The 72,089-nt window shown below is 29.6% G+C and overlaps 3 protein-coding genes, 1 non-coding gene and 1 pseudogene across 5 annotated transcripts in view; all 5 read right to left on the bottom strand.

The window, feature by feature from the left end:
- The window catches only part of LOC149515396 (receptor kinase-like protein Xa21), a 375-nt gene extending 72 nt beyond the window's left edge, over window positions 1–303 (bottom strand). Inside the window, exon 1 of the mRNA XM_089742429.1 lies at window positions 1–303. This exon is cut by the window's left edge and continues 72 nt beyond it. Coding sequence (XP_089598555.1) covers window positions 1–303 — 303 coding nt within the window.
- Window positions 304–1,828: 1,525 nt separating this feature from the next.
- On the bottom strand, window positions 1,829–4,125 carry LOC111302536 (uncharacterized). Its single transcript, XM_089742428.1, has 5 exons — window positions 3,881–4,125; window positions 3,143–3,793; window positions 2,565–3,063; window positions 2,213–2,457; window positions 1,829–2,126 (listed from the first exon to the last, which is right to left on the bottom strand). The coding sequence occupies exons 1-5, from the start codon at window positions 4,123–4,125 to the stop codon at window positions 1,829–1,831; spliced, it is 1,938 nt and encodes a 645-aa protein (XP_089598554.1).
- A 5,912-nt stretch (window positions 4,126–10,037) lies between these two features.
- Window positions 10,038–15,887, bottom strand: VTE1 (tocopherol cyclase, chloroplast / vitamin E deficient 1 (VTE1) / sucrose export defective 1 (SXD1)). The gene is made up of 10 exons (XM_022898856.2): window positions 15,440–15,887; window positions 14,403–14,647; window positions 13,487–13,566; window positions 13,267–13,343; window positions 12,597–12,766; window positions 12,296–12,393; window positions 12,034–12,141; window positions 11,315–11,431; window positions 10,963–11,112; window positions 10,038–10,344 (listed from the first exon to the last, which is right to left on the bottom strand). Exons 1-10 carry the CDS (start codon window positions 15,736–15,738, stop codon window positions 10,168–10,170), a joined length of 1,521 nt encoding a protein of 506 aa, XP_022754591.2. The 5' UTR covers window positions 15,739–15,887; the 3' UTR covers window positions 10,038–10,167.
- Window positions 15,888–41,128: 25,241 nt separating this feature from the next.
- TRNAS-CGA (transfer RNA serine (anticodon CGA)) lies at window positions 41,129–41,210 on the bottom strand. Its single transcript has one exon. It is a non-coding gene; the product is annotated as a tRNA-Ser (tRNA).
- Window positions 41,211–41,644: 434 nt separating this feature from the next.
- LOC111304095 (putative beta-1,4-xylosyltransferase IRX9H) lies at window positions 41,645–45,984 on the bottom strand (annotated as a pseudogene). The gene is made up of 3 exons (XR_016326545.1): window positions 44,101–45,984; window positions 43,291–43,540; window positions 41,645–42,926 (listed from the first exon to the last, which is right to left on the bottom strand). The product of XR_016326545.1 is annotated as a putative beta-1,4-xylosyltransferase IRX9H (transcript).
- Between the last annotated feature and the right edge of the window lie 26,105 nt (window positions 45,985–72,089).

Here is a 72,089-nt window from a genome sequence, read left to right as displayed (position 1 = left end):
ATCTTTGATTCTCATTCTACCACCTGGTACTTCTGCAGAGCATGCAACTCCAACTTTAGTGAAAAAAACCAAGCATTCCCATATCTCTCCTTCCGTTAGTTTCTGCCTATTTTCACCAATTTCTTCAATTTGGCAAAAATCGAGAACCTCCACCAACCTTTCTGGTAGTGCCATTTTACAGAAAGTATGAAGGCTTAAGCCATCACGAAACAAATCATCTGTCGGTCTCTTTCCGATGATCATCTCCAAGAGCAGAATCCTAGAGCTGTAAATGTCACCTTCTGGAGACACCGCCACAGCCATTCCATATTCTGCAATAATTTGTTTATAAGATGATATAGAAACTTTTTTAATACCAACCCTGTGTTTTCAGGCTTAATTAAGAGCTGAGACTGGAGACAATCAAGCGTAAAGTCAAAGAGAGAATTTGCAATATTTTTCAAACAATTTTTCCAGCTTAAGAAAAAGAGTTCCATCTGCATTTGCACATTGATTCGTTTGCAACTTTAAGAATGAATTTGCTAGTGAATGACATAAATATGTCAAGCTAGTTGCCAAGATTAAGATTCTACAGAATTTTCTAATAAAGCAATTCATTTAACTAAAAAAAGACAAGAAACATATGAATTTTACCTTGTTAGTATGCACATCTAATAAATTTTTAATTTCCTATAATCTGATATTTAAATTAGGAGATTTTAAGTTAGATGTTTAACATGATATTAAAACTAGAATTTTCTTCTGCTGCCATTTCTAAATCTGTCATGTAGTAGGTCTCTTTCATTTTCGCCAATGGAGTCTATTAAAGTAAGTTTTCCCATATCTAATAAATTTTCAATATCCTATAATCTTATTTTCAAGTTGTGCTCTTCTACTTTATTGCCAAGTGATAGTTGCACATAATGGGGTCTATTAAAGTGAGTTATTACATATTTAATAAATTTTTAAAATCTTATAGTCTTATATTCAGGTTGGGCTTTTTTACTTTATTGCCAATTAGTAATAAGTTGAATGTTTAATATGGTATCAGAGTCAAAATTTTTCTTCCATTACCCTTTTCTAATTTGTCACGTGTAAAGCTTCTTCCATCATCGCCTATAGAAACTTGTTAAAGTAAGTTATCTCACATTTACTAAATTTTTAATTTCTTATAACCTTATATTTTGGTTAGACCCCTCCACTTATCGCCAATTGATTTTATAGTTACACGTGATGGGGTCTGTTAAAGTGAGTTATCTCATATCTAATAAATTTTTAATATCTTGTAATTTTATATTCAGGTTAGATCCTTCACTTTATTGTCAATTGGTAGTAAGTTGGATGCTTAACATGACATCAGAGTCAAAATTTTTCTTTCATTGTTCTTTTCTAATTTGTTATGTGTAAGGCTTCTTCCACCATCACCTACACGTGATAAAGGCCTCTTAAAGTGGGTTATCCCACATTTAATAAATTTTTAATTTCTTATAACCTTATATTCAAGTTAAACCTCTTCACTTATCGTCAATCGATTTGAAGTTGGATGTTTAACATACTTAGAGAACATAACCTATTGTTCCCTTAATCATTGAGGTACTTGTTTGATCACTACACATATGTCTTGTGTCGCTAGACAGAAGCTTAGTTAATTCAAAATCACCAACATGTGCCACCATGTCATTCTCAAGAAAGGACGTTGGTAGGCTTTAGATCGCAATAAACAATGGGCGTCTCACAATCATGACAAAGGTAATCTATAGCAATGTCTAACCTTCGAACAAGTTTCAAATACCTTGACTCATGTTTTTCATGTAACCAGCTTTCTAAAGATTCCGATGTCGAACTTTTCTTAGAGCCTTACACTCTCAACCGTGAAACTCTTTGAAGGCCCATGGTTTTGAAGGTTGAGTACCTTCATTGCAACAATCTTTTCTTGCTGATGAAGAACTCCTTTATATAGAACGCCAAAACTTCCACTGCCAATCAAGTTGGAGGAAGCAAAACTTTGGGTCGCTTGAAGAAGCTCCTTGTATGACAGACGCAAGTAGGCATCACCAAACAAAGCTACGGGGATAAGTCCCCTTTTTGACTTCAGTTTCCAGGAAAGATAAACAAGAAGCAGAGTCAAAATAGAGCCAAGAAGAATGCTGAGGATAATAGCAATAATGACTTTGGTTGACAAAACCTTTCCCTTTTGTTTGGTTTCTCATCGATACATTTCGGAAGCTCTAACTCCGGAATTCCCCCACAAAGCTTTTCATTTCTGAAAAACGAAAATCCACTGGTATTTTTATAAACCCGTCCTTTTCGCACTTCACCTTCCAGTTGATTGAAAGAAACGTTTAAACTCACTAAAAATGGAAGTTCATGAAGTTCGGGTGGTATGGTGCCTGATAAAGTGTTACCAGAGAGATCTAAGCTTTCAAGAGATCTCAAAGAAGCAAAAGATTGAGGAATGTTACCTTCAAATGAATTAATCTGCATAAAGAGGATTCTTAGTCCTAAACTCTCACCAAGTGTCTTGGGAATTTCACCAAAGAAATTATTATTATCAACATATAACTCTACAAGATTCTTCAACTTACCCAAATCTGATGGAAGGAGATCGGTGAAAGAGTTGTGAGACAGATTAAGATAAAACAATTTTCAAAAGCACCAAATAGCTGATATGAAACACTGCCATTGAGTTTATTTTGGGAAAGGTCTAACGTTTGCAAATTTTTGCATTTCCTGAGTGATAATGGAATTGCTTCTTCAATTTTATTATGGGATAAATCAAGATTAGACAGTCGAGAGAGATTGCCAAAGGAGGATGGGATTTTACCAGTTACTTGATTGAAACCGAGATACAATGCTTCAAGATTTTGAAGATTTCTGATGGAAATAGGAATTTCACTAACAAGAAAATTTTCTGCCATGTCCACTACATCCTGGTTGACGAGATTGCCAATTCCTTCCGGAATACTTCCTATGATCTGATTCCCATCCATGTAAATCTCTTCAAGCCAGGTTGATAAATTAGCTATAGAGTTCGGAATCTCCTCACCAAATCTATTGCTTTGTATATCCAAAGCTTCCAATAGGCTGCAGTTGGTTAAAGACGAAAGAAAATCCAAAGTCTCCTGCTTTCCCACTTCCAAGGTGGTTATAATCAATGACTAACCATTGAATATCCTTAAGCTTCCCTATATTAGCAGGAACTGGTCCGCTGAAACCATGAGCGGAAATGTCAAATTGTTGCAGGCTAGAGATGTTGGACACAGATACTGGAATTGTTCCTGTCAATCGGTTTTTTCCGATATATATTACTTCAAGATTCGGGAACGCAACGTCCATTTCTGGTGGAAGCCTCCCAGATAATTGGTTCAGAGCTGCATCAATCATTATCACATACGAAAGATTGTAAATTGGAGGAATTGGACTAGACAGGTTATTGCTAGCTATAAAGTGGTAGCGCAAGTTTGATAATCTGTCAAGAGCATTTTGTATATTTCCCACCAAATTATTGCCTGATAGAGAGAGGATATACAAGGCTGAAAGGTTTCCCGGAGAAGATGGAATACCCCCAATCAAATCATTGGCAGGAATATGATGTCTAATGAGATTCTTCAAATTCCCTAAGAAGAAAGGAATTTCTCCAGTAAGATTATTTTTACTTAAAGCAAGAATTTTGAGATTTGAGCAATTGCTAAGCTCCACTGGCATTTTGCCCTGGAGTTGATTACCCTCTAGATTTAGAGAACGAAGCCGCCTCAAGTGACTAAGTTCCTTGGGAATGCTTCCTTGTAACCCGTTATTAGAGAAGTTGACTCTTCTAAGGAAGGTTAAATTTCCAATTGAATGAGATATGGAGCCAAGTAAGTTCAAGCTACTCACGTTCAAAATGGTCACTCTCTAGTGCCGGCGACCACATCGAACGCCTCCCCACTCACAAAAATGGAGAGAAGTATTCCATGAACTTAGAGCTCCAGAAGAACTACCCACGAGCTGTTTCTTCAAAGCAAGCAAAGCTAGTCTGTCAGTTTCATTATTCCCCAAGGCCAAGACAGGTTTGGAGGATTTTGATAGCAGAGTGATCGGTGTAACGATGCACAGCAGAAGCTTTGCCTGCATCATCCATTGGTTTTTCAAGCAGGATGTATCCATTACCAAAGGAAGAAATCAAGAAAAGGGATGTCAAGGGAAATAGACAGTAATGAATAACAAACTGTTTTGGTAGCATGCAGAACCAAATCAATCACGAAAATAGAAATGAAATAGGAAAGGTGGATGATAAAAGCTATCAAAAGTGAACCCACTACTTCAAAGATTACATAAATCCTTGAACCATTCTCCACTCTAAAGGCAGGGGCAAAATTTTTTTTTTTTATAACATTGAAATAAAATAATTCATTTCATTGAAAACAATATTTGATCTCTTTTTCTAATAAAACTATTATTTGACCCTACTTTTCTCATATTTCTAGTTTCGCATTGGTCTAAAAGGACGGGTACTCGCTAAAAAAACACGCCCACCTTAACATTCCAAGAAACATCATCCCCATTCATTCTTTTTCTTTTTTTTTTCAGGTAAGAATAAATAAATAATAGTTAATTATACTTTTTATATCTAAATTTTTTTAAAAAATTTATAAATTGATATGTAAAAAATAAAATTACAATTTACATTCTAAATTTTTATTATTTTAATTCAAATTCTAATATTATTAATTTAACTTGCTATATTGTGTTTAACTATTATAATTTTGTTATATACATGTTATTTGTTGAATAAAAATATTAAATATTTTGTAACAATTTCATGTGGATATCACATGACAAATAATAATTGATTGATTTCCTAAATAATTTTTACTTTCAGATAAAAAAATATATATTTAGATCTTTTTTATTGAAAAAATGTTTATAATATATGTGATGAATATATAATTTAATAATATTTGTCAAATATCATATATATATATATATATATATGTTGATATAGATAACGAGATTAGAATTAGATCAATATTATACATAATTTGAAAATTTAAGATGTAAATTATACATTTGATGAAAGTTTAATATGTAAATTGTACATTTTATTTCTTTAGTTATCAATTTATGCAATTTTTTCAAAATTCAAATACTAAAATTGTGATTAACTTAAAAAATAATATATATAGTGATAGATCTTGATGTTTGATTTTAAGGGGATTAATTAAAAGTTTAAAATTATATATATTTTTCATTTTAGTTATACTATGATACATTTTATTAACATAAAACATATATGAAATAATATACTAAAAAAATAACAAATTTATAAAATCTTAAATTTTATTAATTCAAAATAAAAGTATAAGAAAATAAAATATAACAAATAAATAATTTTATTTAAAATTATGAGCAATGTTATTTTTTAAAAAAATAAAATCTTCAACAATTAAATTTAAATTAAATCTTTTTTTCTACATTGAAAACTAAGTTATATATATATATAACCCATCTTCCATGTTATTTCGTAGTTTTATTTTGATAATTTTCATTGTTGAAAATATTCATTCAACTTGCTAGTTATTATAAATACTGAAAAAAATTAAAATAAATTTGATCAATCTATTAATGAAATAATATTTTTTTATTTTTTAATTTCAATCAAAATAAGATACAATAGTGATAAAGAAGATAAATTTTAATGTCTTACATCATTACACATGTCACGCTTAAATTTTTCAATTGAAATTTTAAATTTAATTTATCTTATTTAGTAGAAGCTAGAATTTAAAAAACTAAATTAAATTTTTTCAAATTCACATAAATTATGACTTAATATTTATTACAAATTAATAGATTTTAAATATTTGTCAATAGTAATTAATAGATAAAATAAATAGATAGATATCAATTTAATTTTTTTAATTTAAAAATTATAAATTAAAAAAAGTTCTAATTTAAATTTATGTAATGTAAATATACATATTTATATATAAATAAAAAGGAATTTTCAAAAATTTTGGAAAAGTCAGGCCCCTAGCCATGCTTACCATCTATGCTTCCAAAACATTCCGTTTTATAAGTGTTTTTTATTTTTAATTTTTAATTTTTAATTTTTTTTAACTTCACATTATTTTGCTTTTTAATTTTTTTTACTACAAAAAATAAAAAACACCAATCAAATGAAACCTAATTAATTTTGTTTATCAAAGCCTAATTAATTGCAATTACATAAATCTAGACTGCTTTTAATATTAACAGTAGTTCACACTGATCACTTTCATAGCCAAGCTTCTATTGACTTAAAAGAATCGTGGCTAAAACAGTCGTCAAGAAAAACTTGTCTTTTCTTAAGGACATGTTGACGCCACGAGCAGACACAGGACTCCATAAAAACAAAAGGGAAACTAAGTTAATGCTCATACTAAAGTTTTATACGTTGGCCCCAAAAAAACATACTAAAGTTTGATACTAGTATTAATTGTTACATTAATCTATGACCAGTTTCTTATTTATATTAGTTTTTTATCATTAATTATTAATTAAGTTATAATCTAATGAATTAGTTTTAATATTTTTTATACTAATTGTATATATCTCATTTTGTTTGAAGTCTTTTCAAATATTATTAGTCTTAAGACTTACTTTTGAATTTTTGAAGGTGTGAATTTTAAAGTTTTAATTAAGTCCCGGCTGACTCGTTTAGGCTTGAATTTGTTATTTTGCTTTGAATCATAGGATTTTGGGTTTTTATTTAGTTAGTAGGGCTTTTTGTTTGATTTGGATCTTAAACTTTATATTAGTTTGGTTTTTTCCTTTTCATTATTGTTATTTTTTTTTATATTCATATTATTTTTATTTATTTTCAAGTTTTAATAAAAAAATTGAAAAATAAATAAAAATAAAATTGGAAAAATCATTAAAAAATCATAAAAATGAAAAAAAAAAAAAAAGAGAAAGAAAAAAAATTTGGAGAAAAATCCCAAAGGGATTCGATTGAATTCCTTTGAAGATAAGTTTTTTGGGGATTAAATCCTTCAAAGATAAAGATCCCTTGGGAATAACAGACAGCAATTTCCAGGAACGAACTTCTTTTTTTTAGAATCCTTTTTCAGATTGGAACCAATTCCCTATAAAACAACATAATAACACAACAATTCGACAGCAATATTAGCAGTAAAAATCCTGGCAATGAAGATTTTTAGGGTTCCATGTTTCAATTTTGTAAACCAAAAAAGGGAACAATCAAAGCCATTAAAAAAAACAAATTCTACTTGTTGCCTAGTTTGAATCCGTTGGTTGATTTGAAAAAATAATTTCTCATAAATTCATCGGATGCGATGTTAACAAGCTTACTTGGACCAGCTGGAGATGGAATATACTGAGAGAAACTCTTACCGCTAAATAAAAAAATAAATAAATAAATACTCTACAGCCATATAGAATTTTCAATGAAAAATTCACCTGCATGAAAGCACAGCAACAACAAAAGAACACAACAATATGCAATAAGCACAAACAATATATAGACATACAGCACAAAACCAATCAACAAAAAGTAGAAGCCCAAAAAGGCAAAAAAGAATTCTTTAATTACGGTTTGGAGATTTTAGGAGTTTAAGAGTTTAAGGTTTCGAAGTTAAGGGACTACTAGGATTTTTTGAAACTTTAGAGTAGTGAGTAAATATAGGAAGATGGTTTCAGGTTGTGTAAATGGTGAAAAACAGCAAAAGTTGGTAGCAATGTGGATAGTGCTGGGGCTTTAGGTGTCAAATTTTTTAAAGTGTTTTGATCATTTTGAGAGACGAAACAGAACATAGTGAAAATCTGGACCTTTTGAAGTGTCGAAAATGGAGGTTTTGAGAGGTTGAGACCCCAGAAGTGGAGGCTCGTCGAAGTATGGAATTCATTAAAGCATCTGGCTGAAGAAGAAAGAACGTACAGAGGGGGAGAAAGAATGAAGAGAAGAATAAGGGAGAAATGAAAGCAAGGAAAAAAAATCCAATTTTTATACTATACATAAAATGGTGAGTATTAGGGAAAAAAATCAAGGAAAAAAAGCTATTGATCCATTTCGATCATTAGGAGTGATAAAAGGTCCGATGAGATTATGTTTAGTTTGGATCGCTTTTAATTAAATAATATATAAAATTATAAATTTTAAAATTTTAATTTAAATTTAAACTGAACTTTTATATAAATTGATTCGAATTAAATTTTATATTAATTTGATTTTTAATTTTTTTTAATTATTTTAATATAATTTTTAATATAATTAAATAATTTAAAATAAAATTATTATTTTATTTTATAAATTTTAAAATATATATATATAAATTAATAAAAATATTTTTTTTTATTTTCACTCTTTAATCTAAAATTTAATCTAAATTTAATATATATATTTAATATTCATTTAAATTCAAATTAAATAAAAAAAAAAAAAAAAAAAAACTCATTCAAATCAAATTAAACACTATAATTTTCAATCATTTTTTTCCAACCCTATCCATCAGATCCGATTCTAATCCTCAACCCAGAGCTCTGATTTGAATCAGACTCAATTTCCTTGTATCGAATTTGTCAGCTCTCTGTGTTTTGGGGCCATTAACCTTTTCTCTTTGGATTGGTATATTTCTTTAACTTTTTTTATTTGTTAATATATTTTATTACATTCACATTTATATTCTTAGGTTATACGTGTTTAATTATTCTCAATTGGTGATAATAAAAAGTGGTTTAACAATTTCAATTACTTGATTTTTATTTTTAAATGTAGAATAAGTTTTTTGTATAATTATAATTTTGTATTTGTATTATGTAAACTTTTACAAAATTTTAGATATAAGTGAAAATAAAATCATAAATGGTAATTTTATTTTTAGAATTTTTAGGTGAAAAATTTTCTAAAGTGTTGGGAAGATTTTAGGGTATTTCAATAAAAAGAATTCTTCTTTACTTTTTAATAAAATATTTAATAATTAAATTTTATCATGTAAATTTGATAAAGATTTGGAAGTAAATAAGACTTTCCCATGAAGAAATTAAAAGGAAATCATAATCGGTGATTTTCTTAAAATTTATAACTGGGGTATTTTTCCAAAATCTTACAAAGCTCTGAAAAAATTTTAAAAATATTCCAACAAAAGAATTTTTATTTATTTTTAATAAAATATTTAATAATTACTTTATAAAATTTTGAGATTAGATAAAAAATTATTCCAATGACGAAATTCTAAGACTTAAAACAGGAGGCATTTTAAACCTATTTCAAACCGCGTATTGTTTTTTGTAATTTATCCAAAATTTTAAACAAGGTTTTAATAGAGAATAAATGTTTAATCTTTCTCTATTTAGAATTTTTTATTTAAACGTTTTTATCTTCTTTTTCACCCTTTTGTTTTTTTTTTTTGAATTTTTTTTTTATTTTTACGTTTTTGTTGATAGATTTTTTTATTTGAGATTACTAAAATTTGAACTTAACCGCTGAAAATTAAATCCAATGCTCTATTAATACATCTTATAATTTTTACTTGTTAATGGATTTCTATCTTAAAAATTATGAATTTCTAAGATAATCAATTGTTATTTTAACTTGTTCAAACTCTTTTTTTTTTTTTTTTATCTATTTGCACCGAAAAATAAATTTCTTATTTTAACTTGAAATCGTATTGTTGTAATAATCAAAGTTTTTTTTTCAAGTAAATAAAATCTTGGTTTTTACATTAAAATGATGATGATTTTTTTTTTTAATTTTCAATTTAAGTAGGTTTTTTATGTTTGTTTCTTTCGGTGATATCTTATGGCTTGCATAACTATATAAGTCGACATTGCCACATTGCCATTATTATGCCATAGGTGATAACCATGCTAAATAATTATCCGATCTAATTATTCAAGAATCATGGTCAAAAAAATATTTTCACGATTGCAGTCAACTGCCAGCTTTATTAATTTTCATTTATGGGCATTTCTTCTAAAGACAAGCAACTATTGGCCGCTGCTGATCTATAATTCATCTTTTTTTTTTTTTTCATCCTTCTTTTAGCTAAAGGAATAATACGTGGTCAACCAACAGCACATGAGTTATAATCCTCGCATCCAAACCTGACATATTAAAGTAGAATCCTTGATCTTATACAAATTGTTACACTTCTCATTAAACTTGGAAGATTGAAGAGTATATTCCATTCTGAGAACAGATGCAATGATTTACAGCCCAGGGGGTTTGAAAAATGGAGCCAAACCAAATATTCCTTCCACATCAACAGGAACTTGAAGAGCATTTTTTATGACCTCTGGGGTTGTAGTCTTCCCTTTCCAAGTGTTAAACCATGGCCCTCCTCCTACTTCTAGTCCTGCCATGTCACTTTTAACATCCAAGATTAGCTGCATAAAAAGACGGGAGGTGTGAGCATACCATCACTTCTTTTTCTCTAGTAGAAGTCAAATTATTGTATTAAAAGTAAGGTAAGAACTAGACTTGAACAGATAGACTTAAATGAATTTATCAAAAGCAACTTCTGGAGCCAATAGCAATATAGCATCGAGGGTAGCAACAAAAGCCATTGGACAGACAAAGGTAAATACCATCAGCATTTTTCAAATGAGAAAGTTGTGGATTCATCAAACCTCATGCTAAGGAGTAAATCTAACAGGGATTTGCCTGAGGACACCGTACCCCACAAGCATGTAATGGTTGCACAAATAGTGCCTTTGTCACAACAAGAACAATATTAAAACTAACAAGGAACTTTGCAATTTCAAAATTACCCATTCCTAGATTCCCATCTCAAATTGGACCAAATTTGGATGGGCAGAAAGCCCCAAAGGCAGCACGAATCATACTTAATATATACTCAAAAGTGATATGATCTTATTGAACTAGTAGAAAATTCAAAGTAGAAAAAATCATTGGTCAGAAAGAACTGAAGCCGATTGTTTTACCTAGCCCTGAATTGATGGAAACAAAAGTTCATAACTGTCAGGAAGATAACAATAACATACCTTCCCCTTAGTGCCACCATATTTTTTTTCCCAGATCTTCAATCTTAGATCACCAAAACAGGTGTCCTTACAAGCTGGAGCAAGGCCAGCCTCTGTTGTTGGAGCACGCAACGTTGTACCCACATCATTTGTTGCTGCCTCTAACTCAGCCTGCTCATAAATAGGAAACAATAAGAGTTCACCAATAAATACTTTTTAGACGGTACATAAGCATTACAATCATTCACACCACCTTTAAGTTTTAATCTACCAGGTCCACGTGTCCATAGATATTATATTTACAAAATGTGTGAAAACTCTTGACACTAGCACAATGGAGGGAAGAAAATATCACCAAGAGATGCAAAATTACCATATGCGTCTCGTTCTCCGCAGCCATGTACCAGTAACCCCATTGAGCAATTTCCCAAGATAAAACACCATTCCATGGTACAAATTCATAGAAAACTCCATTATAGTGCACTCCAATCTGCAGCAGCGAATAAGATGAATATATAAATCAAGCTACAGTGAAAAAAAAACAACAAATAACTACAAGCTTAAAACAAAAAATATAGTTTGCTCTGATTTCAAGGATATATTTGACAATGGCCAGCTTCAATTCTTAAAACTTTTAAGGATACTACCACATCAAGACAATCAAAACGTGGAAAAGAGGAAGTGGTTTTAACTCTTTCTCTTGACAAATAACGATAAAACAACAAAAATAACTCTTCAGAACCATTCCTCTGGGACATTAGGAATCAACAACAGACCTACTGATAAGCTCATATTGACAAATCAAACAATGGGCAAATACTAATGATAAATGTCAAAGATTCCTCTTCGCAAAAAAATGAGAAACAGAATTCATAGCAAGGTAACTTGAAAAAGTGGCAAAATCAGCTCTAGGACTTGCATTATGGTAAAAAGAGACCATTGTAAATACATTTCTCCCTTTCTCCTCCTTTCTCTCCATTCTATCGCTCATATCTTATTTTCTCCACAACAAAATTCTTTTCATGCCAGGGGAATCATTAATAGAATCAAGAGAAAGCAAAGCAAATGAAAAAATTGATAAAATTGAAGTACCAATGCAGCATTTTCAAAGGTATCAGTCAGGCCAGGCAGTTGCCTCAACCCACCACCAGCAGTCAGAGCAACTTCTCCATTTGCACCTTCGAAGACATTACATTGAGCCTGTAGTAATATATCAATGATGAATCACCATGATCAAAATGGAAATGGTTCAGCATGATTCAATGGAAAACCTAACACAAGCAAAAATGTCTTGGGACAACATGATCAATAGTTAGCTAAGCATTCAGGGAGATGTGAAGGAATGAAGATTTACCCAAAACCATTTTCTAGGGAAAGCTCCACCCCAATTCTTTTCTGAATATGAAGGGGCATCTTGAAACTCAAACCTTTCGCCATCCCACTCTATCCAGCCTGCAATCCGAAGTCACAACCAGAGATAATATTCTCAATAGGAAACATGGATTTCTAAAAAGATCAAATTTCAGTCAAGGCGATAGGAAAATAATGGTAAACAACATAGCAAACTGAGCACAGATGTACACTATAAACTACAGAACAACAAGAGGAAATCAATTCAAACTGTAATTGATAATAGGGAGGACATAAGCAAGTGCCTGTTGAAAGTCCACCGGCCATGCAAATTTGCCAATGGGGTTCAAATATGGGCAAAACTGCAAGCCAGCCAGCTGTTGACTTCTGCTTGGACCCAACATTACCCCATCCATAGGTGGGGCGAGTACTGTACTCCCAACGTGCAGTTTTAACAGTTTTTGCGTAATATGTCCTGCAATTAAAACACAAACCATGTAAACATGAATGCTGAAATAAATGATAGTCTGTATAAAATTTTGCTCAATTTCTAGTTTTAGTTAATGTAATCACAACATAGACTTTGAATGAAAATAGGAAATGGGACTTGATCAAAGAATCACTTCTATTTCTGATGGCATGTTCGTTACGCCAAGATTAAACAAGGGACATAACTTGTAACCATACAGCAGGAATACTTCTACAAGGGAGCATAAGCACATCAACCATCAAAATAACACTCCCTAGATACTTCTCATAAAGACATAACAATATTAATTCCTTTAAGATATCCATAAAAAATCAGATGTTTCTTCACACCCTGACACACAAGTCTAATACACATTCACCGTTAGAGTTAAATGCTCTATGTTTCTGAATAAAAATGAAAAATCACAGTAGAAAAAAACAAAGGAAGGCTTTGTTATGTATGTTTAATATTAAAATCATGCCTATGGGTTCAATATGAGGAGGCACCTGCCATCATCACGAATAAAGCCTTGATGCCAAAGTGGGCTAACTTGAAAGCCTTCCAAAACTTTTCTATTGAATTCCTACAAGGAACAACCATATAAAATATGTAAAGTTAAGAAAGGACAAAGATTAACCAACATAAAATATCTCATGGCAGCAGCTTTAAGGCTTTTTTTGGAGGCATTTTCCTTCAAATAGTAGAATCCAGAAACTGCTTATTCACCTGAGGAGGAACCTCCTTACTTGGAGGACGTAAGGCTTTGTTTGCTAAAAATGTATTCCCCAACATTAGCTCGTGCCGACCTACGCATAAAAAAAATTGTTAATTATGCATAGAACACTGCCATTTATATACATTCAGTCACTGCACTATAAAGGTATAAACCAGAAAAATACCAAAACATGATTGATGATAATAGTATAAATTTTTAACAATGGTTATATTGATGCTGAACTGTTCAAGAACTCTCATCATGTTGTTAACTAACAAGAAAACATAGAGGAAACAGAACCCTTTTTACTAAAGTCCAAAAAAAAAGTTAATTGTACTCAGTAATAAACATGATGCTTGGAAAACCGCAGAGTTACTAATGAGAGGCCATAATAAAATCAATGTAAATAGCCCAAAAATAAAAGTTTAAAACAATTGAAAAGAATCTCTGAACACTGATTACATGTTCTTAATTGCTAAACTGTAACAAAGCCAAAGGACTATGTGTTATGGTGCATAAAATGGATGAAACATCACAGTGAAATAAAATTCTGAGGATGATGTGAATTAACATCGAGTTAAACTTCCTCTAGAAAAAGAAATTGATGTATCAGCATTTCATTTCAAAATTAAGGGCAAATGTTTGAGAACTTATTAATATGGATTAAGCTACTAACTTGCTATCTATTCAAGGACAAAGATAGGAGGTAGCTCCCCACCATAAATGTTACTTTTGTTTGAAGAGAAAAGAATCAAATATTTTATAATGAAGTCAACAAGGCATCATTCCTGCAGCAACTATATAAAATAAGTGACGTTGACATCTAATAGATCACAGTTGCATTGCTACATGATTGAAAGCTCAGGTACAATGGGATGGCCACAAGAAGATTCAAATCTCATGAGGCCAATAAGGGAGAAAACTTACTTCCCCAGAAGTTTTGAGATTCCTCAGTGTATTGACATATATACTTGTCATAAGCACCAAGAATTTGAGCCCCAACTCCAGTAAACCTAGGTCCATGCTGCAGCATCTCCCACTGCATCAATTTACTCCTAAATGCAGGATTCTCCACCGAGTACATGAAGCAAAAGCTCTGTTTTCGTTCTGGAATTGCTACCTTAAAGTACCAACCCTCAAAAAATTGCCGGGTAGTTCCATCAACGTGGTACCTATACTAATGCTTTTCATCAATTGGTATTATATAAAACATAGCCTTTGATTAGCTGATTGCCATGAATGGCAGACTTGACCTTTGATGAATTCAATTTAATATTACAACCTGAAATTTAGACTATATCAAAACTATGGTTCCTTGATACTTGATGGATTAAAATAATAATAAAAAGAAGAGATTATGAACCAACAAAAGTCTTTACATTTAAGCTTCAAAATGCACTTATTAAAATCTAATCTTGCTTTTTACTGAAGGGAACAAAAGCCAGAAAACAAAAAGTCTCATTGTATACAAAACTAAATTAGTATACGTTTAAAGAATTAATACTTAATTAAAAATACTGATTTTTTTTGGAATAATTAACAAAATGTATGATGCTCTTTTACAGTTATTTAATAGTATAAAAAAATAAATATGTTTAAATATATAGTATATTTAAATAATTCCTTTTTTACAAAGGAGTTCACAGTAGGAGACCGGAGAAAAGATTGCAGGTACCAGATTGCTGAATGTCAGCTCTTAAAGTTGTTGCATGAACCAATTTAGCTTAAGTGCGGGTTCTAAACAATTCATCTTTGATCAAATTGTAGTATTATTTTATAATCATAGAGAATCAAACAAAAGTACTAGTAGTTCATTACTTTTACTTAGTACCAAAATATTAAAAGTTCATTAATTTTACCTTTTAACCATTTTCACGTAAACAAAAGTAACAAAACAACAGCCAAGTCCAACTAAGACTTGAATAGAGAAATTACTGAAATTCATTAAACACAACTGGAATTACCCGCTGTGAGGAGTTCGAGTGTCTCGATTGGCCGGCGTGGGGACATAAACCGGATTGACGGAGACGGGACTCCCGGCTGCCGGCGAAGAAGTTTCAATTTCAGACTCGGCGACGGAGCTGCATGCGATAATCGGCGAGTTCGATCGAAACCCTACTCTGAGAGGGCGGAAGGGTCGAGGAGAGAATAAGGTTAAAGATTGAGAAAATTGAACGGTGCATTTGGAGTTTATAGAGCGAAATCCAATATAACAAGAAGAAAAATGGTGAAGCTCATTGATTGAGTAAATACTTGGCTCCATGGGAAATCACAGGAATATGAAAAATCAAAAGAAAAAAAAAACTTTCATTAACAAGAAAAGTCGGGACGCTGGAGTTCCAATTATTATTATTATAAAATAAAATAAAAGAGGTAACTGAGAGGTTTATCAAAGCTTAATGAGGAACTGCCAACCAGTAATTTCTCTGTCCTAATTATCCATTAATTATGAGTACTAGGCTGCGTCACGGTTCAAAATTTTTGTTATTTTTATTTATATATATTTTTTAAATTTTATTTAATTTTTAGAAAGTAAAAAAAGGCAAACAATTAAAAAAAAAACATGAGATGAATAGGATACTTAAATTATTTTTTATTTTTATAAAATTATAAAAATAAATTTTTTGATATTTTTATACGTGAAATTCATTTAATATCAAGTCTTAAACAAAAAATCGATGCATACATATATAATTATAAAATTAAATAAATAATAAAATATATATTTATATATATATATTATGAGGTAATTTTTTTTTTGGTGTTATTATAAGGAAATTTTGATAAAAGATTAAATCCGTTGTTGATCCATTCCTAAATTCAATTAAAAAATTTATTCGAATTGAATCAATATTTATTTTTTAAAAAAATATTTATATCAAATCAAAATTATTTATAAATATATTTTTTTACTTAAAATGGTAAAAAAAAATTAAAAAACGACTTGATGTAAAGTGAGTCATACTTTTAAAAAATAAAATTTATAAAAAATATTTATTAAATATAAGAACATTGATAAAAAAAAATAGAGAAAATTAAAATTAAAAAAAGAAAAAAAAAAAAGAAAGATTGCCATATGACACCCTTTATCATCTAAGGATGGAATCTATTTTTTTAAAAATAAAATCTATAAAAAATTTATTAAATATATAAATGGGCAGAATTCAATATTCTTAGTATGTAACCCTCATTTCACTTCGGAATAATAATTTTATATTAAATTAATATTAATTAATTAAATAAATAGATTCAGATACACTTGTAAATAAGAAGATTACAAATTTAACTATTATATAAGAAGTTAGTATATAAGATTATTAAAATCAAATTCAGCTTCTATACTTTAAGTTTCAACTCTCACAATTCTAAGAAAGACTTTCACTTTATACATTTAGCCAAGTTTCCATATATAATTGACTGCTGTTAATGAGACTTTGCACGCTTGACAATTAAATCAAAACAATGATATAGTTAACATTACACATGAAAATAGTAGAAATAGTTAAGAGTCTAAAATGAATAAAGCAATTAGAGCTTATAAAACATAAAATGCATAAGAAAGTAATTCGAAAATAAGCAAACATACCAAAAAAAGAAAGAAATACTTATAATCTAATGCACCGACACAACTTACAACCTCACACAATGATGGCCCATCTTTAGCGCACACCACTCATTTGAAAAGGTGAAATTGTTATTCAATTGGTCATCACAAGTAACAATATTATAAGAGACCCACCTGAAAAGGCGAAATTGCTGTAAAATTTGTCATCACAGATAACAATACTATTATCAAATAAAAAAATTAAGAAATTAGGTGTATGAAGATTGAACAAACAGAACAAATCCAAAGTTTAAAGATCTTCTAAATTTTGAAACTGTGATCCTTCCAAGATTTTAAAAAGATTTTTAGTTTTTAGCAATGTCACTGGCTTGGTAATGCCAAAAGAACCCTCACCCTAATTAAAATAATTCCCAGATACAAAACAATAACCCAAATCACACAAAAAAGTAAGATAACCACAAACACAGCACATCCAAGGTTGCAGACTACCTATTACTAAATAGTTATTATAATTTCGAGCTTTGGCAATTATGTTCATAATCAAAATAAACTGAAGATAATTTATGAAGAATGATACAGTTGGAAGTGTCAATTTGCAACAATAGGAACCTAATCCAACTCTCCAATAATGTTTTTTGTCCCAATTAATTGAATCTTAATTATCTGATATCTCAGCTTAATTAAGAAATTAATGATAATAGTGATAGATTTAAGATAATGTCCAATGTAATGTCATATCATGCAATTGTTTTTGCTAAAATGTTGTAAAAGCAGTATTATGTAGAATCTTAACTATACAAAAATAGGAAATGATAAAGTGATGATACTTGAAGAAGTGCTTTGACAATGGAAAGTATAGTCAACAACAGGACTTCATCAACTGCAAAAGTAACCTGAATTTTTTCGATGGGTTTGCCAGTAAACCATTGAACTCTAAACCATTCAATGATTAAGCCTCCCTCCTTTCCTCCTTTCATCTTCCATAGTTGGCCTTCAATTAGGTGGCACAATACCCAGATTAGTTAAAACAATAAAAAGCAATTCCATAACAGCATTGGATACAAAAACTCTACTTAAAATCCCATCTTCACCTTAAGAAATTATTAAGGATTTAAACATGTAAACTGTAAATAAGTTTTAGCAAAACATATATGCTATTCATTTAAGCATAGAAATTTGCTATTCATTTAAGTATTATAAATCATAAAATCCACACAAATCTTAAGAAGAAAAGCAAATAAGAGTATCAAATAATGTACAAACCAATAAAAACTCCATTATTCTATTAAAATTATTTCATATAAAAAAAAATAACCAATTTTGTATCCAAGCGCACATTTAACGTCTGCATCCAGTAACAAATAGCAATTAATTAAATAAAACGTACTTTAATTACCAAATAAGCAAATGACTAAAATATGTTACTTAGGTATTAATAGAACTTTTTCATATAAAAATTAAAATCATGCATTTTTCAATATAAAATATAAAAATTTTATTTTTATTTTATTAAATATTATTATTTGTATCTAAAATATACCTTTTTGCTTTTAGAAGTGGTTAAAACCAAGTAAAAACCCAAAACTATACAAAAGAGATTTAGTTCTATCAGGGGATTCCATGACTACGTGAAATCCAATGGACCGTTATTTAGCATAAAATGCCATCTAGTCGCACAAAAATTGGAGTATCAATGAATATGATGCATCTTAAAAATCCAATCTCTCTATTTATAATCCCTACAAGCTTGAATCAAATTAAAATGAAGATCAAAATAGGGAGGAATCTTTCGAGTTTTAACACAACCTTTACTGAGTTTGATTCTAAACATATAGCTAGATGGCCTATATCCCAACATAGTTTAAAACTGGAGAGATAAAGAGAGGGAGAAATGGAAGCTCCAATCAACGTCGAAGGACCAAAAGGATAGGCAAAGAGAAATGAAAGCTTCCAATTCACTTGAAAATTAAGAGATAGTACAAACCTCATTAGCATTCACATTTAACCTACAATAATATTTCTAAAAGAATAATAGAAAAACATTAGAATAAATAACTATTAAGAACCAAACAAAATTAAAAAATAAGTTAAAAAAAAAAACCACATAATCTTCAAAATTACCTTAAATAAGCAATTACCTTAAACAATCACTTTTAATGTATATTCCTATAATTAAAACAAAAAAACAAAATAAATTAAATAAATTCTATTTGAAAATAAACTAAAAAAACTCAAAGAACATCTCAAAATTCATTAAAGATATTTTTAACAAAAAGTAAAGGGATTTTAGTATTTCACTAATCGGGACGATATTGCAGCAGGTAAGATAGAGCCAGAGGCTTTCTTGGCACACTTCCAGAACCTTATTAACAAATCAACGTCACTCTCTATGTGTAAACACCAAATTCGTTCAAGTTTTCTAAATTAGGCTTCAGTTTTAAGTTCGAGTTTTATCAAGGTTTTAAGGCCGAAGTTTGATTTCAATTTATTTGACCCAGGGCCTAAGATAGAGCCCATTTAAAGGCCCAATTTTGTTTATTCAGCTTTATTTGTTAATTTTTATTTGTTAAATGGTAATAATAATATAATAATTAAAAAAAATTTAAAATAAAAAAAGAGAAAATCAAGGACCGATAGTAGTGGATGCCGTGCTTGACACTAGCAACTCACTTGCTTGAGCCACCACTTACCCACAGCCACCCCACCTACCTAATCATGACGACCTCTCTCATCTGCAAAACTACCATACACCAACCCACCTACCCGCAACGGCCACAGTTGCTAGTAGCTAGTCGCACCTGCAACCATCACCTTTCTAGCATAAATCATGGCCGAAATGTGGAAGAATATCCCCAAGCCAGCTCTATAAATCAAGTATAAAAATGATTATGCATGAACAAAGGGAAAAAATGAGGAAGACTCTGCCAAAAAATAACCTAAAAAAAAGGAAATCTTACCAAAAAAAGCAACAAAAACTACCCTAAAAAAATAAGAAAAAAAGCTTCAATCAAATCAAAAAAAAATCTTTCTAGCCTAAAAAATCAACTAGAACCAAAATTGCCAAGAAAAAAAAATCCAAGCCATTGTAAACCAAACAAACAAACAAAAAATACCACAGTCCCTTCCAACATGGAACCTAACACCAACATCCAAAAAAAAAAGTTTGCTAAATACTTTAAAGGTCGATTTAGGGAGATTGGGGTAGTTTTTAGTGAAAAGTAGGCTAAAAGTTGATAGGGGAGGGTGTGAGGATCATTTTGGTATTTTTTGGATGATTTTTTACCACCAGAGGCAACTGTCGGCAATAAACAAGGTAACGGCTTGCTCGACACTAAACAATCCATTTTTTTAGGTTTATTAAAGGGCTTCTACTTTGGTTTTGAGAGAAAAAAATATATTTTTGGTGAAGGAGAGAAGAAATGAATTGAAAAAAAAGTGTCTTTTATAGTAAGGAGAAGGCCTAAAATGATGCCATATAAAACCTCGATTCCATGTGCCAACTCGTGAGTTGACTCCAAACCCGTACACCTAACCCACCATTGCCCCTTTCAACCATTCCATAACTGGTTCAGTTAAACCACTTCTAAACCATTCTCAGACCAACCTAACTAATTGGACCACTAGTGAACCATTTGTTTTCCATTCAAATTAACATCGGTTCATCCGAACCAGACCGGACCCAACAAATCACTTTAGGCTAGAAGGTCTAGGTAATGTTTACATTTCTTTTCTTTTTTCTTTGTTATCTATTTTTTTTGTTTACACAAATTTTAATTTCAAAATTTTTCAAAAAAATAAATATACATTATCTTTTAAAACATAATAATAAATAATGAAAATAACATCCAAACTTTTAATAATTTTAAATTTTAAAAAATACTAAAAACTAAAAAAAAAGGGAAAAAATTTTTATCCGATGATAAGATTCTAAGGTATTTCGAATAGTAATGCCTATGAAATCTCTAAGTGAGAATATTTTTTTTAAAATACTACCAACATATTGAAATATTTATAAAAAGTTTTAAATGAAATAAAAATTTTCTTTTCTCTATAAAGTAAAATAAAATAAAATAAAATGAGTAAAATAAAAAATAAAGATAATAAAAATGAGGGAAAAGAAGGTTTTATTTGATGATAAGATTTTAACTTATTTCGAGTAGTGATGCCTTAAAAAAACTTTAGGTGAAGATTTTTTTAAATACTACTAGCGTATTGAATTATTGATAAAAAAATTTCAATATAATCTCTTTTTCTTCCAAAAATATAAAAAAATAATACTAATTAAAAAAACTAATAAAATTTTTAAAGAAAAAATAAAATGTATGCATCAATATATTGTCAATCGCATTGCATACATATCTTTGTTTTTATGAAAAATAAATATGAACTTCCGAGGATGCAATATTAAGGTATTATGAAAAACGATGCCTAAAAAATTTCTAGATGAGAAAAAGTTCTTTTAATGTTTCCAACATACAAAAATATTTTAAGAATTATTTCAATAAAAGGATTATAATTTATTTTTCTCAAATAAAACAGAATAACAATAAAAAATAAATTAAAGGGAAAAAACAAAACTAAGATAAACAAAAGAAATTAGGGAAACTATTTTTAAATACCGAAACTAAGACTTTTTTTATCTAAGATTAATGGAAAACATATAATTAATTGGTATTGTTTTAAATGGGCACTATGAGAGGTGCTAATTATTCTTCACGCATAACCAATTTTTAGACCTAAACTGTTTCACATATCTTAAAATTATTTTTTTAATAAGTTTTAATTAATTTTAAGGATTTTATTGAAAAAGATAAATTTTAATAGGTGGCTAATCACACATAACCAAAAAAGATTGGTGACTATTCTATTTTTTTATTGTTGTTTTCAAATTTATTATGTGGCTCTAAAATTGTACAACAGTTTAATGACTCCACTGGGGAAGCCATTTTTTTTCAAGAGTTAGGTAAAAAATTAATTAGGTGTTATCTTCATTTTTTATTTAAAAAGTCTTAATCGGTATTTAATTTTAATTTTCTTGATTTTGATTTAATTTTTTTCAATAAAAAAAATAAAAAAACAAAAACAAAACAAAAAAAAAGAAAATTTCAATCACATTATTTTTTAACTATGTTTTTTATTCAATTATTTTTTGTATATATTATTCTTAATAAATTAGGAGACATTTGCATATATGATGACACATTACACTTCATGCATAAGCTCTATACCCTGGCTCTATCCTTTATTAAAGGAAGTAAGTACCTATGCTTTCATGAAGTGATAATCTCCGTAATGACAAGCGAAATACTTTTACTTTTACTTAACCATTTCCATTCATAGCCTATAATGAATGAGGATTAGGGTACCTTACTAATCTAGCATGGACAATAGTGGGGAACAATTTGAGAACCTTTAGTCACATGTTAATATGAACCAAGCGTATAGTAAGCCATAAAAAGCCAAACTTAGATAGAGCCTTACCCACCCTGTCATAGAAAATACTTAATTTCAAAACATGCAGAAATAAAAATTGTATGTTAAAAAAATAAAATAAAAAAATCTTTAAAATTTTTTTTTTCAATCTCAAACCACATCCTTATACTAACTCAATTTTGATTTATTCTCTTTTTCCTTTAACATAAATTGTATCATATAGTTCTCCATTAAGGTAATTACTCAAAGACACCTTTTTTTCGAGAATTTCTTTCATGGATCTCGTAGAGCTACAGATTTGCTTATTATCTATTAATGTCCCATGTAAATCATATAATGAAGTACATGTTTAGTCAAATGAAGCCTAGCAAAAGAATTGAGATTGTTCACCTATCGGTTATGTGCCTGAGTTATCTGAAAAGGTACATTTAGATCTTACCTAAAATAATTTAAAAGATTTAGCCATCATCTAGGGTCAATTAAGTAAAGAAAGAACAAAAAAATTTTACAGAAAGTATGGGAACATTGCATCTTTCATTCTGGTAGTGATCAAGAAATAATTTATTAAAGCATTTATACAATTTCAGGACCCATCCTATAGACGCTTTACTTTTTATTAGGAAGATTTTGTGCCGACCATTGAAGGGTACTTGGTTTTGCTTAGGATATAACTATAATGTTCGAATAAGGTTTTTACCTATAAGCCAAAATTAGGTTAAGGGAAAAAGTTAGCCAAGCTTATGTGGGTTAAGTGGAAACCATAGATTCTTTCACGAAGCTTAAAAGTGAACATTTTGGTATTCGTTGGGACTTTTTTCATAATTTTTTTTCAAGGGCATTTAGATGTTGATTAAGGCATAGTTATATTTGCTTTGGCATTGTATGGCATGATAATCTTTCTGAAAACTTTGGGCTACATCGAGCTACCATAGTGGACTTTTTTTAGTAAATTAAAATCCAAGCAATTAATCCTGCACTAGTAGTCTTAGCAAAAATCATCATGTTATTGAATTTCTATCGATAAAATAAAAAAGTATGCTTTATAAGTTATGCACTGTTGTTGTATGTATAAGTCAGAAGTCACTTTAAATGTGGGAAGAGTGCATTTTCAAAGTCGTACCTTTAAAATAAAGCACCAATCGAAGAATTGTGTAAGAGTGCATGACCGACATTGAAGATTAAAGAAAAATGGATTTTATTCCTATAAAGGCTTATTGGAAATGAAATAGAATAGATGGTGCTATGGATGCCCCTTATGCCTATGTTGTATTAAGAAGAAAATGAACCGTAGATGTCACTCTTAGGACTATGGGGTGTGGTAAGTTATGTTCCGTTGATGGTGTTTAGACAATTTGGTGCCAAATAGCTTACTCCTACCACTCAAGGTTTCGCTCAAGTATAATTCACTTATGAGGAACCCGATCCACTAAAAACCTCGAGCAATTGATCCAATTATGGAAACAAACACAAAGGATGAGATTAGGGCTTCTTCTCGACAAAGTCACTATTTATTACCAGATTTAGAGAATGAAGCGATTTAAAAACATGTTGCTCCCTCCTAATGATGGCTCACATCAATCAACTAATCTTTCAGTGCAATTATCAAAAGTCGAGCTTGTTAGAAAGGAATTAGAAGCTAAAAAAGAAGAAATAAGAAAAAAAATTAAGACTTCATGAGAAAATAAAATAATTAAGGTACGAAATAAAAGTACAAAAGAGTAGATTGGAAAAAGTCATAAAAGAACAAGATGTGACCAACAATGATTTGAAAGATCTACACTAAAAAAATAAAAAATTATGAGTCCAACTCAAAACTGAAAAAGTTACCAAATCTTACAATAGTTGATACAAACTTTAAAAGGAAATGAAATATTGGAAAGGCAAAGCTCAAGAAAAGTAAGAAGAAGCTACTAGAATTTTTCAAGAATGCTAGAATTGGAAAAAATTATACTCTACAATTTTAGCAAGATTGATTGAATGCCAGAAAGAAAGGAAAGGTTAAAGATTAAGCTTGTAATGAAAAAAAAAAACACCTTGAAATACTGAATGAAAAAGAATCATTTCACCGGGTGATCCAAGGGTTGGAGCAGTAATCGCAAGACCACAAGAATCATATTTCAACAATCATAGATGAATAACAGAGAAAGAAAAAGTATTGAATATTCATATGTGACTCGAAAAGAGAAACCCATATGAAATAGAGAGCATGAAGCTTAGATAGGCAATAATACATAAAGCATCTGACCAATCAAGTTTGTAAGGCAGTGAAACAAGCATGAAAAATGGTTAAAAAGGTAAAGGTATTAAGGCGAGAAGTCAATTCCATAGAAGCTAATGGACAACGCTTAGTGAACTTTCTATACAAGGCTAAGGATCATTATGAGCAAGTCAAATGTTTCTATGGGTAAAATTATAGAATGATAAACTTCATGTAACAAAAGTTGTTTAGAATTAATGAAAATTTTTAGTGTTGAAATTTGTCTAAGAGCAAATATCCTTCACTTGCAGTCATTCATCATGTGCACCATTTTTGTTTTAATAACCATATTTTTTCAAAAAAAAATCATAAAAAAGTAAAAAAAAAAATTTTCAACACATGGCATTCAAATTTTTTTAAAAATTATAGTAATAAAAGTTCAAAAATAACTCGCTCTCCAAAAATTTTGACTCAACCTACTTGTCATTTGCACAACGCCAGGGCTCAAATAAGAATTATGAAACAAGAACAGGTCAGTCGATTTGAGAAGATTGAAAAGGTGCAAGAAGAACTAAAAAATGATCTTAATAAAATAATGGACATGCTCAAGAATCTCGACAAAGAAAAAGCAATGAAAAGAAATCTTAGCTTTCAAAAGCAATCATCGAACATGGTAGATCATGTATATCCTTTAGGGTTTAAGCCTCGGCCACCCCAAACTTCTCAAGGAGCCAGAATACAAATTTTTACTCCTAGAGGATATCTATATACTTATTCAAGAATGACATCTACACATGTTCTATGACAGTTTCAAAATTTTGCTAATACAGTCTTGATAAAGAAACCATCTAAGCTAATCTTGATTCTTGACTTGGATGATCACAAGGAAAAAGAAAAGCTAGGGAAGAAAACATTAAAAAAGGTGAAAAATACAATTACCTAATAAAAGATGAAATTATTAGAAGAAAGAATTAAGGCTATAAAAATAATGGATTTTTATGATTTTATGGATGCAGCTAAGCTTTGTTTGATCCTAGATATGGTTATCCTACCTAAATTTAAGGTCTCTGAGTTTAAAAAATATGATTGCACAAAATACCAATAACTCATGTCACCATATGTTGTCATAAGATGATGGTATATACTTGTGACAAAAAGTTACTAATGCAAGTATTTCAAGATAACCTTACATGTTCTACAGTTAGATAGTATATTCAATTAGATAGAACTCGTATCTATTTATGAAAAAAGCTTATGAGGGCATTTATTATGTAATATTGATATGTCATAAATCTAGTTTCAAATCATTTATCTCTGCAAAGCATAGAAAAAAAAGAGAACTAAAAACTTTAAAAAATACGTGCAGAGATACAGAGATGTGATCACATAAGTACAACTTCCTTTATTAAGAAAGAAACACCTATCATGTTTGTTAATACCCTAAAGCACCATACTATGAAATATCAACTGGCAATATAATGAAGAATTTTACAAATATGATGATCTTAGGTGAGATTATTGAGAATGTCATAAAAAATAACAAGCTTGATACAGGAAAGATGAATGGTGCAAAGAAAGATAGAGCTCTCAAAAAGAAAAAACATAAAGCCCAACCAATAAACAATGTAAGATGATAGATAAGAGATTTCGCTTTATACTCTATACCGATGTACTAAACACATTACCTATCATAAATAATGTGACATCCATCTCTTATCCATATCAGCTGATACAACAACCAATTTATCTACCTTATTTTCAGTCATTTTTTTAAACACTCACCTATATGTACAACCATCCTACTACACTTACTGGACTAGAAAGAAAATCTAACCTAAGTAATGGTCTAAGAGCTCTCAAAAATACCCAAGAAAAAGTTTCTTTTAATTCATCCATATGACATATACGGACTTATTTCCTTAGCTTGTTAAGAAACATTTACTAGTCCTTGTTATTATTGAACCATTGAAACCTTTATATCTCAAATGGTATGACCCTAATGCATATTGTCATTATCATTATGGAAATTTAGGCAATTCTACAAAGACTTACATTATTTTAAAGTGTAAAGTGCAAAAGTTAATCAAAAAAGAAGTGTTAAACTTTGATACCAGCTAGTGAGGGGCTTCAAATGTTAATAAAAATCCTCTATCAAATCATACTAGACTAGTAATAAATGCTTTGATTAATGGACAATAATGTTATGTTAAAAGAGGGATAAATGAAGTCAAAACTTTAATAGCTAAGATGTTTAAAGTTATGATTAAGGTTGGTATACTAGAACCAATATAGCCTTATAATTGCCATAGGATGATTAACTTAGCCGAGAGTTACGATTATCACAAAAGTGTTTTGAGGTATTCTATCGAGAATTGTGATCAATTTTGTCAAAGGGTATAAAGGTTAATAGAGAAGGGTTGAATAGAATCCTATAAAGAAAGATAAGATATAATAAAAGTTGAGGTGTCTACCTTTGATGGAAAAATAAATTTTATGCATAAATCGATGACCATATATTAGATAAGAAGCCAACTTCAATGCCAGAAAGGCCTGTTTCCCAACTAGTAGTGACTATTAAAGTTTCTAGTCCTTTTTCATACCAAAGCAACAAGGTAATACCATAAAAGTATGATTGTGATGTTATGATCAACTCAAATATTGTAAATATATAGGTGTAAGAGGTACAACCCAAAGTGAGAAATATCACATTTCAAAAATACTGAAGAAAGCTATGAAAGAAAAAACCAAGGTTGAAGAAAAAGAGAAAAATCAGAGTAACCTTGTAGCAGTCTCTAATAAAGAATACCAAAAGTCAATCTTTGACAATAAAGCTTGTTAATTTTTGAAATTGATAAAACATAGTGAGTATAGCATGATAGAATATTTGAATAAAATGCTAGCTAAAATTTCACTATTGTCACTTTTGCTAAGCTCAAAATCGCACTGTAATACTTTACTAAAGGTGTTAATTAAGCATATATGTCCCATAATGTATCTATTGAGTACATAGAATAGCTTGTTAATAATCTAGCAATGTTAAACTACATCTCTTTTAGTGATAAAAAGATTTCTCTAAAGGGATGAAAAAGTACCAAGGCTCTTCACATTACTATGAAATGTAAGAGTCATGTAATGCCTAAGGTTCTAATTAAAAATAGCTCATCAATTAATGTTATACCTATAACTACTTTGGTAAAACTACCTATTGATGGATCTTACATGAAACTTAGTCATATGATTGTTCGAGCTTTTTATGAGACTTAAAGAGAGGTGCTGAAAGATATAAAAATGCCATTGTAAATTGGTCTTTGCACTGTCAATGTGAAATTTTAAGTTATGGATATTTTTCCCTTATATAGTTGTTTGTTAGGTAGGCTATAGATTTATATGACGAGTGCTGTTCCATTTTTGTTACATCAAAAAGTTAAATTCATTATTGATAAGAAACTTATATATGTAGCAAAAAAAAAGATTTATTGGCAACCCAATCGATAAATACTCCTTATGTGGAAGTAGCAAATGAAGCCTTCGAATATTCTTATAAATCTTTTGAGATTGCCAATTCTACATACGTGGTTGAAGGATCTAAATTATATTCACCACACTTATCTATAACTATTAAAATAGTCATCAAGCAACTTACTAGAATAGGATGACAACCTAGAGTAAGATTTGAGAAAAATCTGCAAGGAATCACAAAGTTGCCAGCAATATATGAGAAAAATAAATTTGACTTGGGGTACAAACTGATAAGAGGGGACAGAATGAAAATTATGAATGAGAAAAAAGAAAAGAGAATGGTTAATCTTGGGGAATATGAACCGAAATTAGAGCCGATGGTCATTCCTTACCTCTATGATTCTTTATGTTTGGAAGGATGTACCTATCCAAATTCACTTGAAGTTCTATGTGCAAAATTGGTGAAAGTTTTTTCTAAGCTAGCCATTCAGATGATGGATGGCGAAAAAAAGAAAAATCATGATGAAAATTTATTTGTGTGCCCTTGTCCTCCAAATTTCAAGCTAAATAATTGAAAAGTCATAGAGCTATTGTTATCTTTGAAACTTTTGAAAAGTAATGTACTGTAAAACTTTAAATCCCTAATTGCTTATTCTATAAGCATTAAGAGATCTTTTACAATGTTTTATATTTGTCATTTTAATAAAAGAATTAAAACATGCATCTACATTTCTTCTAATGCTTTCATGTTCATTCATTCAATCCATTTCTTTTGTCATTCTTCCTTTTTCATTTTCTTACTATTCCACTATTATGTGCCAATATTCTCTTAATCTTACCCACTTATAGATGCACAAATAATGAATGTGAAGATAATCATAACAATAATCTTGGATTCAATTTCGAAAACCTAATTCATATTGACAAACTTGATAATTGAGAAGACTCGGACAATTACACATTACCTCTTAATTCGTTAAAATTAATAGAACATTAAGATAAGCCAGTAGAGTCTCATTAAGAAATTATCAAATTAATGAATTTAGGGGATGATAAAAACAAAACAAAGGTTAAGCTTGGTACATCCTTTTTACCAGCTAATAGGTAAAGGCTAAACAAATTACTCTGAGAATACATGTATGTGTTCGCATTATCTTACTAGGATATGTCAGAACTCAGCACTAATATCGTAAAATACAAATTGCCTTTTAAATCAAAATGAAAGCTAGTACATCAAAAATTAAGGTGTATGAAGCCAAAAATGTTGTTGAAAACTAAAGAGAAAGTGAAAAAGTAATTTGATGCTAGATTTTTAAAAATGGTAAAATATCCCGAATAGATAGCCAATATAGTGCCAATTCCCAAGAAGGATAGAAAAGTGAGAATGTGTATCGATTATCGAGATCTAAATAAGACAAGTACCAAAAATAATTTTTCTCTACCTCATATTAATATTTTAGTAAACAACATTGCTCGATATTCTACATTTTCCTTTCAGATGGTTTCTCAAGCTACAACCAGATTAAAATGGCTCGAGACAATATGGAGAAAGTAACATTTATGACTATATGGGGAATATTCTATTACAAAGTCATGCCTTTTAGATTGAAAAATACTAGTGCTACTTATCAAAGAGCAATGATGACTCTATTTCATAACATGATTCACAAAATGATAGAAATATATGTGGATGATATAATTGTAAAGTCTTGTAAATGAGAGGATCATGCAGTTAATCTAATAAAGTTGTTTGATAGGTTGAAAAAATGTCAACCAAAGTTAAATCCTGCCAAATGTACATTTGGTACCCAAACAAAAAAAAATGTTGGGTTTTGTGGTTAATGAAAGAGGAATCGAAGTAGATCCAAATAAAATACATGCCAATTAAAACTTATCCCCTTCTTGTACCCCAAAAGAAGTGTAAAAGCTTTTTGGGGAGATTGAATTATATTGCTTATTTAATTTCTCAACTCACTTACAAGTGTGATCTTATTTTCAAGCTTCTTAGAAAAAATGATTCGGGAGAATTGAATGATGAATGCCAAAAAGCTTTTGATGAAGTTAAAAAATATTTGTCAAATTCACACATGTTAGTGCCACCAATTTTGGGAAACCCTTTAATTTTGTATTTAATAGTATATGAAAATTCAATGGGATGTGTGTCAGGGTAAAAAAATGAAACTAACAAGAAGGAATGAGCAATTTACTGCTCAAGCAAAAAGTTCACTAATTGTGAGTCCAAGCATTAGAGAAGATATGTTGTCTATTGGACTAGACAACTCGAAAGCTCAGACAATACATACTTTACCACACTACTTGGCTCATAGTAAAGTTAGATTCTATTAAATTATCTTCAAAAAACCTTTATTGATAAGAAGAATAACACAATAACAAGTTATGCTTTTAGAATATGATATTATGTAACTTAAAATGCTATTAAAAGAAATGCAATAACTGAGTTCCTTGTCGATTGCATGGTCGAAGATTATGAACCAATGAAGCTTGATTTTTCTGATAAAGATGTGAGTCATTAAAAAAAAAGAACTTGTTGAGAAGTCTTTAAGAATGTATTTTAATGGAGCTACTAATGCTTTTGGTCATAATATTGGGGCAAAGTTAATATCTCCCGGTAGACACTATTATCCCATCACAACTAGATTGAATTTCAATTGCACAAATAATATGACTAAATATAAGGCTTGTGTTGTAGGTTTACAAGCAGTAATAAAAAAAATAAAAATATTAGACGTGTTTGGAGATTTAGCTTTAGTCATATATCAATTATAAGGTAAATGAGAAACGAGAGATTTGAAGTTGATTGATACCATAAATACATATATGAACGGATCAAGCAATTTAAAAAATTTCAATTAGAGCATCTACCTAAAAAAAAAAATCAAATTACTGACGTACTAGCTACTTTGGCTACAATGATCAAAATCGATGCAAATATCGAGATCTAACCCATCAAGTTGGATGTGAAAGATGTAACAGCACATTACTCAAGTATTGAAGAAAAAATTGATGGAAAGCTATGATATCATGATATTTTGCAATATATCAAAATCAATAATACTCGAAACATGCAATAGAAAATGATAAAAAGGCTGACTACGGGTTTTTTCCTTAATAAAGATATCATTTATAAAAGAAGTTGAGATCAAGTGCTTTTAAAATGTGTGAATGCAACCGACACGAATAGGATTCTTAAAGAAGTACATGACGGGGTTTGTGAAGCACATGTGAATGGTCATATGATGGCTAGACAAATTATGAGGGCTGGCTATTATTGGTTGATAATAGAGAGTGACTGTATTAATTATGCTAGAAAATATCATAAGTGTTAGATTTATGATGATAAGATTCACGTTCCTCCATCAGCTTTCATATTTTGGCTCCTTCATGGCTATTTTCTATGTGGGGCACATATGTCATTAGTCTTATCACTCTAAAAGTTTCAAATGGGTATAGATTTATTTTTGTAATGATTGATTATTTCATGAAGTAGGTAAAAGTTGCATCATATACTAGCGTGACCCACTCAGTGGTGTGCAAGTTCATAAAAAATGAGATAATATGCATACATGGGCTTCTAAAGATGATTATTTCTAATAATGCCAAAAACTTAAATAGTAAAATGATGCATAAAGTGTGCGCTCAATTCAAAATCTATTATTGTAATTTGACACAATATCATTTGAAGATGAGTGAGACAGTAGAAATAATAAATAAAAATATCAAAAAGATCATAGAGAAAATGATTGATACTTATAAAAATTAGCATAAAAAGTTACCTTTCACCTTGTATGCTTATAGAACATCAATTTCAACATCTACTAAGGCTACCTCATTTTTGTTGATTTATAGAATGAAAGCTGTGCTATCAGTTGAAATAAAAATTTCCTCATTAAGAGTTTTGATAAGAGTTGAGTTAAAAGAAATAGAATGGGTTTGGAATCACTACAAGCAGTTAAAGCTCATTAAAGAGAAAAAACTTATAGTATTTTGCCATGACCAATTGTATCAGAAGAGGATGATAAGTGCGGATGATAAGAAAATTTGTCCCCGTTGCTTTTGAGAAAAAGATTTAGTGCTAAAAATGATCTTTTCATATCAACAAATAATCAAGAAAAAAGATCACCAGATTGAAAAGGTCTGTATATGGTGAATAAGGTTTTTTTTCGATAGACATTGATTTTGGCAGAAATGGATAGAAATGATTTACCTACTTCGATAAACTCAGATATTGTGAAAAAGATGCTTTGCTTAAAAAATAAAATAAAATAAAGATATATCTAATTTGAAAACCTGAAAAAGTAATTTGGATGCAAAGGCAAAGCATCATCAGAAGATGACCTTACAACACAAGGACAAACATAGTTTAACGAATTCTAAAAAATCAAGAAATCAGCTGGTTGAGTTTTGGAGAAAGAATCCAGGAATAATTTGTTCATGATTACCTTGTAATCATTATTTGGGATGCTTTTGTTTCTACTCGAACACTTTTGATGCCATGCACTTATTATTTGTTTGATGAAATATCTTTTTCTTTCTTTAAAAGTAATGTTTATCCAATCCTCTATCTTATTCACTATCTTTGTTCACCTTACAAATGAATAGGAGAAATATGTGATTGTATTTTGTTTGCCTTGAACCAAAAATGATGAAAAACCAATAACACAGAAAATTTTAGCATTACTTTTTAAAAGTTAACAAAGGCAGGTAAAAAATGACGAGAAAAGCATGATAAGACATTGATATTGTAAACTTTTAGAAAAGGAAAAATATTCTTGAGAAAAAATACAAGGATCATACGTCAAGAACAGATTGGTCTTATGGCAATTGTTGAGAATTTTGATGATCAAAGCAAAAATGCAAGAGGTTTTAAGAACATTTTATCACAATTGTAAGTGAATAATTGTGATTGCATTACATACATTGCATGCATCCATGAACAATTAAGATCACAAGTTATAGCAATGACAAGAATTTTTCATTCCCTAATGAAAAAAAAGGATTTTGGTCTTTAAGTAAGGATAATGATAAAAAAAGAGACTTCAATCCTTAAAAGAAAAAAATTTTCTTTTTTAAAGATGAATTCTTAGTTTTGAGAAAAGATGAAAATTTTAAAGTTGTTAAGCCTCTACTTAGAAGAACCATTTTAAATTTTTAAAAGTTGTTGAGCCCCTGTTTAGAAAAGCCATTTAAATTTTTTAAGGTTGTCGAGCCTCTGCTTAAAGGAGCTTTTTAAATTTTCAAAAGTTATCGAGCCTCTAGTAAGAAAAGCATTTCAAATTGATTTTCAAATGTTATCGAACTTCTAGTAAGATGAGCATTTTAATTTGATTTTTAAAGCTATTGAGCTTCTACTTTGTCAACATTCATGAGTCTTCTAGATAGAATATTTTAAATTTTCAAAAGCTATTGAGCCTTTACTTAAATGAGCCATTTAAAATTTTTAAAAGTTAGAAGAGCTTTTTAAATTTTTAAAAGTTGTTGAGTCTCTACTTAAAGGAATCAGTTAAATTTTTGAAAATTATCGAGCCTCTGGTAAGAGGTGCATTTCAATTTGATCTTTAAAGTTGTTTGGTCTTTAATGAGAGGAGCTTCTTGATTTGCTAAAAAAAAAACTTTCGACTTCAAACAAAATTATTGTTTTGTCTTTACCCTATCTTGATTCTCAACAATGCACAAAGAAAGATAGCAGTAGATACCAAATTTATTTAGGTTTTATGAATTAGCCCTCGATTTTAAGTGTATTAGGTTTTATCAAGTTTTCAAGATCAAGGCCCAATTTTAATTTATTTCACCTAGAGTCCAAGGCAAAGCCCATTTGAAGGCCCATTTTGTTTATTTAGCTTTATTTGTTAATTTTTATTTGTTAAATGGTAATAATATAATAATAATTAAAAGAATTTTAAAATATAAAAAAAGAAATTAGGGGCTAGTGGCACTGACAACCCACTCGGCTAAACAACTAGGTACCCACATCCACCCTACCTACCTAATTGCCTAACCATAACAACCTTTTTGCTATACAAAACTACCCTGCACAAACCCACTTGCCTGCAATAGCCACACTTGCCAACTGCTAGTCGCACCTGTCACTATCACCCTTGTAGCGTAGACCTGGTAAAAAATGTGAGAGAATGTCCCTCAAGTTGATTATATAAATCAAGCACAAAAATGAAGAGGCATAAACAAAGGGGAAAAAATGGGAGACTCTACTAGAAAACAACCTAAAAAAAGAGGGGAAATCTTGCCAAAAAAAATTACCAAAAACTACAAAAAAAAAACTTTTGTCAAATAAAAAAAATCTTTCTAATTTAAAAAAATCCAACCAGAACCAAAAATCGCAAAGAAAAAATAATCCAAGCCACTGCAAACTAAACAAAAAAAACAAAAAAAATCACAATCCCTTCAAGCGAGGAACCCAACACTAACATCCAACAAAAATAAAAAATAAAAAAAAAGTTTGCCTAATACTTTGAAGGTCAATCTAAGGAGATTGGGGTAGTTTTTTATGAAAAAGAGGCTAGAAGTAGAAAGGGGAGGGCAAGAGGACTGTTTTGGTATTTTTAGGGTGATTTTTGGACACTAGAGGTAGTGACCAATTTTTAGGTTTATTAATCGGCTTTTATTTTGATTTTAAGAGAAAATGAAATTTTTGTGGTGAAAGGGAGAAGAAATGAATTGAAAAAAAAGTATCTTTTATAGTAAAGAGAAAGCCCAAAACGGCGTCGTATAGGAGCCACATGGTCCATGTGCCAACCCGTGGATCGACTTGAAAGCCACGCACTCAACTCACCCCTACCCTCTTCAACTAGCCCCCAATTGGTTTAGCTGAACCACTTCTAAACCATTATCAGATCTGCTGAACTGATTGGACCACCAGTGAACTGTCTATTTTTCATTTGAATTAATGTTGCTTCATCCAAACCGGACTGAAGCTAGCAAACCTTTCCAGACCAGCTGGTTTAGGTAACATTTACATTTTTTTCTTTTTTCTTTGTTATTATTGTATTATCTATTTCCTTGTTTACACATTTTAATTTTAAAATTTTCCAAAAAAATAAATATACATTATCTTTTAAAAAATAATAATAATGAAAATAATTTATAAACTTTTAATAATTTTAAATAAAAAAAAACAAAAAAATAAATGAAAATATAAAAAATAAAAAAAAAATTTTATCCGATGATGAAATTTTAAAGTATTACGAATAGCAATGCCTACAAAATCTCTAAATAAGAAGATTTTTTTTTAAATACTACCTACGTATAGGAGTATTTATAAAAATTTTTCAATGCAATAAAAAATCTCTTTTCTCTATAAAATAAAATAAAACAAAACAAAATTGATTAAAATAAAAAAATAAAGATAATAAAAATAAAGGAAAAAAAAGTTTTTACCTAATGATAAGATTTTAAGGTATTTCAAGTAAAGATGCCTAAAAATATCTTTACATGAGAAGATTTTTTTAAACACTATCAGTATATTAGAGTATTTATAAAAAAATTTTAATCTAATAAATTTTTTTTCCAAAAAATAATAATAATAATAGTAATTAAAAAAAACCAACAAAATTTTTAAAAGAAAAATAAAATGTATGCATCAATATATTTTTCATTTGCATTGTATACATGTCTTTGTTTTTATGAAAAATAAATATGAGACTTCGAGGATGAGATTCTAAGGTATTCTAAGAAGCGATACCTAAAAAATCTCTATGTGAGAAAAAAAAATTTTAATATTACCAACATACTGGAATATTTTAATAATTATTTTAATAAAAGGGTTTTATTTTATTTTTCTTGAATAAAACAGAATAATACTAATAACAAATAAATAAATGAAAAGGAAAAACCAAAACTATGATAAATAAAGGAAATCAAGAAAACTATTTTAAATACCGAAACTAAGACTGTTTGTTAAGATTAATAGATAACACATACTTAATTGGTCCCATTTTAAATGAGCATTATAGGGGTGCTAATCCTTCTTCACGCATAATCGTATCCTAAATCCAAACTATTTTGCAAACCTTAAATTTTTTTTAATAAGTTTTAATTAATTTTAAGATTTTTATTGAACAGGTAAATTTTAATAGGTAGTCAATCGTACTTTACCAAAAAAGATTAATGGTGACTTTATTTTTTCATTATTGTTTTCAAATTCATTGGGTAGCTCTAAAACCATTACGATATTATACCATCATCTTCACTACTCTCATTTTCCTCCACTATATTGTCGAATAAATGTTTATCGATCCCTTCCATTTCCTCACTAGTTGAACCATCAAACTGAAAAAAAAAAAAAAAAAAAACACATACGTTAGTGGCAAACTAGTATATTAGCAAAACAAAAAATAGGAGTTTTTTGTTGATAAAGCTACATGGCTATAGAAAAAAGATGAAATAAAGGTTTTGGAATTGAGGGATTTATGATGGAAATAATGGATTATGGGTGAGAAGAGTGAAAAGTGGGTGAGAATAGTGAAAAGTGAGAGAGTTTTTGGTTAAAGTTAACTCACCTTGCTTTTGGTAGTAAATGATAAATAAGAGTATGTACTTTCTTCTTGGATGATCTCCTACCCTCAGTTACTTTTTTATTGTTGTTCATAAGAACCTTATCTTTCTTCTTTTCCACCTCCATCGATTCTTAATTAATATCCAGATTGATTTTAATCACTTCTGTAGGCTTGGGCTTAGTAGTTGGCTTCTTTTGAGTCGACTTTGGTACAGCAACCCTTTTGGGCACAATGCCTCCATCAAGAATAGAAGCTTTATCTTATCACAAATATTTTTTTTATTTTAAAGAAACCTATAAATTGAAATATTATGTCAAAGAAAGAACTTCTTGCTACAAACTCTTTTACATTGTTATTTAACTTCTACCAAAGAAAGATTATAAAAGAAAACAATGAAAAAGTTACAAAGGAATCAATAGAAATTATATATCAAAATATACCTTTTTGTTTTCAACAAAAGCAACAATTTGTGCATTAGCAAGTAACTGTGCGTAAAAAGACCTCGTGAAAAGACAGTGAATCTAAGATTGAGGCTTGCCATTAACCAATCCTCCAACATTTACCAAATTTCTAATATCTCCTAATGCATGATAGCTCTTCCCATCTCTTACCACATTCTTATTTGTTCGCTTATTAATTGTTGCTCTTACAACGTCGCTTTCGCCTACAACAAACAACAACAAATCATTATTCCCCCAAATTATTTATTCCTTCTTAAGAAAAACAAGGAAAGGTAAACTCTCAAAAAGAGAAAGAAAGTAATAGAATAAAGTTTGGGAGTTGTAAGGAGAGGGAATTTTATTAGTATTATTTTTCTATGATCTACTTTTCCCTTATTACACCTATTAAGAACTTTTACCACATAACATTTAGAAAACAACATATGGCAATTAATCTAACATTTGAAATCCTCCAAAAAAATAAATTTCTCAAAGCTATGCATGGAAGCTTCCACAAACAGAAAAGAATAATTAAAAACAAAACAACAACAAGGAAACCCAAGCAAAAAAAAAAAAAAAAAGATAGATATTAATCATATGATGCTTAAGGAATCCTCTTTATCCATAGTAGTGTAGATTTAAAATTCAATATCAAATGAAGTTAAAATCTTCAAATTAATTTTTAAAAAAATTTAATATCATTTAAAAAACAAAAAAAATAAATTTTATTAAAAATATTCTTTTATTCATAAATCATAATAAAAGTATTATTCTCTATGCAAAAAAAAAAATATTTTTTTAAATATTAAATATCTTTTGTTTTTTCCTTTTCATATATATATATATATATTATGAAATATGTTTTATAAAATGGAAAATAAATAAAGAAAAAGAATTTATTTTTATATATTTCAAGGAAATCCAACCCAATCACAAACTCATAGTCGTCAAGGGGTATTACCTCAATGGTCTCCTTGTGCCTTTTGCCGATTGTGTTTGCATCTTGGATGCACGGTGCCAATGCCTAGTACCATTGAGGAGAAGGTCTGGAGTTGGGTCATGGGTGGTGTCAGCCATCCAATTTGCCAAGGCGGTAAGCAGACAAGAAGACACCTTCTTGGCAACCCTGAAATATGATGAGCCAAGGGAGAAGGAAACCGAGTTACCCTTGGAGGTGCTAAAGGTGCTGAAGACCTTTAGTGATGTGATGCCCACAAAGCTGCCTAGCAAGCTGCCACCTAAGAGGGAGGTGGACCACAAGATCGAGCTGGTGTCCGAGGCCAAGCCATCAGCCAGAGCCCCTTATCGAATGTCTCCACCAGAGTTGGAGGAGTTGAGGAAGCAGCTCAAGGAGTTAGTTGATGCTGGCTCCTGATTTTCAGGGTCAACCAAATCTGCCAGGATGCTGATGCTGATCCTGCCTGGTTCCAGAAGCTTTCCTTGCGTGTCCAGCACCTTGGGCCCTTCTGGATGTGGTGCGGGCAGCTTGTATGACAGGCCTTGGTCTCACGGGCTGGCCTGCAAGTCGGGCGGGTATTCTGAGCTCGTTTGCTAGGCTTTGAGCACAGATACCCGCTAGCACGCCTGGTCTGCGGGCCTCAGCCTCTGGCTCGCCTGAAATTTTATTTCTTATTATAATATGATTTATCAATAAAATAATATTTTATTAGAAAATAAATTTTTTAAAATTAAAATTAAGTTAAAAATTTTAAAATAATATTTTAAAAGTCCATATCATTTTATAAAATTAAGTAAAAATTTATACATTTGTTTTCAAAATTAAACAAAAACTCTATATTGATTTAAAATATTATGTAAAAATTTTCATATCATTTTAAAAATAGATTTATTAATTTATTCAAAAATTTATTTTTATCCAAAAAATCTAATATGAATCTATTTTCTAAAAAACTTTATATTCAAATAAAATAAAAAGTATAATTTAAAATATTTGTTAATTTTCTTTTTAATAAAATATATTTGAAAAGAGAAAAATAAAAGTTATTTAATACTTTTAAAAATAATTTTTTTGGTAGAAAATAATATTTTTTATTATGATTTATGAGTAAAAAATATTTTTATAGAAATAACTTTTTTTTTGTTGTTAAATTGATATTGACTTTTTTTAAAAAAGAATTTGTAATTTTTAACTTAATTAAAAACAAAAAATCTAACTAATAAATTATATTATAATAAAAATATAATTTTAAATTTAATATTTTATAAAATATATACAATTTTGATATAGTTTTATCATTGGCCTCTAAACTTTAAGATAATTCTATTTTTGTTTCTCCTCTATCACGTGAGATAATAGCTATCGTTATTGTGCGACACCAGCTAGCATTAATCAATTTATATGATTTTATATATGAAAAGACCAAAATATGACAATTTTAAACAATTAAATATTTAATTATAACTTTTTAAAAATTAAAGATCAAAATAAATTTTTGGTCAAAATTTAAGGATTACAAGAATTATTAACCTTTTAATTAAGATAAAATATATCAGTGATCATTCAATTATGATTGTGCGTTTAAAATAATAATTTAATTATTAAAATTTATAATCTAATCATTAAAATTTAAATAAATATTTTTATAACTCAACCATTAGTCTTTATCAGTACGTTAACATGACAAGGCCACATCAACTTTCAGATGTCACGTTGCAATGTCACTTAATATATCACATGGTATTGTTGACATAACATTATAAATTTAAAAAAAATAAATATTGTTGAGATGAAAATGGCTACCTTAAAGCTAACATGACAAATACTATATTAATTATTAAGTCTTACGTGACATTGCCACATTATTTACTGTGCTATATGACATTGTTGACTTTTTATTATAAATTTTGAAAAAAATGAATTTTGTTTATGTGAAAATATTGCATTGAGTTTGAAAGTTGACAGGACATTACCAAATTAACACATTATTATAGAGTAAAGGTTGGGTGATAAAAAAATAATTATTTAAATTTTAGTGATTAAATTAAAATTTACAGTAGTTTAGTAACCGTTTTAAAAATATAATTATAATTAAATGACCAATAATATAATTTATCCATTAATTTAATATATAAATTCATAGATCAAGATGAATTAATTTGTTAATATATAAACATATATTTCAATGCTATATATAATATAGTAAAAAAAATAGAAACGTGAATAACATAGAATTTCTGTTTAGATTTGTTATTCTTCATTTAATCAGTTTTTTTATCTCTAAATTCCGATTAAATTACTATTACGACAATCTTCTCGTGCGGAATAGCAATAAAGCATCGATGCGGTTCATGGCACGTCGGGCATTTAGTCCGAGTTGAGAAACCAAAGCAACAGCAATTGCATATCGCATTAGCATGCAGAAAAGTTGAACTAAACCCAGTTCAATATTAGCCTCTACCGATCCAACATACAGAAAAAATTAACAAGGAAAATATATTATATACATCCATGAAAATAATGGAGAATATTTATAAGAAAGAGATAGTGAGCAAGAGGATGATTAATTAAGATGACAAAAGGCAGGCACGAGAAGAACGCAGACAATGAAGTAGCCATAGAGAAATGGGAACCATTTGGAGAAAGGAAGTGAAAGAAAATCAAGGCAGAAGAATGATCTTGTCCATGGGGTTGTTAAGAGAGTGAAGAAAAGCTCCATTTTGAAGGAAGAGACAACGAAGTGAGTTGCACTCAATCTCATTCTCTAGATGAATTTAATTACCCTGAATGCCCTTTGAGCATAAATATCAACAAAGGAAAGAATCACACCCAATAACAGCTTATCAATAAACATTTCAGTAGTATTCCCGCAATTAAAATATATGCAAAGTTCATGCCTATGAATGTTTAGGTTATAACCTTGCTTTGCTATGGAACAAGAGAGATAAATCCAAGTTTTATACTGTAATCCTTGTGAGTTTAAAAAGTAAACGCCAAATATTCTTGAGGGATTATTTATTAGCTGTTACTTCATGCAGAAAGACAAGAGGATGAGATAGAAGAAAAAGGACGTCGACAGCAGGATTCGAACCTGCGCAGGCAATGCCCAACAGATTTCGAGTCTGTCTCCTTAACCACTCGGACATATCGACGCCTTGTTTGAGGATAAGATCTTAAAATAACTTATTAATTATCACCTATTCTACTGCTTTGAGTAGTTGACATGACATCTCTGTACATATACTAGTAATGATCGCTAAATTGAATTCAGAGTTCCAAAGTGGTCAGCCGTCAAATTCGCATTGCAAATCGCCAAAGGATAAAAACAAAGAAACAGGGACATAGTCAGGAAATATTCAGCTTCCATGACTGGAAATGTTCACATGAAAAAATAGCTAGTACACTAAGATAGGGTCAATATTAGAGGGCTAACCAATACAGTAATTATAGGAAAAATTCTTTTATCCTAGTAGATTTCAAGATTAGATGCTAAAGGATATATATTTATATTTTAGAACTCAACAGGGTACAATTATGATAAGAGTTTCACTTCTTAAAAAGGTTAAAGAAACCTACTTGTAACAACAGCTATTAATATAACACATCAATCATGGTAGATAAACTAAAAGAAAATACACCCAAAATCCTATCATAATATGGCAACATTGTAGTTTAATGTAGTCATTGTCCATATCAGTGAAACAGCATTTACTACTGAATTCAAAGCTGCATCACACAAACACATTATAACAATGTCCTAAAATGGAGAGCTGGAGGTAACAGGTAAATAATCAAAATTGCTTTCAGTTTTACGCAAAGGACTGGCTAAACCAGAATGAGAGCCAAAGTAACGTAACATTAAAGTCAGTATCACACAAGGATGCTTTTCATTTGGCCATCCTTTTCCTAACTAGTCCCATCAAATTTCTCTCAACCAAAATGAGCAGGCAATGCAGAAATGGAAAAAAATATACTGTACAAAGATTCTGCTTACACTTGTCTGCAAAATACTCTGACACTTCAGCTAAGAGGTAGTATATCAATGATCCATATGCTTGGCCACTTAGTGTAGGTATCAACCTAGTTCCGAGTACACTTTACTGACAATGAAATGAATTATTGGCCACCTTTCCTACTCTCCAAATGATCAACATGAAAAATCAGATAAATGTAAATTGAGATACCACTTTGCAGACATTCCAAACAAGTACAGAAACTCAATCCTTCCAGCATGTTCTGTATATATAGTTGTTAAATCATTTGGAATAAAGTTTGAATCAGCTCATCAGAAATTGGTTGCTATATTTCTAAACCCCAACATAGGTAAAATCCAGAAAAGGCTGCTCGTCTGGAGGTGATAGTTTCAATGCACTAGGGCAACATTCATAGTTCAATGGATTGGCCCGGCGGGTCAAAACTTGAAACTTTTAAATCAAGGAAGACAGCTAAAAGTTCGGTTTCTCATCATCCATTAGATATCCAGAAAATATATTAGATATCCCACAAAATATAATTTTATTTTCTGAACATCCTTCGTTCTCATACACTGAACGCGGGTTAATATAAAATTACTTTTATTTTCGTGTTGATTTTTAGCATTTCATATGCTAAATTTTTTGAACAAATACTTTGATTACTTAAGAAAGAACTGACACTCACCTCGCCAATGAAAATTAACTCCATTCGCATCCAGAAATTCATGCAAGTGGAGCAATAACGTCTAAATTATTCATCATTGACCATTTTTGGGGGTAGAAGGAATTAGATGATTAAAAATTAAGCTCCCAAACCATTATTCTTGAGCAGCCCTGCAGTAAGCCTTCCATCTGGCTTTCATCTTCCACAACTTGTTCAATAAACAAGCTTGCCTGCAAATTCAAATCAATAACATTGAAAGATTGAAAGAAATAAGTATGTATCAAGGCATTTCAACATAGGTTATGGAACAGAATACTCTTCCAAGGGTTAAATTTTGGAGGAAAAAAGTCTCAATCTTCCACACCAAGTTTTGGGGAATTCTGTTCGCTTTTTTTTTTTTTGGTTTCTATCTTTTCACCGCTCAACCATAAAAGTCTGATCTGATCATTTTCTCTTTTTTTTTTTTTTTCTTCCCCTACAAAAATTGACTTAATTGACAGATGTAGTAAATGGAAGCAACAGCCATGATCACTGCAGTAAATTGAAACAATAAGAAGCTTAAAGATAATCAAAGAAGAGTCAATAAGGACTAACTTGGAAGCCACCTTTTACTGTGTCAAGCTGTCTAATCGGTTCAAGATTAGGCCGGTGCTATCGCTTTGGATCCCAGAGTATGGTACTGTTGAAGGCAAACCTTGATATTTCAGCATGGAATCTTTGGAATCTCCTACTTAATCCGTTTAGGTGCCAACCGATGACTTGAGTTCCATTACAAACAGGGCCCTCCAATACAGTTCTGCTTTTGTCCCATGTTTGTTTGGCTACAGTCCATGTCCCAGACTGCCTGTAAAAAAAGGCCAGAGTGAAATAAACTGCGGTTCTAGGCACTTGTAAAAGGGAGAAGGGGATTGCGACTATGACACCTAAAATGAATAAGCAAAGCACTCCATGCAAAGAATGAACAGCAGGAAACCATACAGAGAAGACAAAAGCCTAACTGGAGGCATATTCAGTAGTTAACTTTTTCCTGTAACTACCATAATTGAAGGGAACAACTAATTCCTTGTCAAAAATAAAAAGTTAAACCTATTGATGCTGACTAAGTTATAACTAAATCAATGCATTACTTTCATTTTTCCAAGTTGGTGCTGACTTTTATATATCTGATTCCTATTTTAGCCCAGTGCTTGGCTAACATATCATTTTGACCACTATTACACTTATACAAGATCATCTTACGGAAATCTGTTCCCAGTTATAGACATAGCGACATCAAGAGATAGCTAACAAAGTCGCCAGATTTGCATTGCAATACCATCAAGAGAGAAATGAAACAAGAGACAATAGGAAATTCGTAATAAGCAGAATAAAAAATAATTAGACAGAAAAATATAAAGGAGGTACCTAACACGCCTCATTTGCTCAAATAGATCAATTGAGTAGATGTTATCCTCATTGGCAAAGTAGACAATTCCATCAAGATGATGAGTTTCAATGTGAGATAGTGCCACATTTCTGTCTTTTATATCAGTCAGATTTTTCTTGCAACAAGATGCCTATACATAACACTGTTCCTTCTTAGGATGTCAGCTGTTTCCTCAGACTGCGAGGTCATCTCCACAACTATCCACAATAGAGGAGGTTGGACCAGCTTTAATGTGTATGCCAAACGATTTAAATAATAGGCCTGAAGTGGTCGAGCATATGTTGGAGTCACAACTATTAAAAGCTTACAAGATTCCAGATCTATATGTTGAGAGAGTGACTGATTTGTCAAGGCATTATCTACATTCCCTTCTATTATTTTCTGTCCCTGCACCAGAGCCTCCAATGTGACATCATTTTTAACCCCTGTGTCGTCCATCATTGTCGTTACGTTTCTTTCTGAACTGTTCAGGGTTTGAAAATTCCCAACAGTTGATAATACCCCAAAAGAGAATGCCCGGTGCTTTGAACTGGGATTCATATAAGAAAAATCCATGGAAATGAATGGCGTCAATCCAATAAAAGAACCAACTATGAAACAAATAAAGAAATGAAAAAGGGCCCTCCTCCAAACTTGTCCTTTCTGTTTTGACCTGTCAAGAGGCCCGGAGGATCTTGGCAAAAAAACACCAAGAACCAAAGCTTGAGAATCCGAAAAACCAAAAAAAGAAGACAGCAATCCACCAGTCGGTGGGTAGGTCTGACTAGATGATGAGACTAGGACAAAGGAGAAGGGAGTGACGTTCAACCTCCCCCGTAATTAAAGTCCCCTGTCGAGGCACCAGAGACAGTGTTCTTCTAATGGATGCCATCAACACTAATCTTATTTACTTCTTAATCAATAAAGAATCACCACAGTCCACAAGAGAGCAACCAAAATTATCACAAGCTCATTTTCTTTACCAATACACCTTTTTAGACATGAGCATCCCAATATGCAATATGTTCTCTTTGCTCCATGGCACATTCTTTAAAATATCTTTTTTGCAACAATCTTGTTCCCGTATTAACCAATAAACATTAAAACAATCCTACCAAATAGATTCAACCACTCGAATCCAATTTCAAAAATACAACTTTCCCTCTCATCTTAACAATGCCGGTAAATCTACCAAAGCCAAAGCAAAGTTCTTGATCTACAATGAACTGCCTAAGCAACTATCAATGATTTCAGATCAAACAGAATGAACCCAAATACTCCAATTATCAAAACAAGCAAAAAGGCTCCAAACTTGATTAAAAAAAAATGAGATTCCAAATTAAAATGTGTCATGATTCCAACCTTAATGATATGAGCAACCGAATTACCTTCCAACGGAAAATGGGTCTCCGATCTTCCATCCCAAAAGTCACAAAGGAGACGAAACTAGCATCATCTCTGAGCTTTTATTCAATGCTTTACAGAGGAAACAAAAAAGCATCAACATTTTCAGATCTTCCTTTGACTTAACCGAAGGTCAAAATGGAGAGTAAAATAAGCGTATAAGAAAAGGTGTTCAAGGAATCTTTGTAATGGCCTTGAGAGTTGAAAGCCTACAAAAAGGAGAGAACACGGCGCCCCTGCTCTCAAGTCCCAACTGCAATGATTCAGACCCAACACAATAAATTCGATTTTTGTTTTTGTTTTTTTTTTCCTTTGCATGAATATTTTTAGTTGACCGACGGTGGTGCGATGTAGTATGTATAAGATTGAGGTGTTTGATACACGTGTAAGCACGTGATAGTTGCACAACGCATCCACGGCCACAGCGGTTCAAATTTTCTTCTCGCTTTTTTGTACGTAACAGCTTAGCCCAACCTTTGTTTTGGTAAGAGGAGTTTGATCAACGATCATTGACTTTCTAGTCAAATAAAATCTACTTCCAATGTATATTTGAGAAATTTCAACACCTTTAAAAAAAAAAAAAAAAGGATCATTGGAGAAAGAAAAAAACTCTTTTTTGATAAAACTATCATTAAATTGTTATAAATATGACTTTGTAAAAAAACTAATTATCCATTAGTAACATTAGTGAATAGTGACATGGTTATAAAATAAAAATGTTCTACCCGATTGATAAGAAGAAATTTTCATTTTTTTATCAATCATAAATGTGGTGAAACGCACTTTAAAAGTAAATTTTTGAATAAATCAAGTCATAGTGAAAAAAAAATTTTTTTTAATTGTTGAGAAAAAATTAAATTTAAATAAAACTTGAAAATACCTTTTGATTATATTATAAAAAAAAAATCTTAAAAAGAAGATTGGTATAAATCTTTGTCCATGGTTTTGATAATGAGAAAAGGCATGTTAGTTACTTGGTTAAGAGCATTTAATTAGTTTTTATTTTACATAAATAACTTCTTAAAAAATCATATTCATGCAGAAAATCCATATGAAAGAATCAACATTGGAAAACTATAAATAAAAATTAAATGCAAAAGAGATTAAGCATCTGTTTAGTCAATAATTTCATCAATATGTTGACTGGCGTACAATTACAAGTGGACAACTTAGTGACCAATGGACAACATTATTATTTATACTTTATGAAAGCAAGAATGGAATTTATTTTATTTCAATGGGCTTTTCTTTTCTTTTTTTAACAATATTTAAATGGGCTTCTAAGTAATGGATGTAGGGCCATCAAGTTAAGCGCTCAAGGCCCATGACTTTCTAGTACATATTGGGCAAAAACAATTTTGTAACTTTATAATAAGCTTTAGATAATTTATAAATCACTTTATTATTATTATTATTATTTTCTTCAAGATTTAATTTTTTTTTATTGCTAATAGCTTGACTTTTATGAAATTATACCTTTTGCAATAATAGCTTACTTCAGTATTTCTTGATATAATAACTTTTTTTTATTAAGTGAATTAATGATCCATTTACAACTTTGCAAGAATTCTTATGTAAATGATCCATAATATTGTAACAATTACAGAGCATATTAACTTATATCATTATAAACCAATATATAAAGGTTAAGAACTACTTCTAAAACTAATATGATAATGGAAAAGAGTCGCCAAAGAAGAAGAAGTTTAGACACACATACTTAATATTTCAAAATAAATAGAAAGTATTACAACTTATGATTCTAGACTCTATCCTAAGATATAAGTTCTAAGTCTAAGTGATAGATTGTCTTCACAAAAAAGGAGTTACAAGCTTATATAGAAAGAAAAAGCAAATGAATAGGTAATGATAGGATATATCAAGTTCGTGACTGTGATATAAAGAAATACAAACAAAATAGTAAAGTAACTTTAACAAAGTAGCTCTAATAAAGAAGGAATTAGATTCTTTTCTCTTTATCAAAGTGTCTATAATAAAGTTAACATTACTTTAACATAAAGTAAACTTGACACAAAACTTAACATAAAGTTGATGTAGAGAAAAATTGATATTGATTTGTCACCACCAATCTTGTCTTATTGTAGTAAGAGAATCAAACTTGAATTTTTGCATACTGAACAAAGTGAATAAAGTTGCACACATAATTAAATATATCTTGGATTGAAATAGGGAAGATTTTTTCATTCTAAACATTATTTGAAAAAGGAACACTGGGAGCAATACTCTGGAGAGAGGTTGAGATGGGAGTTGTTTGTATTTAGAGTGAAATCATAACCAAAATTTTTTAAAAATTGGTTTGGATCAAAATCATCATATTAATCAAATGGATCTTAAAAGTTTTTTCAATCTTCCAATGGGTTCCATTCAACTAAACCAACATGATCAAGTTCAAATATTGTAGTTTCAGGAAGAAGTTCTTGCCATGCACAATTAAACCTAGTCTCATGAATTTTTTTGTTAATTTTAAGCTGATAATTGTTATTCAAATGGTAGTTACCCCATGAAACATCATCTTAGAGTTTTGGTCAAATCTAAGAAGAAATTTTTTGGTTCATTTCATAAATTCGTCTTTGAAACTTTGTGCACTCTTATCGGTTATCAAACTCAAAGTCTAACAATGAATAAGCTTGTGAGTTATAAATTACTATATATAAGAAGTACTGAGGTTCATCTACCAAATAACTGTAAAACCTATAAAAGATGAGAATAATTTCAAGAATAAGGGAAACTTTATTGTATCTCTTATAGGTTTGTATCCAGTGTATCCACATAGGAATAGGTTTGAACTATTAAAAGAAAACTTTTAAGTATTGGTGGTTGAAGTCCATTAAGTCTTTTTTTGGGTTAATGATTGCTTCACAGAAAGTATAAAGCAATTTTTTAATGCGTTAGGGAGGGAATTCTATAGCAATGTGGTAGAAGTGACAAAGATACCATATGAAACAAATTGTTTCTTTTAAAAACTAAAATGGGTCAAGAAAATTGAAAGGATGGATGAAAGGTAGTCTAGGTGTATACCTAAAGGTTGAATAAAGGTGTCTCCAAATTTACGAAAGATCTTAGACTGGTATTTGAACAAAAAATGTGGGGCTTTGACATTAAAGGATTTGGTTGCAATCATCAGTCTTGGTAACTTTGAAGGGAGTTGTTCTATTGGGAGTCGAAACAATTCATTTAGAACATCAAATTTATCATCAAGGCGGGGTTTTTTTATAAGAAGAGATTAGGGTTTCTGTAAGGATGAAACTTCAAAGTATGGTGAATGATTCACATTGCAATGACTGAAATAATCTTTAAAATATTTGAAAGAAACTTGAATAACATATCTGAGAAAATATTATCTTTTCTTTTTATATGCTTTGTGGTGAATGAGTACTTCTAAAACCATTGGAAAAGTTTTAGAAACTGAGCATTTGGCATCTATTTCTTCTTAAAATTCATCATTTGATCAAACGTTTCAGTTTGTAAGGTTATTTTTCTTTCTAAGGGAATCTGTAAAGCTATAATACACTTTGACTTGACCTTGAGTATTTTTATTGATAGTGTCTGTTATTGGGACCATTTATGAGGCTTTTTCTTTAACATTTTTATGAGAAATTGAGTTATCTGAACAAGATCTTAAAGAAATTCATTCATATAATTCACTTTGAAATATTCACTATTAGAATAATGAACTTGTCATTTTGAAAGATTTTCATTTGGAAAATCTTCAAATGCTTATGTAATGTACTGTCCATCTTTAAATGCATACCAAGAAAATCAATTTCTATTGCATAAATGATCTTTTTTTTTTCTAACAATATTATTTCATACTGTTACATAATCTTCTAGAACTTGTCTAGTAACTATACGTAAGCTGTCACATTTGGAGAAAATAAAAGGATATTATTAATGTAAATGAGTGCATTTTCAATAATTGGAGTAAATATTTTTATTATTATCTTTTGAAATAATAACAAAGTTACTTTCAAACCAAAGGGGAAAACTATCCACTGAAAGTGATGTTAAGGGATGCAAAACCTTGTTTTGTATCTATCTTATAAATGTATATCTAGTTGGCAAATCTTATCTTAAGATAAAATTTTGAGAATACTTTTGCTTATGCTAAATTTGCAAACAATAATTTTTTAATGGGAAGAGAAAACTTATCATCTACAAGAAAAAAATCATGAGTAGTTGATAACCAATCTTAATTTTTCTTAAACTTGTTTTGATCTTTCATTTACATAGAATGCTTTACATGCCCATGATAAAGTGGTTGATTCAATCAAACTTTGAGCTTGAAGTTGTGAACATTTTTCAATGGCTAACTTAAAGGGATCTAGATTCATATCCGAATGACTAGCTTTTGTAATATTGACATCTTCATTCTTCTTGAAAAGAAAAGTAATAAACAATTCAAGGTTTTGCCATAATAGATTCTTACATTTTTGAAGAAATTTTGAGTGAGAGTTTACACATGAGATTTAGACTATCTTTTGCATGATTTCCTGAAATAATTCTATTTGAATTGTCATGGTGAAAAGGTTAGGAAAATATTTCCAAGATTGAAAATAACTTTCAAATGTGATACCTTTTCTATTAAGCTTTAAACTTAGAATATTGGTAATAACATCAAAACCAATAACTAGGTCTTTTCTGTAAATATGGTGATCTTAAAATTCTTTGGGTAATTTGAAAACCTATGAAAATCTCAATGGTAACAAGTTTGCTGATAAAATCTATAGAAAAAATATTTTCATCAGTAGTTTTGAAAAAAGTTTTTTTTGTCTTTTCCAAAAAGATTTAGGTAAGACAATGGGGTTGACTATGGTTTGGGTTACACCGGTGTCAAAAAAAGCAATAACTCTAATGAAATGTGAGTGTTTAAATATTTGAATTGAGGTTAAAAGCGTCTTTAGAGGTTGAATGGTTTTGCCTTTCTAAAGTTCTTGGATTGATATATAATTAAAACATTGATCATCATCTTCTGAATAGCTATTTGAATCTGAATTATCATCAACATCTTGCTTGATCATAAATAGCGATTGAGGAGTCTATTCATCATTAATAGAGAATACTGATTCGAGATCATCATATGAAAGATTAATTCCTGAGATATTTGGAATATCTTCTATCATTTTAATGGACTTTTTATCAGACTTTAAGCAATTTTTTGCAAAATATCTTAGTTTTTTACTAAAAAAATATTTATTACCTTTGTTCTTTAGGTCTTTTTTTTTCTATCAAACTTTAATCTTTGAAATCTTCTAGACTTTCTATAGAGTTTCTTGTGTCTGAAAAGATTGAAGTTTTTAGGCCATTTAGACAAATTGAACTTTCTGAAATGTTTCTTTTTCTTATGATGACAAAAACATAAAGAGTTTTTTTTTTAAGAATATTTGATCTATAAACCAGTTGAAAAATAAAAACATGGTCTGTCCATTTTCTTGGAGTTGTTCACTAAGTCTATAATGTACTTCTGTTTTTTGCAAATCTTGTCAAAGGGCTTTCATCATAATCTTGTAAATATCACTAAAGTTTATGCTTTTTCAAATCAAGTGATCTAAGATTGAGTTTTTGTCTGTTAGGCAAGTTCTCTTACAACTGAGTTAAGAAAAATTTGTTTCATATTAACATTATCAAATCCATCAAAGAGACAAAAATATTGAAAAAATTATTGGTAGTGTTTGTCAAGATCTTTTAGATGGAACGAATAACATTTTAACTTGAAAAACTATTGTATGATCTTTCCCATTCGATAAGCTTCTACGTCACAAAATATTACTAAAAGCTAAGATATAGCTTCTGTAATTATAAGGCATTGGAGAAACCGTTGCTGTTTATATTCACCAATATTATCCCAAAAGTTCTTGAGAATTCCAACTAGTCTTGAAACAAATCTAATTAAAACCATATGCATTGTGATGTTGGGATTAGAATTCAATTTAACTAATCTTTATGCAAGAAATTCTTGAAATCTTAAGTGCCATTTGAAAGTAAGAATGTCATCAATTGTGAACACTAAGAATTTGGTTTAGGATAAAAAACTATAAGCTTGAGGAGGAGGTTGATTTTGTTGATCACTATCTATAGGTTTTGGGTTGTGAACTTCTGAATTGTCATCTATAACTTCAATTGTTAGTTTTGTCATGAAGATCTATGGTAGGGTTTCAACAATATTTGTTTTAACCATATCTTTTGAAAATACTTTATTAAAGTCCATTATTGAAGAATCATTTACATCTCTAGTAAAAAATATATCTTTAAAACTAAAAAAGACTTTTTTGTGCCATTTGCTTAAGTATGTTGGGAAAGATGTTTGGTATGGAAGAAATCATTAGCTGGAATGGAGGTTTAGGTGAATCATAAGAAGAGCTTTTAGAAGTTTAGTCAAAAGTGGGATTAAAGGAGGTGGCAACTGTGGTTACGGTTGTTTTTGGCTTTGAAAGTTAAGGAAATGGTTGTTCTATTGTCTTTTTGGGTTTCTATTCAATTTGTTATTTTTCTTTGAATTTGTTTATCTATTTTTCAATAGTGCCAAAAGAGGTTGTTTTGAGGGAGGAGTATAAAATGGTTGTTTTGAGAAAGGTGTGAAGAATGGTTTTATTTGAAGGTATGAGGTTATGGTTATAGATGAAAGTGTGAACATTGGTGTACTTGGTTTAGGTTGGTATTGGAATCGGGTAAATAAAGATTTTGGAGGTGAAGGTGGAGTTTATAGTTGGTAAAGAGTATCATGCATTCCTTGTTAACAAAAGTAAAAATACTTGAGGTTTGTTGTTGTTGGAGTTTCTAATGGAGTTGATTATGGAGATCTACAAGTTAAAACTTGAGACTTTTCATTTTTGTTTCTCTTTTAACAAAAGCATAAATGTAACCAATGTTACTTTTCAACCAATTGTCTAAACTCTTGATTTACAATAATCATTCTTGCTTGGACATCAAGAATAATATTTCTGAACATTGATGAGATTATGGTCAAATGTTGGTTCACTTAATCTAACTTATTCTCTATCCAATGCAGAGCGATATTTTGAAGAATAAAGTTTTTTGTTTGCCAATTCAAGATTGCTTTTACTTAAGAGATTCTTTTCTAGTTTCTATATTCATCTCTCTAGGTGGGATTTGGGATTTTTGATATGTATCTGTACTAATCTTTTGTGAATTCATACAGAGGAGGAAATTTAGCATCATAGGAATATCCTATTGGCTGCATCATGCAAATTTGAGGAAAAAATTGATAGTTTTGTGGCTAAATTTTCTTTAGTTGTTGTTTTTTTTTTTACCTTTTCTGCATCATTGACTTGTTGCTTTAGTTTAGCCTTTTATGCTTCTTCTTTAACAATGTAAGCAAGACTAGTAACATACCAAGGTAAGGATTTTCTTGGTTGAAGTTTTGGCTTTTAAAGTTGACATGGTTGTATCATGAACTATGTAGGTAAGACAGAGGTTAGAATAGGGTCTTTTTTTTCTTGTTGTGGTCAAATTTGATTATGACAGTACCATCTAGGTTTATGGTGTAAAAAAAATCAAAGTGTTGGATAGGTTCATTCTGGTTCTAAAGCTTTTGATAACTTATTATTCATAGCTAAGGAAGTAAGTAGCAAGTTCATCAACTGAGATCTATTTTGGAATGTGAATGCATCTGAGGTTATTATCAGTAGCTTCTAGCTTTACAAATATCATATCACCAGTGTTAGGCAAAAGGAGGTTTATGGCATGATCTTAGATTTTGTATGACATCTAATAGTGAAGAGTTACCTGAAATCCTTTCATCTAAGTTCTAACAATCTGAACTTGAACCTTTAAAGCATAAAGGAGAGTTAGATCTTATAGAGACAAATTGTAGTTAAAAAATACTATGAACAAAACAGTTCTTGCATTGAGGGTTGTCTCAAGTATACCAAGTACTACACGTTTATAGTCTTTGAATCTTATATCCAACAAAGCCCTCTTTGTACAAATAGGAATACCATTTCGCTCATGAAAGCATATTATGATAGCACCAAAGTGGATGGGGGTGTATCTTTGCTCTATCCATTACTCTGAAAATTCTGAAAGAATCTAAAGAGTAACAAAATGCTCTTAAAATCTCATTAAGGGAATGCACTAATCAAACTTGAAAACTTGAACATATTATTTTAGAGCTTGAAAACTTTGTTTGAGAAGGATTTTTATAGATTTAACAAGAGAAAGTTTTATTTTTTTGGATTTTTTTGTTTTCTAGGATATAATTAATTTCATAAAGGAAATTTAACCTAAAAGAATATTTTCTAAATACAAAAGAAAGTAAAGAAAAAGAAGATCTAAAGGTTGAAGGAAGTGACTCACAACCTGTGTTTAACCTATCCATGAAAAAAAAGTCTTTGGCTATCCAATTCCACTTAATCTATCTATTAATAGATTAGTTACTTAATTCTATATACCTTTAACTCTGATACCATTTAACGAGAGGTTTAAAGCTATCAACGAATGATGAGGTTTTAGGTTCGTTGATAGCTATGAATTTGTCATTAGTTGATATTAGAGTTTCAACCTCGTTAAAGGTATATAGAGTTAAGAAACTAGTTTATTACTAAATTTGGTGGAATTAGATAGCCAAAACTTTTTTTTATCATGAATATGTCAAACACAAGTGATTCCTAACCTTTAACCTCTAAATCTATTTTTTTTCTTTACCTTTTCCCGTATTTAGAAAATCATCATTTTTTAAGTTAGATTTTCTTTATGAAATTAATTATATACCAAAAAACAAAAAAAAATCCAAGAAATAAAACTTCCTCTTATAAATCCCTATAATACTTTTCTCTAGAGTTCCTACTTCCTTATTTAGATCCATAAAACCCTTCTTAAACAAATATCTCAAGCTTCAAAAAAAAAATGTTCAAGTTTCCAAATTTGATCAGTGCATTCTCCCAACAAAATCTTAAGAGCACTTTGTTACTTTTTAAATTCTTTTTAAAATTTTCAAGGCAATAGATAGAGTAAGGATACACTCTCACCCACTTTGGTGCTATCAAAATAGCATTAAACTTTCATAAGTGAAATGGTATTCATGTTTGTACCAAAATGGCTTTACTAGATACAAGATTCAAAAACTACAAACATACAACACTTGGCATAGTTGAGACGACTCTCAATACAAGAACTATTTTTTTTACAGTGTTTCCCAACTACAATATGCCTTTTCAAGATCCAACTTTTTTAGATACTTTAAATGTTTAAGTTCAAATTGTTGGAACTTATATGAAAAGATTTCAGGTAACTTTTCACTATCATATGGCATACAAAATCCAAGATCACACCATAAACCTTCATTTGCCAAACACTAGTGATGCAGTCTTTGTAAACCTAGAAGTTGCTGACAAAAACCCTAGATACTTCACATTCCAAAATAGATCTCAAATAAAGAACTTGCTACCTTACTTCTTTAGTCATGAACAACAAGTTATTAAAAGTTTTAGAACTAGAATAAACCCATTCAACACTTTGATCATTCCTATACCACAAGCCTAGATGGCATTGTCATAATCAAATTTAACCATAACAAGCAAAAAGAAACCCTACTCTAACTTTTGTCTTCCCTACATAATTCATGATGTAACCATGTCAACCAAAACCAAATGTAGTAGTTACACACTTCAAACATGATGGATTACCTATATATTCATATAGATATCCAAAAGGACATTACGATTGGGACATTGATTATAATTATAAAGGATGCTAGAAAGAAAGACGTAGAAGTTTCTTTAATGATGATTCTCAAAGGAAACCAAGACATAAATCTTCTCAGCAAAAGTTGAAAAAAAGATTTGAAAATGAAGACCCTAAAGTAGATTTCTTTGGTGAATCCTTGAGAAAGTTTGATTATTATGTCATTTATCCCAAACATAAAAAACTAGACAACCTTTAGCCAAATTGTTCAAACCAAACACCTAAAATGCCAAAACCTTAACCAAGGAAATCCTTACCTCGATATGTTGCTTGTTTTGCTTACATTGCTAAATAAGAAACAAAAAAGGCTAAACTAAAGAATAAGTCAACAAAGTTGTTCCAGATGTTGCCAATGACAAAACTATCAACTTCTTCCTCATATTTGCATGATGTAACCAATATTTTTTTATTCTTATGATGTAAAATTTCATCTTCTTTATGAATTCACAAAAGATTAGTATAGACACACCTAAAAATTCTTAACTCCACTAATAGAGATGAATATGGAAACCAAAAAAAAAAATCTTTCAAGCAAAAGCAATCTTAAATTGGCAAACAGAAAACTTTATTCTTCATAATACAGCCCTGCATAAGATAAAGAACAAGTTAGATTAAGTGAGCCAAAATTTTGATTAGAATCTCATCAATCTCTAGAATATTATTCTTGACATCCAAGTAAGAATAATTACTGTAGATCAAGAGCTCAGACAGCTAGTTACAAGCAACAATAGTTGCACTTATGCTTTTGTTGAAATAAAAAAAAAAATGAAAAGCCTCAAGATTTAACTTCATCAGAAACTCTAGCAATAACAAGTTTCAAGTATTTTTGCTCTTATTAACATAATAATACATGATACTCCTTACCAAGCATACACCTCACCTTCACCTCTAAAACCTTCTTTCACCCCATTTCAATACCAACCAAAACCAATTACACTAATGTTCACACCTTCATCTACAACCATAACCTCATACCCTCTGATAAAATCATTTTTCATACCCCTTTCAGAATAACCATTCTCTATATTTAGAATAACCTCCCTTTAACACTATTGAAAAATGGATAAACAAACTCAGAGAAAAATAGCCACTTAAATAAAAACCTAAGAGAATAGCAGAACAACCATTTTTACAACCCACAAAGCCAAAAACAACTATAACTACAGTTACAACCCCTTCAAACCCCATTCTTGACCAAACTTCTGAAAGCTCCTTTTATGCTTCACCTAAACCCTCTTCATAACTAATGATTTTTTCCACACCAAACATCTTTCCTAACATGATCAAGCAAATGGCACAAGAAAATACTTCTCAATTTTTAATTAAAGATATCTTTCCTACTAGAGATGTATTAGATTCTTTAATGATAGACTCTAATTAAATATTTTTAAAAGATACAGTTGAGATAGATACTATTAAAACCCTACCATAAATCTTCATGATAGAACCAACAGTTGAAGTTTTAGATGAGAATCTAGAAGTTCACAACCTAGAACCTATGGATAGTGATCAATAACAACCTTCTCGTCTTACTCTTCAAGCTCATAATTCCTTATCCTTATCTAGATTCTCAATGTTCACAATTGATTACATTCCTCCATCCAAATGGCACTCAAGATTTCCAAAATTTCTTGCATGGGGACTAATTGAATTAAATTCCAATCCCTACATAATAATGTAGATGGTTTTAATCAAATTTGTTTCAAGATTAGTTAGAACTCTCAAGAACTTTTGGGATAATATTGGTGAATACAAACAGCAATATTTTTTTCCAATGCCGTGCAATTACATAAATTGTATCTCATTTTTTAACAATATTGTATGGCCAATAAGCTAATCAAATAGATAAAATCATAGAGTAATTTTTCAAGTTAAATATTATTCGTTCCATCTAAAAGATTTTGACAAACATTACCAATAATTTTTTCAATATTTTTATCTCTTTAATGGATTCGATGATGTTAATCTGAAATAAACTTTTCTCAATTCAATTCTAGAAGAACTTGCCCAACGACAAGGACTCAACTCAATCATAAATCACTTGATTTGAAAAGCATAAACCTTAGTGACATTTACAAGGTTATGATGAGAACTATTGACAAGATTTGCAAATAGCACAAGTATATTGTAGACTTGGTGAACAACCCTAGAAAAATGGATAGACTATGTTTTTATTCTTCAACTGGTTTACAGATCAAATATTCTTTAAAGACACCTTATGTCTTTATCATAAAAAAAAAAAAGAAACATTTTAAAAATCTCAATGTGTTCAAACACCTTAAAAACTCCAATTTTTCTAGACACAAGAAACTTTCCAAAAAGCCTAGAATATTTTAAAGATTCAAGTTTGGCAAAAAGAAAAGAGACCCACAAAAAAAATCCAACAAATGTTTTATTGGTGGAAAACATGATATTTTACAAAAAATTGCCCAAAGTCTGACAAGAAATCCATTAAAATTATAAGGATATTGCAAATATCTCAATTCTTAATCTTTCATATGATTATCTCAAATCAATTTTTTCTCTCGATGATGAACAGACTCTTCAATTACTGTTTATGTTCAAGCAATATATTGATGATGGCTCAGACACAAATGACTACTCAGATGATAATGATAATGTTTTGATTATATGTCAATCCAATAACTCTAAAGAATCCAAACCATTTAGTCTCCAAAGATACCTTTAGCCTTAGTTCAAATCTTCACTTATAAACACTCACCTCCTATTAGAGTTATCGCTTTCTTTGAAATCAGTGTAGCCCAAACCATAGCAAACCCTATTATCCTACTCAAATCCATTTGGAAAAGACAAAAACTTTTTTCAAAACTGCTGATGAAAATATTTTCTCTATAGATTTTATCAGCAAACCTATTACCCTTGAAAGATTCTTAGGTTGTCAAATTACCCAAAGAATTTTAGGATCACTATTTCACAAAAAGACTTAGCTATTGGTTTTGATGTTATTACTAGTATACCAGGTTTAAAGCCCGATGAAAATGTATCAACTTTGAAAGTTATTTTCAACCTTGGAAACACTTTCCTAACCTTTTCACCATGTTAGTCCAAACATATTTGTTCTAAGAAATTAAGTAAAAGATACTCCAAATCTCATATGCAAACTCTCACTCAGAATTTCTTCAAAAGTGCAAGAATCCATTATGCAAAACCCTAAATTCTTTATTACTCTTCTTTTTAAGAAGAATGAAGATGTCAGTGCTACAAAAACTAGTCATTCAAGTATGAATCCAGATCACCTCAAGTTAGCCATTGAAAAATGTTCGTAACTTTAAACTTAAGATTTAATTGAATCAACTTATTCACCATAGGCATATGAAGCATTCTATGTGAACAAAAGATTAGATAAGTTCAAGGAAAATTAAGATTGGTTATCAATTACAAGCCTCTTAATTCTTTTCTTGCAGGTGATAAGTTTTCTCTTCCCAACAAGAAATTATTATTTGTAAATTTGGCATAGGCAAAAGTATTCTCAAAGTTTGATATCAAAATAAGATTTTAGCAGCTAGGTATACATCCACAAGATAAATACAAAACAATATTTTACATCCCTCAATATCACTTTCAGTGGGCAGTTTTATTCTTTGGTCTGAAAATAGCTTTGTCATTATTTCAAAAAGTGATGATAAAAATATTTGCTCTAATCCTTGAAAATGCACTTATTTACATTAGTGATATCTTTTTCTTTTCCCTATATATGACAACTCATGCATAGTTACTAAACAAGTTCCAAAAGATTATACAACAGTATGGAATAATGCTATCAAAAAAGAAGATGATTATTGGTGCAACAAAAATTGATTTTTTAGGTATACATTTAAAATATGGACAATACATTATGCAACCCTACATTATACAAGCACTCATATGAAATTTTTTCAAAAAAATAAGTTCATTATTCCAAGAATGAATCTTACAGAGTGAATTACATGAATGAATTTCTTTCAAATCTTACTCAGATAACTTATTCTTTTAGATAAATGCTAAAAAAAAGCCTCACATATGGTTTTAAAAACAGACACATGTAATAAAGATGCTTAAGGATAAGTTAAAATCAATTTCAGCTTTGAAAATTCCCTTGAAAAGAAAAAAAATCTTACAAATTGAAGCATTTGATAATATGATGAATTTAAAAATGAAACATATGCTAAATGTTCTGTTATTAAAACTCTTCCAATGGTTTTGAAATATTCTTTCACCATGAAGCATATAAAAGGAAAGGTTAATATTCTTTTAGATATGTTATCCAGACCTTCAAACACTTTGAATATCATCCTAGTCATCACAATGATGAATCCTTTACCATTCTCTCAACCTTCATCCTCATAAAGATCCTTATCTCCTTCTATAAAAAAGCCTCACCTTGATGATGAATTTGATGTTCTAGATGAATTCCTTTGACTCCCAATAAAATAACTCCCTCCAAAGTTAACAAAACTGATTACAACAAAATCTTTTAATGTCAAAGCCCTACACCTCATGTTCAAGTACCAATCCAAGATACTCTATAGATTTGGAGACATTACCTCTAGGTATACACCTATCTTTGTCACTTTTACCACATTGCTGTAGAATTCCCTCTCTAATGCCTCAAAAAATTACTCCCTACTTTTCATGAAGCAATCATTAACCTAAAAAAAGACTTGAAAGACCCCTAACCACCAACACCTAAAAGTTTTCTTCCAATGATTCAGACCCATTGCCATATGGATACAATAGATATAGACCTATGAGAGATACAACAAAGTTTCCCATGTTTCTTAAATTATTCTCATCTTTTATAAGCCTAGCAGTTACTTAGTAAATGAATTTCAGTACTTCATATATACATCAATTTATAGCTCACAAGTTCATTCATTGTTAAATTCTATGTTTGATCACCTACAATAGTACACAAAGTTTCAAAGATGAATTCGTGAAATAAACCAAAAAATTCCTTTTCAAATTTGGCTAAAACTCTAAGATGATGTTCCATGGGATAACTACCCCTCAAAATATAATTATAAACTCAAAATTGACAGAAAATTTTATGAGACTAGGTATAATAGTGCATGGTAAGAACTTTTTTCTTGAAACAACAAAGTTTGAACTCAATGATGCTGGTCTAATTGAATGAAACCTAATATTGGAAACCTAATTAAGTCATTAAGGAATCAGATTGGTAAAACTCTCAGGATCCATTTGATTTAGATGATGATTTTGATCCAGACCAATTCTTAGAAAACTTTGGTTATGATTTCACTCTAGGAGTAGATAACTCCCATCTCAACCTTTTTTTATGGTATTACTCCCACTACTTTTTTTTTTCAAATGATGCTTAGAATGAAGATTCTTGTTTTTTTTTTTAATTTAGTCTCAGATAAGTATAATTATATGTGCAACTTTGTTCAATTTGTTTAATATACAAGTATTCAAGTTTGAAGCTTCTACTCTGCCAAGACAAGATTGGTGGTGACAAATCAACATCAACTTTTATCAATATTAACTTTATGTAAAGCTTTGTGTCAAGTTTACTTTATGTTTACTTTATGTCAAAATCATGTTGACTTTATTATATGCATTTTAATTAAAAAAAATCTATTCTTTCTTTATTAGAGCTATTTTATTAAAGTTAACTTACTATTTTGTTTGTATTTTTTTGTCATAGTCATAGACCTTATACGTCTTATCATGTCCTATTCATTTGCTTTTTCTTTTTATATAAGCCTATAACTTTTTCTTTGTGAAGACAACTTATTACTTAGACTTAGAACTTAGATCTTAGGATAAAGTCTAGAATTCTAAAATTTCTCCAACTTCTCTTATAAAAACCTATTATGAAATACTATGTATTTCTAAATTTTCTCTCTTTTGACTACTTCTTTCTATCACATCTTAGTCTTAGAAGTAGTTCTTAACCTGAATATCATAATTTACAGTGATACAAGTTAGTATATTTTTTAATTGTCACAATATTATGAATCTTTTGCATCATAATTCTTTTAGAGTTGTAAATAGATCATTGATCCATTTAATAAAGAAAAGTTACTATACCAAAAAATATTGAAGTAAGCTATTATAGTAAAATGCATAATTTCATAAAAGTCAGGCCAACAGCTTGACAGCATGCCAGAAAGATGCTTAGTTTTGAGCACCTATTAAAATACAGTAATTTTATTCGTAAACTACAAAATATTTATGTTTGATACTCTTTAAGGAAGGCAATTGATCTGTCATTTAGTTGGGTACATTGTAATTAAAAGCATAATTTTTTTTGAAGTAATTAAAAGCATAATTAATTCCTTAAACATAATTATTCTTATAAAAAAATCTTTCAACATAATTAAAACCATATGCAAGTAAATTCTTCCACTACAAGAAAATGAAAGATTAGTGACAGTTTTGTAATGGCGTTTTACTTACAAATGCTGCTAGCTTTCTTGTTTTTATAAAACTTAAAGTGTTTATTATCAAAACACCATTAAATATTCAAATAGAGGCATTGTTACTTATAAATGCCACCCAAGACTTGATTTTAATGACATTTATTGATTAAAACGCCTTGAATAATCCTATATTAAAAATTTGAGTGAATAATCTTGTTACTAAAGGCATTTTTAGCATAAAATGGATTGAATAATCCCTTTAAAAAATTAATTGAAAATTACTAAAGGTGTTTTTAACAGACAACACCTTTAATAATCCCTTCATAAAAAATGTATGCGATTATTGAAGGCATTTTCTACAAGAGACGCCTTTAATAATTTCATAAAAAAATTCCACCAGCTTATTGAAAGCATTTTTGGTAAAAAAAATACCTTCAATAAATAGCCTATCAAAATTTTAGAATCGTACGTATGTTAACCATAAGGTGGTAGGTTTGATCCCTCCTTTTAGCCTTTTTTGGATTTTTACAAAGATTATTTGTAATTGATTATTTTAGGCATTTTCTACGCAAAAATGTCTTCATGAATCAATTTAAAAATTTTTGGAGGGAATATTAAAAGTATTTTTGTCAAAAAAACGCCTTTAATAATCCATAGGAAAAATATATAACCAATTATTAAAGGCATTTTTAGTCGAACTCACCTTCAATAATCCAACCAATAAATTTTAAATTTGGATTATTAAAGACAGTTTTGGTCAAAAACACCTTCAATAATCTATACACAAAAGTTGAAACAGATTTTTGAAGGCATTTTTGGCTCAAAATGCCTTTAATATTTCACATGATAAATTTGAATGGTCAGATTATTGAAAGTGATTTTTATCAAAAATGCCTTCAATAACATTTTGTTAAGGATTATTCAAAGTGTTTTCGGTAGATAAATGCCTTTAATAATCTATAAAAAAAAATGAAACGGATTCTTAAAGGCATTTTTAGTCGAAAACGCCTTTAATAATCCATTCAATTAATTTTTAGTTAGTATTATTGAAGGTAATTTTTTTTTAAAATACCTCAATAATCCATACAAAAAAAGTTGGAACGGATTCTTAAAGGTGTTTTTGGCGCAAAACACCTTTAATATTCCACACAACAAATTTTTATGTGAGATTATTGAAGGTAATTTTGGTAAAAAATGCTTTCAATAATATTTTGTTATGGATAATTCAAGGTGTTTTCTTGCTAAATATGTCCTTAATAATCCATAGAAAAATATATGGAACAGATTCTTAAAGGTGTTTTTGGGTGAAATCACCTTCAATAATCAAATCACTAAATTTTTAACCGAGATTATTAAAGGTGATTTTTGTCAAAAATACCTTCAATAATCCATACAAAATATTTGAAACGGATTCTTGAAGGCACTTTTGTCCCAAAACGCCTATAATATTTCACACAATATATTTTTAGGTTTGATTATTGAAGGTGGTTTTGGTTGAAAACACATTCAATAACATTTTGTTAGAAATGATTCAAGGCATTTTCTTATAGAAAATGCCTTCATTAATCCCATCAAAAAATATTTTTGATATTGTATATGTTAAGTCAGTTGTAGGTTTGTAGGTTTATGCCCAGAAAATATTTGGAGTCAATTGTATATTTATACCTAGAAAACATTTGGTTTACATATGTGATATTAAGAATTACATTTTAGAATTTACATAATGAACATTGTCGTATTTCAATAAATTGACCATACATCCAAATTTAAAACTAATAACATTGCCATATTAATATACTTTTCTGTAATAATCGTACTCAATAATATATTAAGTACACATAGTGTATTCATATAAAACAAATATATACCAATAATATTAAACCAATACCCCAATCTACAAACTTAAATTTTCCATTCAACATGGCATGTTAAAAACATTATAACAATTTATTCCTCATATATTTACATTCAACCAACAATGTCTAACCTCAAGATTTATCAATATTGATAAATGATAATACATACTCACACCATTATTTATGAACTTTATCTAGTTCCTCTACCATGAAGCTTTATTTACTCTTCCACTAAAAAAAATCAGAAGTAAATGCTAATAAATGAGAACATAATTTAGCTTGTTATTTTTTTGAAAATATAACGAGTTTGTGAAATTTATACTAACCTTGAATGGTGTCGTCATAAAATTATATAAAACTATCTTTCACATAAAACGAAAGACATAATATCCACATTCAGTATTACCGGGTTGATAAGGTACCTAAAAATTAAATTGAATGGGTTTAGGAAACATTTATCTACACAAACTTAGCATAAAAGAATAAATTTTACATTTATCGATAATGACACCCATTTCGGTTTCTTTGATTTCTTATCGAATGTAAATATTACCCTAAATTGAAAAGAAAAAAAATTACTTAATACATAAATAAAATTACTTATGAAGAAATAGAAGATATATAATATAATAAAGTATAATATCTCTTTATAAAAGTTTGAATATCAGGGTTAAGCATCACCGTTGGATTAACTGAATTAAGTAAGTATGGCGTTAAAGATTTGGTGTCAATCACAATAAGCACCCAATGACGACTGTAAAATAATAACAATGATATACTCATATTACACATCATATCAGATTTGAATAAGGTTAAAATAATTATTTGTATGAATATAACTTACTGCGTATTATATGGGAGCAAATAATAATCAATCGATCTTTTCATTCATTCAATCGCATGATTAGCATGATAAGCGACTATGCCACTCTACTCACTAATGAAGTTGGGGTCAACGAATCTAAATATATTGGTCAACTATCTTCCTTTAAGCTTTCTATATAGGAAGCTGTACAACAATAATCAATAATACTAGTTAGTATTACACCGTAATATAGATTAATATATATTGAGTGTGCATATCTGTATTTATAAACTAACCTCATATAAGCAACAATATCAATAGCTGATAATTTAATCAGTTCATAAAATTTTTTAACCTCCTCCACAGCAATAAAAAAAATTGATTGTTTATCAAATAACCCTTCATCAGACTCAATGGTTATGAAGTTTTCTCCGGATAAATACTTTAGTGAATAATTAGATAACTCATCCATGGTAGCCTGAGCAAGGGTCATATTCTAAGTCTCAACATCCTGCTATAATATTTAATGAAATATAAGTATTAAAACCAAATCAATAAATATAATAAATAAATTAATATTAAACTTATAAACAAAATCATACTTCATGGGTGATAATGGAGGTTGGGTTCACTGCTCGACTTACAACAGAAGCTTGTCCTACGTGGATGATGCTATCTGACTGGCCTACTGGCATGCAATGTTGCATTGCTACCATTATGGCCTCTAAATCAATGAATCTTTACTATTGCTCATCAAGTCGTTGCTCCTGGTCATCAAGTCATTGCTATTGTTGCTCTATAATTGCTTCATATTATGCATTTGTCATTCGTGGGATTTTAGGTTGATTACTAAAAAAATTTTATGGCAAGACAAATTTACCAGCCCTACGAACCCGACTAGGCCTTTTTTTAGTGCATAATACTAAAGACAATTGTTCTTCGCCATATTGGGTTACCAGTTTATCAGATTTGACTTTGATAGCATAATAATCCTGAAAGATAATAATAAGATGGGCTGTAACAATAAATTTATACAAGCTAGTATACAGTCATGCATACAACCATAATGCCAATCATACATGATATTAAAAAAGTAGTTATACATATAATCTTTTTATCATTTCTTCGATTGCTTCATTTGTAAATGATCCATCTTTTCGTAAATGTCCTTGTTTCCAAACATCCCATCTGAAAATTTTGATGCCAAAGCTTGCTGATTCCTATTAAATTACCATAATATAAGAATCAGAATGTATGAAGTGATTGTTCATAAATATTCATTAATGAGTATAAAATAAGTGTACGAATACATATAAGCTTATACTTCACATTTGCATATCCCTTTCTCGTTGTCGATGGTGATATTGTTGTTTGGCCTGAATGTTTCGTTGGTTTTCTTTGATTTTCTACAAAAGAAAGAAATTACGTTAATCACATATAAAGATCAAAGGATATATTGCATAAAAACTTATAAACAATTTTTTTGGTAATGGGTTTGCTTATTGAAAAATCTTTTGAAAGTCGATATCGAACAAAATTTATCCAATCTTCAACACTTATTACATCTACATATGACACAGGTGGAACAATCAATACACCACCTTGATCAGCTAGCGGTAAAATATATTGGGTTATCAATTTGCTTTTAAAGTTTATGAATGCTTTACTAGTAGATTGCAACATAATCTTTTTACAGTAAAATGGGACGTCTAATCATTCATAAATAATTTAACACAATTAGTATGAACAAATTGAATTTTTAATTAAATGATCATTTAACAAATTTTACAAAATAGTTGAATAAACATACCATAACTGACTACCATATATCATCTTTTAGATTATCAAAAATTCATTGCCAATTGGTGTACGTAATTGAAATCCTACTACGGACGATGGCTCCAATATGAGTAGCCAACTTGGCAGCTCTTTCAGACACAAGCTGCCCACTTTGATTGAAGTCAACGTGAATTTTTATGTCATTCACTTTAATTTGTTTATTTGGGCCCCTTCCTTTTCTCTTTTGGCCTACAGGTGTGTCTTGTACATATTCAATAGAAGGAGAATAATATTGTTTGGAGTCCATAATACCTGCGATTTTGATCATAAGTATATGAATTATACAAAATGACCATCTAAATTTAACATTGTATGTAATTAAATACAATCAATACCATACTACATATAAAAACACTATTCAACAAACTAATCAGCAATATGCTCAGACACACCTTTTAATAAACTATTCAGAAACACCATTTAGCAAACCGTTCAACATACGATTTAGCATACCAATATCATACAATACCATTTAGTAAAATAATATCACACAACAAGGTTTAGCAAACCATAATATTTAAAGAAAACTACACAAAAATAGCATACATACAATGAAAGGTGCTTGGACGACTATGCTTACGGTGAAATTAATAAAAAAATATATACATATGTAAATAGTAAGGAATAAAAAGAAAATACCTCTATCCAATAATATAAATAATATAGTAAACAAAAAAAAAATAAAAAAGTACCGACAAACAGAGAGGTGTGTGTCATTGATTTGTTAAAGGTCGGTGGTGACGATAGGGTGAAAGAAACTAAAAGTCTAATAGAAATGTGTTTATGGGTTTGGTTTGGTTGATTAATGCAATTTTTAATCGTTCTTTATACTAATGGTTTTGTGATTCTGATGTTCAAGCCAGGAGAATGAATATAAAAATTATAAGTGAAGGCATTTTTTTGGAAAAAAAATTTCTTCAATAATCCCCTTAAAATTTTAATTGGAAAGCATTTTGTACTAAAAGACGCCTTTAGTAATCCAAAAAATAATTTTCAAAGAAAAAATTGAAGGTATTTTTCCTCAAAAAAATACCTTCCATAATTCTAAACAAAAATTATTGAAGGCACTTTTAATAGAAAATCCCATTCACCGATATTTTCGTGATAATAATAGAGGGAATTTTTGAAGACGTATTATGCAAAAAATACCCTCAATAAATTTTTTCAAAAAATTATAGCAAATTACAAAAGGCATTTTTTTGAAAAAAAATACCTTCAAAAATCACTTTAAAATTATTAAAGGCAATTTATACTAAAAGACGTCTTTAATAATCCCAAAAATTTTTTAAAAGAAATTATTGAAGGCGTTTGTTCTCAAAAAATACCTTCAAAAATTATGTACAAAAATTAAAAGGAATTAGTGAATGTATTTTTCTAGAATAAACGCCTTCATTAACCATCTTAAAATTTGAGTATTGAAATATTGAATGCATTTTTCACTAGAAGACACCTTTAATAATCTTAAAAATTTTTTAAAAAAAATTAGTAAAGGCGTTTGTTCTAAAAAAATACCTTTAATAATTATGTACATAAATAAAAAAGAATTAGTGAAGGGGTTTTTCTAGAATAAACCCATTCACTAACCATCTTAAAATTTGAGTACTGAAATATTGAAGGTATTTTTCATTAGAAGATGCTTTTAATAATCCTAAAATTTTTTAAAAGAAAATTATTGAAGGTGTTTATTATAAAAAAATACCTTCAATAATTATGTATAAAAATAAAAAAAAATTAGTGAAAGCATTTTTTTAGAATAAATGTCTTCATTAACCGTCTTAAAATTTAAGTACTGAAATATTAAAGGTATTTTTCACTCGAAGACGCCTTTAATAATCTTAAAAAATTTTAGAAAGAAATTATTGAAGGCGTTTGTTCTCAAAAAACATCTTCAATAATTATGTACATAAATTAAAAGGAATTAGTGAAGGTATTTTTCTAGAATAAATACCTTTACTAACCGTATTAAAATTTAAGTATTGTCATATTGAAGACGTTTTTCACTAGAAGATGTCTTTAATAATCTCAAAAATTTTTAAAAGCAAATTATTGATGGTATTTTTCTAGAATAAACGCCTTCACTAACCATCTTAAAATTTGAGTAGTAGAACATTGGAGGCATTTTTCATTAGAAAACGCTTTCAATAATTCTCTTAAAATTATTGAAGGAGTTGATGCAAAAAACACCTTCAATAAATTCTTTCAAAAAAAAATGAATTAGTCAAGGATTTTCTAGAATAAACGCCTTCAATAACCCTTTAAAATTTTAGTAGTGTAATATTAAAAGCGTTTTGTATAGAATACGCCTTTAATAATCCCAAACAAGTTTTAAAAGAAAATTATTAAAGGTGTTTTTAGTAGAAAAATGTCTTCACTGATATTCACAAATAAAAATAAGAGAATTATTGAAGCCATATTATGCAAAAAAAAATACATTCAACAAATACACCATAAAAATTAGATGAAATTAGTGAAGGCATTTTTGGGGTGTAAATGCCTTTAATAATCCCAAACAATTCTACTATGACTCTGTTGAAGGTATTTATAATATATTCAAAAAATATTTATGAGAAAATTATTGAAGGTATTTTTCTTAGTAAACGCCTTCAATAATTTGGTCCAATAAAATTATCCCCAAACTTAGCACATCCAATCACCAACTTCAAGCTTCATCTTCATTATTTTACTATTTTTTTTTCCAGACCAACTGTAATTTACTTTCCCTTTCTTTCAACTTTTAATATTCGAGCATTGTCTTTTAAAACCCTATTTTGACTATTCATTAGTTATTTACTTTAGCTTTTACTTCATTTGACTATTCATTTAGCTTTTGCAATTTGTGATTTTTTTTTTAGTTTAAACAATTTTATCCAAAATTTACCCTTCTTAAATACCCATTTGTAACCCATCATCCACTTCCTTTTGCTTTTCATTTTTTTTTTAGGTTTCTTCTGTACCTATTTTATCTTATTTCAACCCCAATTACAAATACTTTTGGGTACTATCAACGTTAGCAGCAAAGTTTTAACATTTATAATATCAGGTAGCTGGTAAAATACTTCACAACAAGAAGTTCTGGTATTCTGTAAGTATTGGTCTTGTTATTATCTTTTGTTTAAAACATAGTAAACTTAAGTATTTTACATATTCGTTTTCATATAAATTATTTATATACATTTAGTCTGATAATGTAACAAGTACTAAATGGATAAGAGTTGGATGCAAAAGTCAAGATTAAGTCAAGAGTACAGAGATGGAGTGGAAAATTCTCTTAATTTTGAATTTGAGAATGCAAGTGAAGATAATATGATATTATGCCCATGTGTGAAGTGTACTAATATCGATTGACAAAGACATGAAGTTGTTTTTGAATATTTAATTTGTATTAGATTTTTCTCGAGATATGTTAATTTATATTTTCATGGAGAGTCTGTACTGTCAAGGTCTTCCACTAGATTTTCTTCAACTTCAATGGCTTTCCAATACCAACATGAGCCTTTTATAGTAGATAATATTGAAAACATGTTGCAAGATACTTTTAACATTCATAACTAACATTTCCATAATCTTTCTATCCAAAATGATGGATTTAATCAATCCAATATTGAAATGAATAAATTTGGTGAACCTGGGATAGGTGTAGGTGACCAATAACCTAGAGGAAAAGCATCAAAGTTTTATAGGTTGCTTGAGGATATGAATGAAGAACTTTATGAGGGATCAAAGCATTCAAGATTATCTTTTGTCTTTGTCTTTTTCACTTGAAATACTTATATGGATGGACGAAAAACTTTTTGACTTTATTATTAGAGTTTATGAAAAAAATATTTTTTTTTGCAAAAATCCCTAATTTTGTAAGGAATCAAAAAAGATGATCAAGAATTTAGGTCTCGGATATGAGAAAATTCATAGTTGTCTCAATGATTGCATGTTGTATTAGGGTGATAGAAAAAATCAAGAATCTTGTCATTTGTGTGGTATTTCTCATTGGATGGATAAAAACCCTGATGAAAGGTTGAATGATAATGGTGATGAGGTCTATGTAAAAAAAAAAAGCTATTAAGGTTTTACACTATTTTTCATTAATACTAAGATTCAATGACTCTTCATATCTTCTAAAACTGTAAATTCAATAAAGTGGCAACATGAAAAATGGATGGATAATGGATCATTAAGGCATCTTGTAGATTCTTTGGCATGAAAATCATTTTATTCTAGGTTTTCAAATTTTGCATCTAATCCTCGAAATGTTATGCTTAGACTAGCATCTGATGGGTTCAACCCATTCAAAATGATAAGTATTTCCTATAGTACTTGGCCAATTATATTGATTCCTTACAATTTATCATCATGGATTGCTATAAAGTAACAATCATTTATATTATCTATTATAATTTTCAAGAAAAAAGATCTGGATAATGATATAGATATCTACTTACAACCTCTTATTAAAGAGTTAAAGTAATTATAAGAAGGAGTTGAGACTTATGATGCATAAAAAAAAGAACTTTAATATGCATGCTACTTTATTATGGACTATCAATGATTTTTTTACTTATATGAATTTATCTAGTTTGAGTATAAAAGATCGTTATGCTTGTCCATGTTACGATGCACGACATGTTCGAAATGGTTACTTAATGGTAAGAAGTTTTGTTTTATTGGACATCATCGATGGTTATATGATAATCATTGATTTAGATTAAAAAAACATCTCTTTGAAGGAACTGAAGAGTTGAGGAGATCGCTTTTACTAATTAGTAGGTCGAATATCTTATCAAAGTTAAAATATATCAATTTCACTTATGAAAAAATAACTCCATCAAGAAAAAGAGTAAATGACATCTTTGAAGATGTATGGCCTCATATTACATAAGTTGGTGATACTGATACTCAAGTTGGTGATCTTGATATTCAAAGTGATGAAGAATATGATCCCAATGAGTTTGAGTTGTAAAAAAAAAGAAGTATCTTTTTTGAGTTATCTTATTGAAAATATAATTTATTATGCCATAACCTTGATTTGATGCACATAGAGAAGAATGTTTATGAAAATTTTATCGGGATAATTTTCAATGTGAATAGAAGATCAAATGATGACTTAAAGAGTCAACTTGACCTAGTTAATATGGAGATTTGCCCTGACCTTCATCCAAAGTTGCTTTTTAATGACAAATATCAATTGCTTGCTGCTTGTTTTGAAAATTTTAAAGCTAAAAAAGATGTGTTTTGTAAGGTTTTAAAAAATGTCAAAGTTTCGGATGGTTATGCGTCAAATTTATTGAGATGTGTGAATCTGAAAGAGTGAAAACTTTTTTCATTAAAGCCATATGATTATCACATTTTGATGCAAGACTTACTTCTAATTGCTTTATATTCATCAATGTTAAAGCAAGTCACTTCTGTGGTAATTGAATTGAGTAACATATTTAAATCTCTATGTGGAAAATGTATGAATGTGGAAGAGTTTGACAAACTTCAAGATCAAATCGCGATTACTTTATGCCATTTAGAGAAGATTTTCCCTCAAAACTTTTTCACTATTATGATACATTTGGTTATCCACCTTTCATATGAAGCTAAAGTTGGTAGGCTGGTTTATTATCGATGGATGTATCTTATCGAAAGGTATTATTATTTAATAGATTGATTAGGTTTTTATTGATGATCATGCCACTCTAGTTAAAAAGATATATGACTAATGTTTTATGCGATAGGTTTTTAGAGAGGTTAAAGTCTTATTGTCACAACAAACGCTATCTAGAATGTTTTATTGCTGAAAAATATTTAGCAGAAGAGTGTATGACATCTTGTTTTTGTTATTTGGAAGATGTTGAAATGAAATTTAATAGACCATCAAGAAATGTTGGTATACAGCATACTGACTCTGCCTACAATATCTTTTTCAAAGTTTTGGACAATCAATAGGCAAAGCTGAAATGATGGAGTTAGATGATAAATCTTAAGACAAGCACATCGATATG

The sequence above is a fragment of the Durio zibethinus genome, chromosome 13 (assembly GCF_047325235.1).
Source record: "Durio zibethinus cultivar Kanyao isolate XHJ-2024 chromosome 13, ASM4732523v1, whole genome shotgun sequence".
Lineage (NCBI taxonomy): Eukaryota > Viridiplantae > Streptophyta > Magnoliopsida > Malvales > Malvaceae > Durio > Durio zibethinus.
Note: the sequence above shows the minus strand (reverse complement) of the source record. Positions and strands in the feature narration are given on the sequence as shown.

Excerpts from the sequence above, each read along its gene's own strand:
- VTE1 (XM_022898856.2), bottom strand. The coding sequence starts at position 15,738 with ATGGAGCCAAGTATTTACTCAATCAATGAGCTTCACCATTTTTCTTCT. Across the intron at positions 12,142-12,295 it reads TCCCTAGAAAATGGTTTTGG|GCTCAATGTAATGTCTTCGA; the intron begins GTAAATCTTCAT and ends ATATTACTACAG. Across the intron at positions 10,345-10,962 it reads ATGGTGGCACTAAGGGGAAG|CTAATCTTGGATGTTAAAAG; the intron begins GTATGTTATTGT and ends CTTTTTATGCAG.
- LOC111302536 (XM_089742428.1), bottom strand. The coding sequence starts at position 4,125 with ATGGATACATCCTGCTTGAAAAACCAATGGATGATGCAGGCAAAGCTT. Across the intron at positions 3,064-3,142 it reads AAGCTTAAGGATATTCAATG|CCTATTGGAAGCTTTGGATA; the intron begins GTTAGTCATTGA and ends AACCAACTGCAG. Across the intron at positions 2,127-2,212 it reads CTTTGTGGGGGAATTCCGGA|CATTCTTCTTGGCTCTATTT; the intron begins GTTAGAGCTTCC and ends TATTATCCTCAG.